Source organism: Botryllus schlosseri, chromosome 2, assembly GCF_051294905.1.
Source record: "Botryllus schlosseri isolate E-star chromosome 2, Bs_hap1, whole genome shotgun sequence".
NCBI lineage: Eukaryota > Metazoa > Chordata > Ascidiacea > Stolidobranchia > Styelidae > Botryllus > Botryllus schlosseri.
Genome location: NC_137237.1, coordinates 10501867 through 10573955, shown reverse-complemented (window position 1 = coordinate 10573955; position 72089 = coordinate 10501867). Strand labels below are relative to the sequence as shown.

Below are 72089 nucleotides of genomic sequence, written 5' to 3'. Positions count from 1 at the left end.
AGGTTTTTGGAAAGTATTTACACAATTACTGCATAATTTTATATTTTTTTAATAAGGCATTTGTGTAAAATATATTTTAAACAAATTGTTTTTAAACAGCGTTTCTTTTAAATGCAACCCTACTTTGGACACTATAATTGGTTATTCTTGGAAACTGAATTGTGAAACGCTGATCGCAACTTTTCAGAAAAATTAAGAAAATGGCCATATTACGTACATCTACACACCATGCCGTAATTTATTGGGAAATCATGCGAGATCCAAGAAATGTTTGTGGTGGCTTCATCGAAAATTGGTATTTCTTTACTTGCAAATAATATTTCTCTGAGATAATGTTATTTGACCTGTGGGGTTCAGATTGCCACGATAGAATTATTAGACACGAGCCATTTAGGCAGCTATGGACAGTTATATATATTTAGAAGTTCACGGTCAACATAAGGGCAATCCTTTTTGGATAAGGTTTTCTCGCAGGCGATCTATTGGCACAATTTTCGGATTACTATATTGGCGAATACTTCGTATGTTTACGTGCATCGCGGCGTGGTAATGGTCGACGTCGAAATGCCTATTTTTATTTTCTATAAATCATGCTTTTTTCGTGGAGGTAGAGTACTCAATAATCAAAAATTTGGCAACATGAAATCGCGTCCAGAGCGAAAAAAATTTAAAAGAGTTTTATAAATTGTCAATAAGTGATGTATAAATAATTTATGTTCATTCACCGACATAATTTCGGGCCCCCTTCGATCTCGGGACCCCCAATTGGACGCTTTGAGGTGCGGCAGTTACGGTCCTGGTAAGAGGTCAAAGTCCGGTCGCTGTTTTCTGGTTGAGATTTTCCTATTGGAAATATTTTGCGCTTCAATCGCATATATCATCATCATCATTGGTTTATTAGCAATTTTATCAGTTCAATACACCACAAAAATGCGATACAATGAAAAGACAGGAAGATGTCGAAGCGACAAGGAGTAGTCTATGGAAACTGACACCCACCTTGGCCTAGGCGATGTAAAGAGGAGGCATGCACACTGAATGAAAGTAAAGAAGATAGTATAGAAGAAGAATGCGACAAGAAATAGGGCGGCATGTCATGGGAAGCGAGATCGATAGGTTAGTCGTGGTCCGGTAATCTTGAGGATGGACTGTATTTATTTAGTAGTAATTGCTTGTATTTCGACTTGAATGTGGACATGCTCGTCGACTGTCGGATGGCCGGCGGGATACTGTTCCACACATCAGGTCCGGCATATTTGATGGAGCGATGATCTTTTCGGTCGATCATATGATATTTGGACGACGTGGACGCGCGTGTGTTGTACTTGTGCGCTTTTGATTCAGAGGTAAAGAAGTCATTGAAATATTCGGGGCAACGACCGCAGTGAAACTGATACATAAACTTGGCGATTTCTAGTTTCCGCATATCTTCTATGTTTAGGACGCTGAATCTCTTCAGCAGCGACTTATTGGATGGGCAGCCAGGCCCCTTTGGGGCCCTAGCTATGATTCGGAGCACTTTATGCTGTAGTTTCTGCAATGGCTTGAGTGCAGTTTTACTGGCAGCCCCCCAACAGAGGATGCCATAATGTAACTTCGATTGGATTAAGGATTTAAAGAGTATCAGAAGAACCCATGCTGACATGAAGCGCCCAAGGCTGTAGAACAGGCCGCACTTCGGTGATCATTTAGTTTCTAGGGACTGAATATGACTCTTCCAGGACATGTATATGATTCGACATGTGTATATATATGTATTATTTGTATGTTGTATATTCGGGGTCAAATCAAGGTTGTTAAACAGCCATCGGGGTCGGGCTCATACCATGTGCTTTAAATCAGATGTACGCAATCCGAATTCCCATCTGTGATTGACAATTAGGGTTGGGACTTCGGGATCAAATTTGAAATTCCGGGATCGGGATTTCCCGGGATTTGCGCTTCTCAATCCCGGGATTAGCAAAGTAGTAAAATACACATACAAGCTACACACACAACATTTATTCCTTGTAGTATTGACGAAAAAACATGCTCCCGTGAATACGAATGAAACCCAGCCACCAAAGGCCACCCGGATAATGAGCGTTTAAATTCATGTACCGCCTGTTTCGTGTAAAAAATGATTCGTCAAACGTGATCGAAAAACGTCTAATGCTGCGTTTCATTGCCATAAGCCCTTCTTCCACACACTTACGGATTTATTTACTGTGTTCGATCACCAAGTCACGAACCCGTTTGTGACATCTTGACAAGTCATAGCCATAAGCCTTGAAGGCCCGACGAATTCGCTCACTTTGGGTAATTGAATAAATGTTAATCCTGTCAACAGCAGTTAACTGGTTAAGAAGTTCATTGAGGCGAGGCTTATGCGACTTATTTTATAGGAATCGATCTTCCTCATCTTCATTTTTAGCTGATGTTGCTTTGACGTGTCTGATTGAATCATGCATGATTTAATTACTATCATTTGTACGGACCTTAAATGCGTTATTATAGTCCCTTTGTGCTAGCTAGACACTGAAGCTTTCAAAACGTCTTGACACATGTTGCATTTGGCTTTTTATGTAGATTTATAAAACAAACAGTTTCGCTAAACATGTGATTTTCTCTTTGTGTTGACATCTTCGAAATTCGCCATTATTCGACCTGTATTTCACCTCCACAGCACCGTCCTTGTGACTTTCCGATACTCAGTTACACTGCTACGATTCGTAGACTACGACGGAAGTGATTGTGTAGTACATTGTTATATGCCATAGCTGGCTTTAATATCAAATAATTGTGAATTGTTTTAAACTATCAGCAGAGTTTGTGACATTGCTTTATTACCAAAATAAGAGATATGGCGCTAAGTAAGCCTTGGAAAATGCTCTTTACAAATCTCGGGATTTCATTGGGAGTAATCCCGGGATCGGGATTTCCCGGGGTCCCAACGCTATTGGCAATACGGGAAATTAAATGTATTGGGTTCCGTTTTAGTGCTTTGTGTGACTACAGTAAATCAACTGGCAATGTCATGGAGATATCAGTTATTAATTTTAACACGAATGTAGGCCTATTCCAAACAAAGCTCCGCTCCGCGACGATGTTCACTGCATATGATTTCCTAAATATAGTAGCCTTAACAGCCCCTAAAGCACGGTAACTGAATATATATTCGAATATTCTACCAATGCATGGGGGTATTGTGTCATTATAAACATTTTGCGTTAGCCGAGAAGATACATGTTGCAATTTCGTATGCAGCCACCTCCGACTGTCGAAAGTATGCGACCACCCTCACCCCGACCAAATATAGGCCTACTTGATATTTCTGCCACTTGAAGTAGTTTTCACGTGTCTTAGAAATTACTACTTAAACTGTTAATTGAGTAGAAAATATAGGTCGTTACTTGTGCTACTTGAGTAGCAACACCAATCACTTCTACAAACTCTAGTTCAGTGGTTCTCTACCGGGGGTCCGCATTTTTCGGGGGTCCGCGAAGCCTCTAAATTTACAAAATAGTTGAAAACCTAATTTATATTTTACAAATTAGTAAAATCACGAGACTGCAGTTTTGCTTCATTACAGTAGAACTCACATCAACCGGATGGCCGTCTGAGATGGAATATCCTGCTGTGTGGACTCATTTCAGTTGCTAAATTGCCAATAGCCCACTGATACAAATATGTGGCTGTATAGACGTGTTTTGTTGGGCATTGTGTAAAAATAAATGGTTGTATTAGTAAAGTCAATCACCAAGACTTCGAAATATTCGCAAAAATCCGTTTTCTCCTGTGATATAGGCCTACATACCCATTTTCCCTACTAACTCTAAGGTGAGCTGCTAGATATAAATTAACAGCAGGCTTGACGTTATATGTGCAATAAAAATAAAATTGTTTGTCAATTTTGTTGTCATCATTGTTGCGATCATACCCAAATGTGTCGTCGGAAACTTTATGCCCTATTATTACATTCGCCACCCCCTTTCTTTGTCTAAATGGATTTTCAGCACTCGTTGATATGAAATCGAAGGACACGACCACGTATTTCAAAAAATGCAGTTAAATAATTAGCTTTGAAATAATAAGAGTCAACCCAGTTTCTGCATACATATAATGCTGTTATTTTCAAGAAAATTAATTTTGTTGCTGTTTATCACTATCCTACAGTCATCATTTGCACAAGACAGATGACGATTGTACGATAATTGAGCTAAATCTGAATTTAAACTTCGGGAGGGGGGTCCGTGACGGTACAAAAGGGGTCCACGACTACAAAAAGGTTGAGAACCACTGCTCAAGTTCATATTAAAATACTACGGCAAATCAGAAACCGCCAAAAATGTAAAGCTTTTTGTATATAGAACTGGCGCTTAATATTGCAAAACACAAACAAAAAACCTCGATACCATTTAAAAACATCTCTGCCTCTGTTCCAATATGGTATTTGGTGTGGGTTTTTGAATTTGTTTACCAGTGTAACTTTATGGGTCGAAAAGAGCTTCTGATTGAACGATGATAGAGAATCACTGTATTCAAGTTCAGTTCACCGAAAACTCACTCATTCGGTATTACAACAACCCAGGTTTCATGATGGGTGATTTCAATAACAATATTTGAATTGTTGCTATTGTATGCTAACCGTGACGACACTAATGAAAGCTGAAATCTCATTAATTTATGAATATGAGAAAAATTGATACGGAAAAAATCTGACGTGATGGAGAAATTATTAGCACAGAATCGAATTCAGCAACCATAAATTAGCCTAAATCAATCATTGAAATTTTTAACGCTAATCTTTTTTCGAAATTTGTAAACCAGTGTTATCTCCGTCTAGGTCAGTGGTTCCCAACGTGGGCGATATCGCTCCCCAGGGGGCGATTTGTCGGTGCAGGGGGGCGAAAATAGCCAAGGGGGAGATAGGGGGGGCGAAAACGGACGAAGGGGGCGATAGGGGGGCGATGGCGCGTTGAAATGGCTTTATTGGCGTCCATGACCGTAACTGCCACACCCAAACCCCCAATTGGGATGGGGGACCCGAGCTTGAAGGGGGCCCAGAATTTGTTCGTGAATTAACAATAATTATAGAGTATTATTTTAAAAATTTAGGCTACTTTTTTAAAACGTTTTGGGCTGCGCGCCATTCCGTATCACATATTTCTTGCTTATTGGATACCCATCCTCCAAGAAATAATACGCATGAGTTATAAAAATTGGCATCTCGGCGTCAGCCATTGTCACACCATGACGCACCAAGACATATGAAGTTTCAGGCCATGTAACATGCGACTCCGAGAAGTGTGCCAGAACGAAAAAACCTTGGCGGAAAAGGACTGCCTTCATGCTGACCGAATTCTATAAATATTCGATATAAATAGATATTTAATTGTCCAAGGGCACCTATAAATGGCTGGCGCCAAATGTTTCTGTTCTGGCTATCAGAACCCCACAAAAATAATGCCATCTCGCAGAGAAAAATTAATTGCCAGTGCAGAAATACTAATTTGAAATCGTGTGCGGCTTTTAGCGATTTGAATATCTTTTGACATAGCAGACAGGCCACGAAATGTCATTACGTAACGAAGTCATTATACCCACGGGTCCGCCCGAATATCTTCAATTATGATTTACGGGCCCTACATTTTCCAAGACACCTCACTCAGCTTTACCGGTAAATCTGAATACATGAGCAGAGAGAGGATAAAAAATTGACACAACATATATGCAATTCCCGATCATATTGACCGATTCAATCATGAATGATAGAAATTGATAATGAAAATAATAGAAATTTTTCGCGCATCGCACGAATTAAGTCGACTAATTAAAGAGTCCAAGAATGTGTGCTGAGAAGTAGCGGTAAAGAGGTATCGGGGGAGTTGGGTCTGCGGGGTGCATAAGTTTGCTTTATCGCCCTATGGAGGAAACTCAAGACCAACGTATTGGGGCGGGGTCTGATGAAGTGCTGTTACGGTCCTTTTGGAATCAAGTCGGTGAAATCACCTTTTTTGTTAGTCAACTCACCAAAATTTAGCTGGAAAAGTGTAATTTCGAGGTCGAGCCGAAAACTTGACCTTTTTTCTTAGTCAACTCGCCGGTGATTTCAGTCTGTATGCCCATTTTTCGGTTCCCAATATTTGGGGGGCGATGATCGGTGTGGAGTTTGAAAAGGGGGTGATGAGTCGAAAAAGGTTGGGAACCATTGGTCTAGGTCAACTTTTTCCCCCTAACGCAGTGATTCTCAACCTGGGGGGCGTGAAGGCATCTGAAGGGGGCGCGAAGAAGCGCTCAACTGAATTTTTTGTTCGCGCTGTGCGCGATTTACCCCAAATTCACGCGTGTTTCTCCATATATAGACCGAATTTCATATTTTCGAATACTCTCTTCAACAGTCATAACCTTCCATGCCATCAAACAATCTGTTGGGGTTGCTAGCATCCTGGTTGGATTTTGTGATATGACGATAAGGGGGGCGCGAGATTTTTCACTATCATAAAGGGGGGCGTGTCTAAAAAAAGGTTGAGAACCACTGCCCTAACGTATGATAAATACCTCTTAAATAAAGTTATGTTTCATTGTTTTGCTGTTCGATTGTTAGTTTGCTTTACTGGGGGTGATATTCCAATTTATGGTGTTGTATTCTGATACGAAGGTCTCGTATTTTAGCCTATATTTGTATTTTATTGTTAGGCAAAGAGTGCTTTATCCCCTGGAACGTTTTTGGTAATAACTTTTTTCCCTAAGGTCAAAAAAGTGACAAAACCCATCATTGAAAAGCTGGTAAAATTATCTTTCCAACGGTATATAATACGTCTTTATAAGAATTTTTTCTAGGTTGACCGAAAATTCTACAGGACTAAAACTATGGTCGGGCAAAGTGGGAGCCTAAAATATCGGTGGCCAAAACCTTCGATATTGATATGTCCGATCGTCGAAATGGTCGGCGCCAAATAGTCCCGTCCTTGCAATTCCAGTAGACAGTAGTACAAATGTGAACCGCAGAGGAAAACTTTCCCGCCCAATTTATAATCGCGTGCTTCAGACATGTTGCATACAGCTGCGTTGCGTACAACTGCTGTCTGCGCGTTCTCTATGTCATACATCTAGGTAAGGTGGGGTTGTATTTAAAACAAAAATCAATATAAAACAAACATGTTTAAAACAGGGTCCGTTTTTAATACATGTTTTTATTGTGTGTTTTAGCCATGACGTAGCCGGTAGTTAAATTGTGACGTCACAGTGGAGTGACATTGCCAATTTATAATATAAGGCAGGGGTTCTCAACACGCGGCCAGCTGCATCTTTCATCATGAAAGCAATTACTACTGATGCGGTACTGTTACATATTAATTTAGCACTTCCATCGCACCGTCTCTGATCTATGATCACTCACACAATGGATGTAGAGTGTGGAGTGCCTCAGGGCTCAGTTTTAGAACTGACCCTATTTTTGATTTACATCAATGATATTATTAACTGTTCCTCCTTTTATACTACACTGTTTGCCGATGATACCCATCTTTTTCTTTCATCCGATACTATAAGCAACCTACAAAGTTCTGTGCAGAGTGAACTTACAAAAGTCTCTCAATGGCTTGCTGCTAACAAACTAAGTTTAAATACCGATAAAACTGTGATGATGCTCTTTAATACTGCTTCTGATAACCTTACTGTGAATCTAAATAATAACTAGGGCCATTTTTATATGACCTTAAAAAATCCATAATATGACTTTATTTTTCGGAAAATATGACTTTATTTGAAAATAGTGTATTTTTACATGCGAACAACGTCACTCACGGAACTAAAGAGTAAAACATACGTAACATAACATATCCATTTTTATTTGAAGCCACTGTTGTAGTACAGTTTCATGTAGTGCGGAATGTTAGAGTATTCGAAGTTACGATTTGGACGTAAAATGACTTTAGTAAGGAAAATGAGCGCTCCACAGACGCTGATGTGGGCTGACACTTCTGCAGTTTTGCCTAAAGCGATGGTGAAATTTTTGAGCTCAAGCGGATTTTTCCCGAAATTAAAGGCATTTAGATCAGCATGGGCGTGTACGTAGGCTATAACTTTCCATTACAATGTCACATCAGGTTGACGGTGTAGCCTACGTAGGCTATAATTTTCCATTTTCAGTATTAAATTTGAAATATTGTTATAGTGGAGGCAAATTGACTGAATAGTCAACTTTGGATCGTTGACTGAATTTTTGATGCTATTTACAATAACTTCACCTGTCTACGTCTCGACATAATATTTAGCAGCATTCGACCAGCTACCCCAACGAGTAACTGCCTTAGTTTGTTAGTGCTTGATTGCTTCACCGCTTAAATTGGTACTTTTTATTCAAACTATACTAAAAATATGACTTTACAACTTTTTATGACTTAACCAGCAAAATATGACTTTATATGAGTTTATAACTTTTTTAATATACCCCATAGGCATGCGGTTTTTGCGTTCAAATTGATTTCACGACTTACTGATGCATAGAAAAAAATATGACTTTGATGACTTTATGGCCCTATAACTGTATTTCACATTTTCACTGTGTGACTCAGCAAAATATATTGGAATCATAATTGACTCTAAATTGTCATGGAAGCCGTATATTGCTCATACCATAACCAGAGATGAGCATTGATTAGGATTAGGATTTGTGAAATTTTGTCGGATTTGGATTGGATTAGGATTAGAGATTATTTTCTGAACGGATTAGGATTTTCTGGGATATCGATATGTCGTGTGGCGAATAACTTTATTCAGATCAGTTATCAATGTACTTATCGTTACTGAGTTATCTTGAATCAAAGGAATCGTTGGTTGTGAAAGAGAAATTTCCATTTCCTCCCTTGTATAAATTAGCATTTTTTCTGAATTTCCAGTTAGAATCGGATTAGGATTCGACATGGACTTGAATAAGAAAATATTATGGATTAGGATTTGGATTTGAAGGTTCGGATTTGGATTAGGACATAGAAATTCCAAATCCGATCATCTCTGACCATAACACAGCTTTCTAGATGTGAAGGTGTAATGACAAAACTCAAGCACATAGTTCCTAGATCTGTGCTTAGGACAATTTACTTTTCGCTTTTTTACTCGTATCTATACAGTAAAGCATAATTGTATGGGGGAATGCTTGTACTTCACATTGTTCTAAAATTCGTACCCTTCAAAACCGAGCCATGTGTTTGATGGCTGGCTTGCCCCATCGAACAAGATTATCCCAGTACTACCGCAAATACAATATTCTAAAATTTGACGATATTTTTACATTGGAAGTAGCTAAATTTATGCATCAATATTTTTCAAATGAATTGCCTCCTTTGTTTAACCATAGTGTTATGGCATTGGGACGCAACAATGCTGTCTGGCGAAACGAGAGAGTAGCTCAAGAGAAAAAGAGTCAGACAGCATTGTTGCGTCCCAATGCCAATCTCCATAACAATGAAAAATTCGAGGCTGATTGTGGGAGTTCCAGGGCCACGGACGGAATAAAATTTATATTTTCGTAATCAGTGCAGAGTCAGCTTTCGATTGATACCCGTTTTATCAAATTTAATGCTCGGCAAGCCGGTCAAAAATGACCGTCAAATGGCCTGTAGCCAAATGGAAATTGTGACGTGATACAATTTCATTGAGGCGTGAGATTTGCCTGTGTCGACACCGTATAGGACACTATGGTTTAACGATTTCTTCGTCCTTGCTCAAACTGTTCACTCACACAATACCAGATTTTCTTCCCAGGGCAACATCTATTTTCATCGACCCACCAGTAACCTCACAAAGAAATCGATCGTCTATGCCGGTCCTGTCATATGGAATGCTATATACCCTCATCAATACGGGACCTCCCATACCACTCCTTCAAGAAGGAATTATTCAGTCGCCTCATCTCCCATTACCAATGACCCGCTTGTCTCACACCAAATTTGTAGTTTCTTTAGTATTTTATTATTATGCTGAGCTGAATTGATTGATCACAACCAAATTTATGACACAATATCTGTATTTGTTAATGCAGCGTGTGATCAGATCAGTTGACCCTACCCAGAGTCATATCGGTCACACCCTGTCCTATACCGTTAAGTTCATTTATTGTTGTTTTATGTGCCAATGATGTTTTCTTTACGGTTGGAGAAATCAATAAATCTCTCTCTCTCTCTAATTTTTTGGTCTGTTTTGGTTTCTTGATATGCTCGAGTTGAAATCGTTCTTGCTTTCATAATCGGCATTCGTCTGGACCAGTGTTGCCAATTTAGCGATTTTCGCGCTAGATCTAGCGATTTTTCATCCGGTTTAGCGCCAAAAAATATGGATCTAGCGCCTAGCGATAAATCTAGCGATTTTTGAAAAAGTATTTAGCGATTATTTAGCGCTTTTTTCCGAAAATAACCACTAAAGATCAGTTCTGGCTGACGACTGCATTGGCTATACCGGTCACCAGAGTGCGGACTCCGATGATATTTATAGATTACTAACCTACCGATAGATATTAGATAGTAGTAGATACGCAACTCCTGGCGGTTACGCATGGGCGAACAGTGTGGCTTCTTGCTGAGTAATCTAAAAGTAGCATACAGTTGGCAGTGCTACATCTGGCGACCTGAACGCTGAAATTTAATATAATTGGCCAATGGCCATGATCGAAAGATGGTGTCGCAGTGATTTCGAAAATACAAAATAAAATCTCGTCCGGACAATGGAACCGTGCACCCTGCAACACAATGAACATAACAATGACCAATTTCGTCCAGCGATTGGCTTTGGGGGCTGTTTTGAGGTCGCTCCAGTGTCTGGTCATTCGTTTACGACCAGATTAATTACATCTCATACACCGGGTTGGTCATCGGATTATTTTCGTAAGGTCTCTACTTATAGTGGCAAACAAACCCGTTTCAATGTCGTGTTGTGTCGGGTCAAGTCGCATGTCGTGTACACGTGTGTCAAGTCGCATGTCGTGTTCAAGTAGGCCAACTCCAACACAGTTTAGAGAAGAAGTCAATCGCATAACCACGGTACATCGCATCACGTATTCACGGACGCATCGAGTGAGGCACGCTGATATAGTGAGCGGTTGTGCCTGCAAACCTGGTCAGTGTTCCTGTTCACGTATAGCGATCGTTTCGCAAAGCGAAATGCACTGCCGTTTTGTCCCGCTTAGATATGACTATTACTTATTATGAACTAGAAATATGATAAGTGACTTTGGCCCCAGACGAGTAAAATATAACTGAGAAGAATATATCGATATAATGGTTCAATTTAACACCTTTAGCCCCTTTTGCAGATTTAGCGCTATTTTTTAGCGCTTTTTTCTCAATATATAGCGCCATCTAGCGATTTTTGACACCAGTTTTAGCGATTTTCTTCCATCCGGAGTTTGCAACACTGGTCTGGACTCTGGTTTAAGAGAATCCCGCTTAGTAGTACACTTTCAAGGAGTGTTACACTCACCACGACTGGCCTGAACAGATCGCGACAAGGAAAGGGGAAATTAAACGAAGAAAAATGGGTTTTCAACTCTGCATGGAACATTGAATTTGCTTTCGCATAGAATTAAAGTTTAAAACGACACCACTGCCACTGACAGTTTCATCCAGAGTTCAAAAATACATACCCAAATTGCCCACCTGATCTTAGGGGGAAATGTCGCTACTGACAATCCCAGCAATCCACATTTCGAGGCAATAACGGTTCAGAGACATTGTTCAAAATAGCGCTAAAGCCAGGAAGTCAGATAGAGAAGGTGGGATTTTAAGAAAGACTGTGTGAATTCGCTGTTTCAGAAATTTATCAATAGCGACAACATCACCTGGCAACCGTCGAAGTTACAGTTATCTGATTCAACCGTGACCAGAAGAGTAACAGCAATGTCAGTTGATCTTTTATCGTAGTTCCGTTGCCGCGCAGGCTACTCTAGCCTAGCATTGGACCAATTCACCGACTCGCCTACAGATATTACATAGCTAATAATATGGGTGCATCTTCTCACAATGGACACATTTACAGAGGAAATGCCGGGCAAGCGTGCGGAAGGGACAGTTGTTCTGTACTGAGGAGCTTTTATCGAGGACCAGCTAAAAACATAAACTTGACAAAGCTGACTTGCGCCACTGGAAGGTGACTAATTCACATAGAAAACAGTAAATGAAAACTTGTGAACGCTGTTCACTACTGCGTCAGAATGCATAAAAATGTATTAAACGTCCGTATACGACCGGTAAATACAGTGTATTTAATATATCTTACAAACACATGGTAATAATGTTCTGTGGCCCGCATCCTCTTTTGCTATTAAAATGCGGCCCGTAACACATGGGAAGCTGAGAACCCGTGATATAGGGCTTCCGACTCCTGACTTAAACCAACCAAAAATATCTTTGAACCATGCCGTATTGTATAGGTAGTGTTTTAAAACACAATTTGTCTTAAATGCAACCCTATACGTGACCGTAAATACGTGACTTTCTTTGCTGTTCCCATCTATTCGTGAGTCAGAAAATGGCAAATTGGGAGGGGGAGAACACAAGTTGAAACAACGTATTTTCCAGACCATCAGGCAGAAGCATTAAAACGAAGTTGAGAGTTTTGCACCGATTCGATGAATTGGAGCCTACGGGACCTTTGTGTCATACTCTTAAAGATTTCCTTCAGCAAGAATTATCTTTCACTCGCGGGAAACACGCTGTATTTTGAATAGGAGAGCTGGCCACCCAAGGACTGGAAGTTTTTGTACAGCAACTTATTTCATCCAGAAAGGCTTTTGTGCACTATGGTTGAAATCATGGAACGAGGAAGAGTTCTCTTTTTATTGAGACACTTGATGGCCTAAACCGGTAGCCCATACTTGTTGCACGACTAAGCAAAAACTTTCAAGTCGCTTCATATTATTTTTGTATGACAAATTTTGGTCGCTTTGCGCGAATGATGTATTTTCGCAACAAAGTGCGGAAGGCGTTCAGAAACGTTGAAAAGCACTGGTCTAGGTCAGTGGTTCCCAACGTGGGCGATATCGCCCCCCAGGGGCCGATTTGGCGGTCTAGGGGGGCGAAAATAACGAAGGGGGCGATAGGGGGGCGAAAACGGACGAAGGGGGCGATGGCGCGTTAAAACGGCTATATTAGAGTCGGGACCGTAACTACCGCATCTCAAACTCCACATTTAGGGGTGGGGGCCCGAACTCGATGGGGCCCAAAATAATTTCGTGAATTAACATGAATTATAAAGTAATCTTTTAGAAATTCATGCAACTTGTTCAGAAATTTTTCGCGCTGCGTGCGATTTAATGATATCATATATCTTGATTTTGGGATAAGCTACCAGTCACCCAACAAGATACGCATAATTTATGGAAATGGGTGACTTCGTCGTCGGCCATTACTGCGCCACGACGCACCAAGACATATGAAGTTAAAGGCCATGTAACATGCGACTCCGAGAAGTGTGCCAGAACGATCAGCAGCGAGAAGGCCTTGGCCGAAAAGGAATGCCCTTGTGCTGACCGAAAACTTCGATATATATATACACATACTTGTCCATATGCGCCTCAATGGCTGGCGTCGAATGTTCCTGTCCTAGCGACTTTAACCCTACAGGAAAAATGCCATCCCGCAAGGAAAAAATTATTTGCCAGTACAGAAATACCAATTTGAAATCATGTGCGTCTTTTAGTTTGGTACGTTTTGACGATTTCCATATCTTCTGACATAGCAGATATAGGAGATCACGAAATAACATCATGTACCGAAGTCAATATAACAACGATTCCGCCAGAAGATGTTTAATTATTATTTAGGCGTCCTACCTTTTCCAGCACACCACATTCAGCTCTACCGGTAAATCTGATTACGCGGGCAGAGAGGATAAAAAATTGATAGCAATATATATGCAATTCCCGACCATATTGACCGATTCAAACATGAATTATATAAATTTGTCGCGCTTCGCGCGTTTAGGCGAAATACGGTGACTCACCAAACAGTACATGAAATAGGGTATAGCTGATATGTAGCGACATAAGGCCCACTGGCTGAGGGGTGTGTGGGGTTTGGTTTATCACCCTATGGGGTCAAAGACCAACGTTCGGGGGTCTGACAAAGTGCTGTTTTTACTTTCCCAATATTTGGGGGGCGATGATCGGTGTGGAGCTTCAAAAGGGGGCGATGAGTCGAAAAAGGTTGGGAACCACTGGTCTAGGTTATTAGTGTACACATCAAATCCTATCTCCGCTCAAGACTGTATTTAAAAAAAAAAAATGGTATCATCTCATCGGATGATACCAAGATGACTAATGACTATTGTATTATTCGACGAGGAACAGCTCGTATAGCCAAAATCGGGTTAACACCAAACCGTTGATATCCTGCAGTCCCTGTATCGCATTAACGATAAAAAACTAAAGATATGGAAAATCTCTCATCACACAAATGTATTTTACACATCTAATGGACTACGTCTACCTTAGCACGTAAATAAAAAGAGGAAGTACTTTATGGTGCTTTTTCATGATAACTTGCATATTCAAAATAATTAGGAAGTTAACGAACTTCTGACAGACGCATAATACTGTAGTAACTCCAAAGAAAAGTAGCAACGCATCTTCTGCAGAAAAATATCGACTATATTCGATAGAGGCATCATGGTCGCGAAGAACGAAACTAGGGAGACAAAGGGATCAACACAACACCAAAAAGTTATATTAATTACATTCAAGCATTACTCTTTCGTCTCGGAGCAGCATATTTTTTCAAGACGCTTTTAGCTGTCTTTATTCTCTTCGATTTACGAATAGGTACTTCAGTGTCACCCGGAAATTCAAAAACATCGGCATCTCGGATTGTCTTGCCGCAGCCTGCAGAAGAGACATCAATAGTCAACGATTGTTGTCATTGCATTGCCTATAGTCGGACTACACTAGGGTTGCCATACCTCCGGAATTTGCCGGACATGTTCGGAATTTCACTGTTAAAACAGCGTCCGAGGGGAATTTCTAAAATATGCCTAAATGTCCGGAATTTTGAAGTAAGCTTGTTCCCTAAATCAACATAAACAATATTATTTTTGGACAGACTTATGCTACATGAAATTTTCTTCGCGCTACGCGCGATTTAGCAACACATATTTCGGTTTTAATATGGGTCTACCACCCTCGCAAAAACTGTGATCAAAAATACTTAAAAATAACATTCAGTTACAGAAATAAATCTAATTGTTATCGCAATTACAAGATAACGGTATAATAATAGAGTCGGTTTAGGCCGTTTGGACATGACTTAACGATGAACAAGATACCGACAAGATGGCGCAAACCGACAAGGTAGCGTGATGGTGAAGCGTACGGCTTCTTGATCAGTAGGTCGTGGGTTCGATCCCCGGTCAGGTCAGAACAAAGACCTGACACTGGTATCCATGACTTCATCGCTTGGCCCATTGGGATAGCATGGAGGGGTGGCGCAAGACTTAGAAAGCCGTACAAGGCTATATGTGCCCCTTCCTTGTCCAGCGGCATGTGCACATCATGCACTCATGGTAGGCATATGCACAGATCGTGTATATGTATATCGGTCGGTGTATATAGCGGTGGGCGGTACGTGCCGCAAAAACATCAACTCTGACCATATGTAGCAATATGTGGAGGAACCCAATATTATTGACATAAATCTTTCAAATCATTTAACGACCAGATGCATATAGTAAGCCATCAGAAGTTGCATCGATTACCCTACAGTCGGCTCAAGATCAGTGTTCATTTGGGCGGGATGGGGCTGAAAAATGTGGCTTCGGCCCTGCTGGTTACAACCACAACCACATACTCCTGAACCGGATCATGACCACCTCTAGTCGATAGACAAAGCTTTGCTGGTGTGACGTCATATTGACCCAAATGTGTTCATACCTCATTTTGAAGTCCGTTAGTGGGCGCTAAAGAGCGCCCGGAATTTGTTACAATAATATTATAGAAATTAAACATGGAATGGCAACGACCGATTTTGCAGCTTCGTTCCGCTTCGCCGGGGCTGGAGTGGCGAATCGTTTTGCGTAAGCGACTGTAGGATTTCTGGCAATCCAAAAGCTATTTTCCCGAGCGCAGAAATTATTGAATCTGGTCTTGATCGAAAGCTACTGTTGCACCGATTCCGAAAATATACATTAAAATATTGATCAGGCACTGATCCACCTAGAATCTGTCCTCCAAGTCTGAAATATCGGCATTGTTTAGAACAATCGGGTAACCGCAACACAATGACCATAACAATGACCCGTTGCGACTCTCCGATTGTTCGAACAATGCCGATATTTCAGACTTGGAGGACGGATTCTAGGTGGATCAGTGCCTGATAATTATTTTACTTTATATTTTCGGAATCAGTGCAACAGTAGCTTTCGATCAAGACCAGATTCAATAATTTCGGCGCTCGGGAAGATAGCTTTTGGATTGCCAGAAATCCTACAGTCGCTTACGCAAAACAATTCTCCACTCCAGCCCCGGCGAAGCGGAACGAAGCTGCAAAATCGGTCGTTGCCGTTCCATGTTTAATTTCTATAATAATATGGTAACCATAGACTAAACGTTAGCGTGTGAACACTCCTCATAGCGACTGAGAAACATCGTGTTAAAGTCATATCGCAGATATCCTCTAAGTAAGTGCTTCTCAACCTTTTTGACCTCGGGAATTGATAAAACTCCAAGACAAATGTTGCGGACCGGTGAACTTTCAAAAATTAAAATGTACCCTAAATTTATTTCAGACAAATGTATGAAACTCAAATGCAATATTGGAAACTTCATTTAAGGCTGCATTTCTGATATTAGATATTCTTACGTGGTTTTATTGAAGTTTCTGCAAGGCAAACCTCGCGAAGTCCTATTAAAAACCACCAACTTGATTTTGATTATTCGGTATCCTTTGAAAGAAATGCGACTTTGCTGTTTGCTGTGGTCTTTATAATACTGCCAACTGTCGCTTAATTACACTGTCTGAATTTAACGAAACTTGTGTAAAAGTCTCAGTATAGCTTACATATATAACTTGTCGGAAGCGAGCACATAAATAAAAACAGTTTCGTATACAATAGGCTACTTGCACCGATGTAACGTAGGCTACTGCCAAAGTAGATCAAGAACTGTCTATCACGACGCCATGAAGAAAAATACGTTCCTAACTTCTGGATCAATTGAAAATTTGATGTTTTATTTCTCTAATTACTGTACATTGTAAAAGCATCTAACAATAACTTCTTGCAATTTGGAATTGAGATATAAAATTCGAATATATTTGGAGGACTGGCAGGAAACTTGCCACGGACCGGCGGTTGAGAACCACTGCTCTAAATCGTCTCCTACACATCGTTCAATCTAACACTAACGCCTTCACGATAATTAAGTGTGTACTGAGCAATTGACCATAGAAGTTGAAGAACCGTTTGTCACATTGAAAAAAGTACCGTAATTCGTATTCTTATGTTTTGAATCGATGAAAATATAATTCCTGAATTTTCTACTATGTTTCATACAAAGATGGCAAGATATTGACCATTTGAGATTTGCTGAGAACGCGAATTCATAAATAACGGATTTCATTCGCAGTCGCAGGACAAGTTTATGCAACTTTTGCAACTGTTTTTACAGCTTGCTAGGTACTCAGAATCAAAATACTACAATGTTTCTGTGTTTGTAGGAATTCTATATTGCAACTTCTTTTCAATTTTTCACGCAAATTTCTACTGCAACTTTTACCAAATATTGCGCGAAAAGTAAAGGAGTGATTTTAACAACAAGCTTTAAACTATTTTTAGTGTGGTTCTATTCTCTTTGATTTGCATTACAAAGAGCAATATGGCGGATTAGCTGCATCTCAATGCTATCTATGACGCATTGGCTTGCAGGCTGGAAGTTCGCCTACCCCAGCGAAGCATGGCCGTGTCCGAACAATATGGAAATAGATCGCTTTATTAATTCGGACGTTTAATTTTGAGGTACAGTTTCCCATTTCACGGACGCCCAGGAGATACCGCCAATAATTACATATTCACTTGTGCCCCGTTTTTCAGGCTATTAATTTCGTTGAAGCCGCTACCGGTCTGATTTTCTGCTATGCCTTGGGTCACGTTTGCAGACCGAGGGGCTTCGGCGTCTTGTGGTATCTGACTTGTTTTATTTAGGGGGATGGGATATCGCCATGTTGTTTGGCGTTTTTAGGGAAATTATTTCCTCATTGGGTTACTTCCATGCTTTGTACCACAAAAAATGTAATTTTCGGCGGTTTCGCCAGACCGTCAGTGAAATTGGAAAGTAACAAATTTGACAGCTCTGCAGGAACTGACAGCGAATTGCTATCAGATAGGATTCAAACCTAAAGAACATAAAAGTGTATGCATGATCGTAATCGATTGAATAGCGAGGACAAAAGTGGAACAAGCATACACCTCGCAGATCTTAAACTATTAGGTTACACAACGGAATCTTTCTTAGTATGTCATACCATAATAAGAGATACTAATGCAACTTTCTCACGATTTTAGCGCAACAAAAACTTGCCCTACTGATTATTACACGATATATAGCTGCAGCAGCCTGGAATTGTTTTCATGTACACTCTTAGCAAAAAAGTGTGTATTTCCACCCCTATACCACCCGTGATGACGGGTGTGAATATACACCCGTGGCACACGAAACCAGAACATACCTCAGACTTATACCGAGGTATAAATCAAGCACAACATTTTAATCCAAAATTATGCATGCATGGAGGAACGTATGCACGTAGTCACGTAGGATTTATGACCGCGATAATACGTTCGTGTACCACCCTTTCAGCCCGTTGGGTGTGAATACACAGCACCCACTCTTTTCGCTAAGACTGTAGCGTCCAACACATCTAATCTCTTTCAATTTATATACGTATATATCCACGTGTGATCAGCGAGGCGTCTATCTATCCGGCTATCTAGCAGGGTGCCGCAGCGGAGGAAAGTTGTGGGGTATAGTCTAGGGCAGGAAACGATCATGCTTTTTATGTACGATTTGAACTCAAAACATCTCTGGGATAATGTTGCAGTGATTATACGATTTCTGTAAGAAACGATTTTAATTACGTCAAGGGGATTTATAATCAAGTCCAGAAATGCAGGGAATATATTTAGGAAATTGCCAATGAACACCAGCAGTGACATCGCCATCGCAGCTCTCGCATTTCATGGGGACATAATGAAGGGACACACACACAAATGGTATACCCGGGATGTCTCTATAGCGGCCAGTTTCCCACAATCCTTGGCGCAGTCAAGTTTTTTTTCAGTTAACGATGTTTCATAATCGATGTCGAATATGGGTGAGCGGTTAGCAGCAAACGCGTGACTGATTTCATTTCAACATTTCAAGTTCGGTCAATTATTCAAATATTAGCAATAGTGTGATACAAAGGATATCACTAGGGCGACTTTTTGACCTGTCAGAATAAGTCGAAATTGTCACGTCAAGTAAAAATTTTTTTGCAACCTGCATTTCGTTTCCTCGTAGATGCTTGCACTGTTGGTGATCTTATCATTTGGCAGTTTGCAGCTTGTAGCCTACTTTACAAGCCTGGCGTAGTAGACGGTCCATTGTCTGGTCATTGTGAATCATAAACGGTCAAATGAAACAAATAGGTCGACATGGTGTTATGCTCAACGTATCTCAACATCCCAAATGAAGCATTGGTTCGATATCAAGAAGAGCGTGATGAAAAATTGTGATATAGACCAGTGGTTCTCAACCGCCGGTCCGCGAGGTATATTGCAATTTTCTACTTCAATTTCAAGATGTAATGTTGAAGGCTTGTCCAATGATAGAATAAATAAAACATCAAATTTTAAAATAATTCAGAAGTTCGTGAGGTATCATTAGGGCTTGAAACATGTTCGATTTGACTTAAAGTTCAAGACGTGTTATTTGACGAGCGACAAGTACAGAACGGGTACGAACTGACTCATCGCTAAACAGCGCAGTTTGAGCGATCATTCGTTTTCGATTCATTCATTTTGTGTTGGACCGTAACTGGGGCACCCGAAACCGCCCAATTGGAGAGGGGTCGAGCTTAAAAAGTGCCGAATATTATCTTGCAAATGAACCTAAATCATGGCGTATTTTTCTGAAACTTTTTCCAACATTTTCAATTTCTTTCGGCATTTCGGCGTCAGCCATTACCGCGCCACGACGTACCAACCCCCAATGAAGTATAGGCTAGCACGGAACTCCGAAGTGTGTGCCAAAAATTCGGCAGCGAGAAAACCGATTCAGTCATGAATGATCGATAATATTCGGTATTGCCGCGATTAAGCTACATAAACTCTCTGCTTACATCGAGTAGAATGAATGTGCTCACAAGTACAGGTGAAAACATCCACCGAACTGTAGGTAGGGTGTGTGGGTGAATCCCCCGGAAGTTTGGCTTATCTTCCTGTGGGGGACCAAGACCAACGTTTTCTGGGGGTGCATGGGCTAACGAAGTGCTTTTGCGGCCCGGATTTCCGGATGGCCGCTATAGTTGCTGCAAGGTGTTTTCCTGCTGCACACATTGTATTCGTATAGTTGCCAGAGTAGCGTATGCGTCTGATGGAAGTGGGCAATGAGCAAGGTATAGCACGGTAAGGTGCTTGGTTCGACTTGGTTCGAGTTGGCGTGGTCGTTTAAACCCACGGCTTTCGGCGCGAAAGAGTGTAAACTGTAAACTGCAGGTTTATCTGGATAAGGCAATTTTACTTCGAGTCAGCAGACTGACTATCATAAAATCGCATGGTTGCTGTTATAAAGATAATTAATTACGATCAAAACCCTTTAAATGTCACTCTCCAGCACCATATAATTGCAAAAAACGGTTGCATACTTTACATTTTGGCTTCATTTCAATTTTCAGAGTGCACCGGTCCACCAGACATTTTTTAAAGTTTTACCGGTCCGCGAGGTGAAAAAGGTTGAGAACCACTCATATAGACAACATTGTCAGAATGAAGCAACACCTTAATTGTGTCACCAGCAGTTTACGCCAGCCAACAACTGCTGCTGTTGAACGTTTTTTCCCCATTCTTGGCAAGCTACTTAGTAAGGACAGACACTTTCTACCCGAGAACGTAGGAAGGTATCTTTCGCTGTACTACAACAAATTTTTATTATTTCGACCAACGACCATAATGCGTGATGTAACTACTGGAATTCTTCACAGGTCCAGATTTAGTTAAAGTAAAGTTTTTCATGTCAAAATTTGACAGTTTTTCAGTCAAAAAAGGTTTTGTCAGGCCAAACAGTTCCAACCAGAAATGAAAATACGTAGTGCGATTCTAACATTATGTGCGAAAACACCTAATTTACATACATCAGGTCAAAATCATCCGTTTTTTTTAGTTAAAAAAATCGCCCTAGATAGCACACACAGATCATCCGGCTTTTAAATTTTTATGTCACCACAAAAATCATTCAGTGCAGTTTATCTTCAAATTAATCGAATCATTACTCAACTCGAACATAAGAACTCGGAGTATTGTGCCTGCTGCCTAGCATCGCCGAGAATGCAGCCTGAATTTTATTACTTCAGGTTTTATGATGCACTTCCGCTAGGGTCATTTTAGACTACACCGTTTAACGCACCAGGCGTTTTTCTACTCCGTAAATAAACGGATCGCCCTGAGTGAAATGACCATAGCAATCAAAATTACGTGGCTAAGACAACCAAAACATGTCAGATAGGCCCACCTGGTAATTTCTGCTATGGACAGAGCGATAATAGGCATATGATGCAATTCTTGAAATGTTCACATATAGTACGAGTCGCACTGTGCTGCCCTGCCTACTTGGGCTTCTGAGTGGTTCAGCATAGAGAGCTATGGCGAGCCGAAACAAATATTAATGGTTGAGTCGAACTTTACTCGCTCAATCTAGGGTCAGCCAAGCCTCGGCAATTTTCGAGTAATTATGGGTATGGGTTATTGTCATCAAATGACTTCAGATTTGATATATCTCAAATGCCATTAAAGGGCCAATGATATGAGAAACTAATACAATTACAAAAACATAGCAATTATCATTTGGTCCAAAACAAGTCAGTGGCGGGAAAACCGACCAAGCTCATTTGAGTCTTTCCTATGTCCCCGAGAAATCATGATCATGAATAACGACATACATGTAATTAACACTTTAATCGATATAAAAAAGCATGTAAATTCAAGTCATGCCCTAATATGCTTGTTTCTTTTCTGTGTCATTCTTCTTCTATTCAGAGTTGAAAAAGGTGCTACTCAGAGTTCAAAAAGGTGCTATTCAAAATCAAAATGCACAACGACTTTTTCTTCGATATCCACGGCAATACGATTTCCGCTGTATAGCGGAAGTCATAGTCATTTTCACTGTGCCTGTACGCCAGAGGATGATGACCGAACTTGGCTAGACATGCTTTGGTAAGGTAGTGCCTGACCGGCTTGTGTGAGGAAGCCATGAAAAACCTCTCATCTCATACTGAAGCATGAACCTTGTAATCGACCTGGTTGGAGCGGGTTTCGTCACTCGTTTCATTATACTGACATTTACGGAATGTATACACAATTATACACACTGGGTTGATCGAGAACTACGGTAACCAACATAGCGAAATCGAGTTCGATCAAACGTTAAATCATGGCGTGCAGGTTACGATTTGAATAGGATATACTGCGTCCGTCGTATACCCAGTACTCCGAAAACTATCATACTCAATGGGCACTCTTGGTTTATTTTGGTCACTGGATGATGGTTGGGCAAAAGTGGGAGTAACTAGGAGACCGCTCGAGGTTTCAACACAGATGCAGGTCCTACAGGGAATGGAGTGAAGATCATATACAGACAAATGCAAGTGCTTTGATCTGAATGGGTCGTATCTTGAAAGATTTAAAATCCTTTGTTTTATAATGAGCACTGTGTTAGTTGCTGGAGTTGGACGAAACTGGCTTTTGGAGATTCCGATATTGGGCAATTCGCAGTTGATCAAATGATGCTTTGAAATTATGCTTTGAAACTTTGAAGCTTGAACGATACTAAAACTGATTTTTCTATTGTCGAAGCAACAAAAAGATGTCTATACCTGTTGCCATGTTGACGGTGATCCCATCATTCGATCGTCTCGTTACTCGATCAGATGCAGAGACAGACGCTGCGGCTTCTGGAGAGAAAATTTCACCGTTTTAGAACAAGCGTCATTTTATAATGTAATAAAACACTAGAAGTAGGCAGTATCTTGAGAATGAAATTGAGAAACCACATAAAATTAAATCTTGTGATGATCAAAAATGTCCCGAGCAGGATTTTAAACGTTTGCCATCATAAATATGTGTCCGCTCATTCTAAATCTTTATATTGGTGAGTTTTATCAACAGGTACAAAGCCTTGGGCATCGTATGTTTGAGACAATCTGCTTATGCATATGTCATACAAGATTGTGACATGGGGATTAGCATCTCGGATACTCGATTTCAAAGCCATGGTGAATGCGCACAAGAGCTACGAATCAGTTTTGGAGTGACATATACCGTTACTGTAGAGCCGAAACGTAGGCATTGCGTTTGAGTATGGTTACTGTCAACTGATAATTGGACTGCTATGTGGCGAAGATTCGTTTCCTGCTTCTTGCAGCGAAGCTACTGGTAAATCAAAAGTACTCCGCAAAGCCTGAGCACACTGCCCGGACTTCAATTTGCATTGCAATATTACTTCTCTTAATTCATCGTTCACATCTTTAGATGGGTAGTTCAGCTATTTGGAAGTAATGAGCAAGCAATCTTTTTGTAGAAGAACAGCTCATTGATTTACGAAACGTCCCGCTTTTTAAAACGCCATTTTCCACAAAAACGGATGAGTTATGGCTGTCTCATTACAATGATAGGTGCAAAAGAAATCAGAATTTGATTGCCATTTGTATCTCCACGACTGTGACAACATATATTCCTTGTTTTGACTGAAATTAAAAGCTGTGCAGTGTGCACGAGAGAGGACTTGGAAATGAAGACGAAATGCCGGTATATTCTTATCAACAATGCAATGTAATTTCGGTTCAGTCGTATATATGTTCGTACAAATACGGATATCCATTGTGTTACAACATTGTTTTTTCTTCAAATGCAGCTTTGTTTTACGTGTGCCGCGTATCATTTCTCCCGTGTGCCACAAGCCAATAAAGTTTGTGAACCAATTGTTTTTCGTAACTCCGCCATCCACGAGCAGATGGGATGTGGCGAACGTTATTCTTATGTAATTATCCTGGATTACGGAGAAACATTGAGACTGTTAACGTAACCATGCTTCAATGACATTATGAAAACGTTCGCCCATATGCCATAGATGAGAGGATTTAATATTTTTCATGACTGACCAAGTCCAATTACAAATCCAGTTGAAAAAAAAACATACGTTCTAGTTCCGCCAAAAATTCGGATAGGGTTCTATGGAATCCAAATCCAAATCCATGCTCATTTCTCATCTCTGCCAAACTATAGATTAGTCACTTCCGTATAGGTTAGTAATTCAAAGCCCGTTCGTTCTTGACCGGTGTTCTCTGAGCCAGTCTCATACTTATGATCTGTGACGACACGCCGACTTGCCCATCAATTATTGCAGGTAATCATGTCCTATCAGTAGTGCTGTGGTGGTACGTCATGTGCAGTGGCATACGCATGGGAGATTGGGATTCGGAATCGAAATCCAGTCATGCTGAAAGGCCCATTCTAACTCCAATATTCACATTTGAGAAATTAGTATCACGCTGTTGCATTTCGACCGAACAATATGATGATACTCTGCAATATGAAGCCTCTAATTTCTGAACTGGAATCTCAAAGGGAACGGCAGAAGTCACGTTGATTTGGAGTAAACTTTTATTATAACGTCTTCGTTTTGTGTGAAAATTATAATTCAATGGTTTTGTTCTTTCAACACTTTGTTGATGCGCAATTCATTTGTTCACCAGTAATCTATTGTTATTTATCAGATGTGCTGTTAGTTGTGCAATATGGTAGATTTATGTTTTTATGACTCGACGAAAATTTAGGGTTCCGCTTAGGTTTGCAGATTAAATGACGTGCTCCGCAGGTTAGTACAGGCTAAGAACCGCCATTTATAGCGTCATGCATCAAATGCTACATTGTGACGTATCTTCTCTTTTCGGAAATTTACCACGTGGCGGCATCGTGCTACGGCTAACTATAGATAACTAACCTACGTAGGTTAGTTATCTATAGGCTAACACGACCGAAAGGGATTGTTCCCCTGTATCGCCTGATATCTATACCGTAGCGACAAAGAAGATAAATACAAAATCCAATATATATCGTCTTATATTGTATATGGCGGTGTGACTATAGAGTATGACTGGAGTGACGACTCGATTGTTCTCCCATTGTTAGCCGGCAGAATGGTCACGGTCAGATGGCTGCACCCAAAACAGGATCGCTCAGCGCTTGTTTCTATGGCGTTCAAGGCGATTCGTCGTGGATTTCTTGAAGCTGCGTCGGATTTAGTTAGACAGTTCAACATTTAGGTAGCGGTGGCGAGTCGTTATGACTAGTGAATAATACCGTGTATCCTCTGTTATATTTTTCGCCAGAATTAGATCATACTTCGTCACGCATAGAAGTCGGTATCATGGCTGATTCGGCCGCATCACTTTAGCCTTTGGGGATGACTGGGAGGGACTAACTGAAATGGAAATTGAAGAATGTTTCGAAGGACTCAATAACTGGAAAGGTGTATCTTCTGTGAGGAATTCGAAGCATCCTTTCCTACTGCGAAAGCTTTGAAGAAACATTACAAAAATCATGTTCTCACCAGTAATTGGAATATATCTGAGGATGCTGTAATTACTGTTTCGAAGAGGGCTTGTGTAAATAGCGAAATACTTTGAATGCGCGCCATCATTCGAGGAACTAGACATGACCAAAGCGGTTCCATTGGTGGAAAAACTCCATTCTGAATATTGTAAACTTGGTGTTGACGGATTTTATCAACATTACTCTAATATCCTGCCATCAAGCTAACAAGTTTCTGGGTTTGCCACAATTGCCAGCTTCTTACTTTTACATTACTTTTGAAGATTTTTGGTTCTCTCGTCTGCGGTAAAGAGCAGCATCCAATCACAGAGATTGGAGGAGTCATCAGCAAGGAATCTGGTAAGTAAATAGCCTATACTTTGCCTTTCCATGGAAAAACTTTGACATGTTTTTAGACATACTTGAATATATTGGTGGAGTGCTTTTGGAAGCCATTTCTAAGCAAGCCAACGAAGCAATTGCCACATGCGTAACAACTGCAGCACCATCGGGAAACCTCATTAAAGTGATGCAGAAATGGCATGGTTCTCCGATTTTATTTTATCCACAGTAAAGAAATGGCAAAACCCCGGAAAAAGATAATTTTTTTCAGGGTACTTGAGGCAATTCAATGCGATCCATTCAATAACAAATTGATTCATACTGTATCCCTTCAATCTGTTTCAGACCTAAATGAGGTTGAGGATGTCATGGACAAGGCAATGAAACACTTGAATAACTTCTGTTCTCACAATTTTCCAAATGTTTGCGAGATAGCTTGAAAAAAAATGAACAATATGCTCTTTGAAAGTCTTTGCTTTTTTGTTATTGCTGAAATTGTATTAGCCATGGTATTTCTTTACCAATCTGACAATTGCTACTGCTATCACTGTGGGGTTTACTATAATGTAAAGCAGGGGTGTCAAAGATACGGGCCACATCCAGCCCGCCAGACGATTTCATCCGGCCCGCGAAGCAATTCCGAGTAGATTGAAATATTCTTATATTTTCCAGCATATCTGTTACAAATGTTGAGATTTTTGGCAGGAAATACTCATGTTCATAGGTCCCATTATAACCACCGACTATGTGGTTCCACTCTAGTTACCACTAGTAACAAGTCGGTGAAATTTACATCCAATTTCAGGAAGGCCAAAAGTGAACACTATATTCAGAGTTCTATACAAATATGGACCAAGAATATGGTCAACCTAGCAATTCGGCTTTTGAATGGTGTTATGGAATCAGTATCTCTCAGAGACCCAACACAAGATGTTCTGGAAGCAGCATTTGGATCTTTGGTAACTTCAGTTGACATTCATTATTATTATTCACGAATGTTAAAAGTTAACAGCGGTCTTCGATGAGATACAGCAGGAATCCAGATATTAGCCAAGTCAGTTGCTCAGTAAATGCCTCATGCCAGCGTAAGGCTATAAAGAGAGAGAAAGGTGCCAATACAACATAAGCCTATGGTGATCAAAATCCTTGGACAAAAGTCGGCAAGGAACCCATGACCAAGAAAAGATGAAGCAAATGGAGCGAATGTAGTTTCTGGTAGTGTTAGTATAGTAGTTTTTTTCTCTCTGTGGCAAATGCTGCCTATCCACATCGAGATTCCCTACCTAAAAAAGGAAACCAATGCGTTGGTCGAAACCTTGACGTGGTGCATTGGCTTTCTACTAATGTCGACTGGCAGAGGTCTTCCAAGCGAATTCCAGGGTATTCTGGTATTTTTGGCAATGACAACGAGTTCCATTCAAGTGCGATTTTGCATACTTCCAAGGAGTAGGCTCTAACTATTGTGAATCGAGATCAAGCAGAACATTGACATTACACAAGGCTCTGGTTCTAGTCATACTCAAGTTTCTACGGTTATCGGACAGGCACACAAGACTCCAAGACTGTTGCGATATTATTTGTTATATTCATACTCGAATTTCTGCAGTTAATATAGGATATATTTTCAATCAAAGCTATTGTGAACTGCATATCGATAAAGTTCAAGATCTTTTCACTTGTTCACTTTGTAGTATTCTTCAGTCGTCCTTTCCATGAATTCATCTCACAATAGCCAATGCACACGAACCAGAAATTCTATATACCTTCTGTCATTATTTATATACGTAGCAAACTCTATAAAGGATCAAAGCCACAATATCACATCAATCTCGTGAGAAATGTAACATAGGCTACACGGTAATATTCACTAGTCATAACGACTCGCCACCGCTACCTAAATGTTGAACTGTCCAACTAAATCCGACGCAACTTCAAGAAATACACGACGAATCGCCTTGAACGCCATATAAACAAGCGCTGAGCGATCCTGTTTTGGGTGCAGCCATCTGACCGTGACCATTCTGCCGGCTAACAATGGGAGAACAATCGAGTCGTCACTCCAGTCATACTCTATAGTGTGACCGCGACACTTCAATTAGCGGTAATAAGAATACAAAACGCGCTGCGTGAGAACATGCGAACTTTATACGATGTTCTGCATTATGAATCGGTGCGAACAGTTTAAACATTACATCTTGGAACCGGGTTTACGGTCGCCGTTTTTGTCAATTTCCTCATAATGTCCTATGTTTGACATATACACCAGAAAAAGCACTCTTGCTAATAAGACTTAACTTAACTCAACTCGACTTGTGAATCGAGTTTTAACTGCAAAATCCCCGATGTCTTTACAAAGAAGTCCGAATACAAGGAAAACTAGTGAAAAGGAACGGGTTGAAATCGAATACTATTACATCTGGCATTAGGCCGAGGTGGATATATTAGATCGAGATATCGTTTAAACACCTTATCTGTACATTACATTGCATGGAGTCTTGTGCCTCGAATTGTATGTTGTGTGTCTTCAGTGGATGAAAATAATAGATTCGCCATTGTCATTTTCGTGTCAACATTGGTGAAAAACTGGGTTGCAATTTAGGGCTACAATACGACGAGTAGGTTTAGCATATAGAATACCATTCAGAAACCTGATGATAAGATAATCGAATAACCCTGTTCCGTTGGCATCGTCATCATACATATAATGATGTTAAATATGGTTGCTGTTTGATATTTAGCGAAATGACAAAGATGAGCATGAGACAATCCGATACATGATCGAAATAAATTGTTGAAAGTAATTTGTACAACGCCAATTGCACGTGATCACATAATCCTGCGACAGCAAAGACTGTCGACACATGGTAGAAGCATGGTCGTTTTTCCATTATCCATCGTCGGCAACACTACATTCATAATCGGGATAGCCAATTTAATGGCCAATGACGCTGGATCTGATAAGTTCCCGTTGTAACACGAGGAATTGTTCGTTTGTACATGAGCCATTACGCTCAGTGGTGCCTATTGTAGCGCCATCGTCCTCGCGGTTTATAGCCATTTTCCTTCCAGTCTGTTGCTTATTTGGGTGATTTGTATCTTATGTGAAGCAGGAATTAGGAAGAAAAGGTTGTAATTTGACATTGTTCTGTTGATTGTATGGTTATTGTATTTAGATAGAAGATTAGCCAAGGGGGCTGACTGTTGTTAACCTGTTGCGACTGCTACCTTTAAATACATGTGAACGTGAATTTTAGTTAGCCATGAAATTATTTTCCTATCGGAAAACCAGTGGTTTATATTGACAAAGTCTCAAGAGAAGGCCTCGATAGGTACGAAGTATATAGTTACAGGCAAGGTAGGGTTGCGATCGAATTGGCAAGCTACTCGATTAGCCAAGCTTTATTCGGCAGAATTTCCAATCAAAATATAACGTACGGTCGTTTGACTATAGGCAACTAAACGTACGGTGCACTCGTTGTTCTCAATTTCCCTCATACAGCCTACATTATCACATTGCTATTGCGCATAAAGAATTATTTTACCTGCTAGCATTTCGATGCCCGAGAATGGTCGTCCCTTCTTCGTAATTGAACCAAACTCGACATTACCTGTATGTACAACGCATCAAATTAGCAAATAATTAACAAGTAATCAGGCAAATTCGCATCATATTCAGTGACATTTTACGTGCACAAAAGTAATAACATAATAAAGTTTACTACCTTGTGTACTCATCGGTAGACGGCGCTTCATCTCTTGCGTTGAAGAAGTAGCTGAAGATCGTTGACCAGCAGGCGGACTTTCCATAATATTTATCGTGCCAGGCGCAATGTACGGCGGAGGTGGCCGCGGTACCGACGCGCTAGCGTTAGGATATCGCACCGCAAGAGTCGAGTTTAGGTAGTTCTGGTTCTGCTCATGATTGACAGTGGTCATAGCTTCTTGTAAATAGGTAGTAGCTCCTCTTTGTTCAACATCACAATGGTTGCTTACACTTCTCATTCCACGATACCGCACGACTCCGTGATACTGAACCATTTCACCAGGTGGTCGTAGATTATTTGTGATCAACCTGGCATCCGTAGGAATCACTCTCAGTGTACCATCATACTGACGTGGCCCTTGAGTATTGAAATTTGTGGTTCTTGGAAGGTCCTGAGGTTGCGGATACCTCATGTACTGCAGTCGTTGCGCAGACACAGAGTAGTTTGTCGTGTCAACATTTCCTTTACTCGCGCTCGGTGGAGACCAGGAAGCGATGAAGTTGACAGTTGAGCGGGGATTTGTTTTCCGGTTTTGATCAACGCCTGGTGAGTTTCGTGTCGACGGTTGGTGAGTTTGCGTGCCACCCGGAAAATATCTCGTGTCAGGTGTGTTGTTGCATTTGCGTATAGTAGAATGGGCAGCAGTGCAAAATCTCTGTCTGGGCGATGGTTTAGCGAAATTATGGCGATCCATTTTCCACAAGATGGAGTTGTATTCATACGGCTTACGGAAGATCTATGAAACGAAATTTCGATTACATTGTTTATAATCGAGTTTACACGGAAATCAAGACTAACCTCAACAACATTTTCACCGATACCCAGGATCGGTTTGAAAATTTTGACGTTAACAAAGTTCGGAACATCTGTACTACGGATGTCTAAACATTCTGAATAAAATCGCTGGCAAAACAATACGACATAATGATTCAACTGAGCAGGGTCACGTGTTCAATTCCGACGGCACTTACCGGCAACATGGAGTGTAAAAATTCGTCCAAAATGATCATATGGTTCAAAAATTCTTGAAACATCTCTCCCCGCCAATTCGTCATCATCATCTTGGCCATGATCGGATCAGAATCACTTACTGGGTCGTAAACAGAGCGGAACAATTTTATTGCATAGTCACTGGGATAAAATAATTCCACAGCACATCGATTTGTCAGCGAGTACAACGATTCTCCAGGGATTTTTAGCAAACAAATAATATCACGCATCCGCACGTAAGTCTTGGAGGTGCACGAGGTTCCAAGTAAAGATGCTTCCGACTCATCCTCATTGGCGGACGGTTTTAAAGTTTTGTTTTCGTGTTCAAGCGATGGTAACGCTCGTACGTAAGGAATGCGGCGCATCGAATACGTAATTTTGCTATCATCTTTATGACAAGACAAACAGACTTCAAGAAATCCGTGACAACTTTTTCCAACAGGCATGCGACGAGTTGACAGAGGCTTTGGTTCCTTCTTAGATTTGGAAGATTTTTTCGACGTAGGAATGGGCTTATGTTGATCCGCGATAGTAGATTTACTTTCTGCATGTTAAGAGATATTTTAGTCCCCTGAAACATATGACTGAAAACAGGAGTGATTGAAGCATTTTAATCATACCTTCAACTTCGGTTCGTGTAGACGACAGTTCTTCCTTATTAAAAGGCCCAGCGATTGTTCCGTCGGCTTCTGCGGGAATATTAGTGAATAGACACCAAGCTACTTTATATCTTATATCAATTATAAGGTATCCTAACTAGGGATGAAAATTTACCAGAATGTATGGATGTAGGAACGCCAGCGATTTCCGCAGCCGCGGCGATTAAGTTGGATGCACCTGAATACACAGTGTTGGATCAGATTTTCTAATAACAAATACAGTGATGAAAGTATCACTTTTAAATTCCGGATTATCTCCCGCACTATATTGACATTCCGGCTGATTCTCCCGGGAACATATTACGGAGGATCGTTTACGTCGGCTGCTTTCGGATTGTGACTTTCCTACATAAAAAGTATGGTAAAAAAAACGTAACATATAGAATGAAGCATTTCAAGTAACCTTTTTTCGTTGATGTAGAAGCAGTCATATTCACGCCTCTACTAAGATCAAGTGGTTCCGTACTTTCAGGCGGAAACGCAGATTCGGTTTTATCGTCTTTCGTCGGTGAAGTGGGAGGAGTCAAAAGATTCGAAGTCAGACTTCCAGTGTCTAACGATTGTGGTGACACTTTTTCAGCATCAGAACCATCCGCTTTCTCGTAACCACGGATTTCGGTTGAGTTGCGAACGTTGATGTCAGAAATGTGTTGTTCCGCGCCTGCTGATTGCATGGCGATACTAGGGGGCGGCGATTCGAGGGGTATAACGTGATTCTTCAATGATCTCGTCGCGTCAGTGGAGCTCATTTCGTTTGCCACGTCTGGATTTTGAAGCATGCTATCCTTTCCTTTGCTGGGGTCGGATTGGACAAAGTTACAGTTCGAACACTCGGCTGAAGACTGCACTTGTTTCACCGAACTAGTTTCACACGGTTCCCTGCTTGTTTTGTCACGGGCCGTTAAGTCTTGCGCCTGTAATTCAGGTACGGCAGCGCGGTTTTGTCTAGTGATTACGGTGCTGCGAGATTCTGAATATTCATTCAGATCGGTGTCCGAAATTTCATTATCAAATAACATGTTGATACTGTCGTGGGCAGATTCCGATTCGGCTTCCCGTTTCACTTCAGGAACGGTAGGCACGATCTTGTCCGAGTCTCGTATGATGCCCATGAAACTTACGAGACCGTCATCGCTTTCGTCGTTGTCGCTATTCTCAGACCGGGAAGACTTTCGCTCGGCCGTTGGATGCTGAACGACGGAGTTTAGTTCTTCCATGATATCTTCGTCAGATGATATTGATGGTAAGCGACCGCGGCGCTTCCCTTTATGCCGTGGTTTAGACTGCTTGCTCACCTTACTAGACCTTGCTCTCGATTTATTTTTATGTTGTGATATGGTACTATTATTCTTTGATTCTTGAGTCGAAAGTTCGGAATCCACATTTTCGAGGGCTTCTTCAATAAGCTTCGGGACCATTGGGGAGTCGTCTCCGGTCCCTTGTTGTTTGTCATTCAGTCTTTTCGTTTTAACGGCTCGCTTGGCGTGTCCTACGCGAACGCCTTTCCTTTTTCTTCCCCTGATACTTCCAGTCTTTGTGGTGTTCTGGGAATCGGAGTATGCGTCTGTCCGACCTACTGTTTCAGTTGCGCGAATTGCCGCCGTACCAGCATTTCCGCCGGCCCTTCGTACCACACTGGGACTCTCATTGCGATTTAATAATATGGACTTTAGTGGCTTTGCGATTTTTTTCGGAGAATGCTGGATTTCAGCGGAAGTCAACGTGAGATTGTCGGAAACAGTTTTAACACATGCATCTTTAGGCACATCAGCTGTCGTGAGTTTCGTTTTGGTGACTTTCTTTGGTTTGTCCCACGGTTTGGAAAGTATGTTTTTTGGCTTCGATGATTGAATTTTCATTTGTGGCCCTCTGAACGACTGTCTATTCGATAGGGAACCTTTAGGTGGAGAAAATGATGACCGATTAACGATGGTTATCGGTGATGTGACATGGGAAAATATCCTAGTGCTACTGACACTGGAACTAACAGGGTCTTTATCGCATTGCATATTGGTAACCTTGATATTTAAAACAGTATCGTGGTACTGAGAGACAGAATCAACTTCTCTTTCTCGTGCTACGCTGGGTATGGCGGATGGAATTATATCTTTAGGCGGAACACATTCAGTATTTCGGGATTTCGCATTAGTTACTAGATCACCAGGTAGACGAGAATTGTTTGTTCCCGAAAGAGATCCAATGTTGACCTCAGGCGCATCTGATATTTTTGATGTACACGATAACCCAGCATGGACGACTGTCGTTGTGTCAAGTCCTTTATCAGGAATTTTATGTGATGTCTCTGGTGCAGGATTGACTGTTTGAACACAGGAAGAATGGCTATCAAGTACGTTAGTCGCTGACAATGATCTGCTATTGTCAACCGTACAGGCTGGCTCGTGTGAATTTTCCGTTGACGTCTTCAGACACTTATCATTCGTTGATAGGTCTTGGTCGGTCTCCTTGTCATGGTGACAGCCAACAGTGTTGGATTGGTCCTCGGCAACTAATCCTGGGGCAGTCAATTTTTGGTCGCATAATGCGTTTTCCGCCACTGCTATTGCACCGTGTACTAATGGTGATTCACACTCGGTGTTATCGTCGCAAACTGACGTTGTCGCCGATGGTGATAACGCAGTGACATTTGCACGCTCGAGTTCATTTTCTTGTTGATCTGAAGTCTCGGCGGAATCAGCTTTTCCAGACAATCTCCCTTTACCGACTTCAGCCCGTTTAACACGAGGTTGGGGAGTCGTGGAAACGTGAACACATTCCTTTCCTTTTACAATTTCATTATTAGTAAGGGGGTCTGCCACGGTGCTTTTGGTAAGTATAGGACTGTCATCCGCTTCGCCGAAATTCACTGCGTTTTGGGCCTTATAAAGAAGTTTCTTCTTCCATGACGTAGCATCATTTTTTCCCTTCGACGCTGGCAGCGGTGCAACGTGCGGCATACCGCTTTCAATAGTAATAGTGGCGCCAAGAACTATTCCATTTTCCTCTTCGCCGAATCTTATAGCTTCAGCACCTTCGCTGTCTTCTGAAGAGACGTTTTCATTGCTTGACTTGCAACACTGCTTTTCATTCGTGACGGGTAAACAAGGCACTGCTTTTCCGCTTTGCGTCGGATTAGATTCATTAGGTAGCGCTGTATCGAGATCGGTCGTAACGGGTATTTCTTCGTAAGCGCAGGGGCTGTCCATAATAATATTCAAGTCCACCAGAGGGCTACTTTTATCGCGTGCTTTCATTGGATACTCATTCGCCGGCAAATCAAAATCGTTTCTACCATGATATTCGACACTGCCAGAAACAGTAATTGTGTCAGCATTGGCGACGGATGCATTCAACGCTTGCGAAGCCGGATGACTCAACGATGATGGATCGGGGACAGTTTTATTTTGTGCACAGTACGGTTCCTTGTTCACATCGGAGGACTCTAACTTCCTGTTGTCAATGCATGGATTCTGACTGTTTACTGTGGAAATCGGTGTGCTTGCAGGTACTGAAATATCGAACGTACCGGTGTTGCTATTTAAGTTCATCATTTCGTCGGACGATGATCTGTTACTGCCGTATGATTGTCGTTTTCGCAATTGGGCGGTCATCTGACCGAGTGTGAAATTCTCTGTGCCGGCATCGTCCTCTGCCGATGAGCACGTATCTGAGCCATTAGAACGAAACGGCCATTCAGTAGGATCATAATTTTTGAATATAACGACCTGGTCTTCTTCTAAGGCAGAACCATTACGATGCATGGAGTCGTATCGAATAGTTTCAACTTTTGATCTGCATTGATTTGATGTTGAAATTATATCAGCAGCATTTCTAACCAACGGGTCTGAAAACTCTTTAAAGCCGTTCACTCCCACAAATGAAGATCGACCAATAGACTGGATAGGCACATTGCCGCTACGCCAACCGGGACCATGACCCACGTTACCTAACTTCTCACGCTCACTGACGCGAGTCTGATAACTGTGGTGTGTTGTGGAGTAGCACATTTCCGCGTTTTGCGTGACTCTACGCACATTTCCGCCTTCGCTAGCGTCAAAATGTCCGTGCGACAAGGCCAAAAAACCCGGATGCGATGGAGGATATATGTACGGCCGGAAAGAAGCTTGATTTCTATCACGAGGGGGATAATAAGAACTGCTTCTTTCCCGCGAGAGTCGCGTCGTAATTGGTGAAAGGGAGCGGCGCCTACCAGTAGACCTGTGTCGCGGCGCGCGCGGCGACACTGATCGAGCGACGGAGGGCGAGTGCGAACGGCGTCTATTTCGAAAGCTTGAATGAAGATCAGTATTTTCTATACGTCTTACGGGCGTCCGTCTGTGAGAGTTCTGATCATCAATGAAAGATACATCCCTACCACTTTTCCTTCTTATACTCACGACTAGATTCTCAACGTTTGCCTTAAGACTAGAATCCGACGGATTGTTCAAGAGGACGCTGGGCGTAACATTAGCAGATTGCTCGTCCTTTTTATCAAGCACAGCTAGACGTTTGACGGGATATTTCGGTTTATCTTCCGTAATGCTAGGTTGCAACTTCGCATGACGCAGATCCTGACTCTGTCCGTCGTATACAGAACGATGTTGACTTTTAGTGGTACTACCAGAACGACGGTGAAGCGTCTTTCTCGATGACTGACGTCTAGAACCTTCGTCACTGCTCGCGCTCGTTGCAGATCCAAAATCAGCCTCATCGGAGGATATTGGCGAGTAAATTGATGCGTCGTAAACAAGTCTGAGTCTGGAATAGCTGATTGTATTATATTTCTGCGAGCCCACCGAAAAGACGCGTCTGTCGGTGTACTGCTTCGGACGATATCTTTCATCGACTTCAACTGACTTATCGTATTCATTTGCTGCCGCTTGACAGCGATCTCGGATTCGCTGTATTATTGGAAGCTGACGATGTAAACGACGACTTGCAGTCTTGTCTTTTTCCCTGGAATAGCGCTTTCGAATTGAAGGACTATCGGCTCTTGAAGAAGACGAATCAGACCGTCTGAGTTCCTCGTCATATTTTCTAGACTTACGATGGCCCGAGGTTTTCGGTCTGATATTTGATGCGTCGCGTGCGCTGTTTTCGCTCGGTGCTCCCGCACCGTTAGAAACGCGAGACGATGATTTCCCCGTAACGTTCAACTTGTTCGCATTTTGATCGTTATCTGTAATCGGGCTTGGTACCGAACGTACGACGACTGAAGATAAGCGTGCTGTTTTTTTGCTAGCAACAATGCTCACAGGACGAGATGCTCTCGTTTTCTGGGTTGTAGAATCTACATTTGAAACTGCGGGTATAGCGGTGTCGTTTGCAAAAGCTTGGTCAGTATAAGAATCTGTGACTGCCCATTCATTCTCAGTGGAACTACTCTTGGAGTCAACGTCCGATGGCTGTTTCGAACGTGCCTTTTGTTTACGTTCAGAAACATGGTCTTTTGCTGGCTTAGACTTCCGACCAGAGCTGTGAGTATGACTTGTTCGTAACGCCTCTTTAGATTTATTGTTAGTAGAAAGTTTTCCCTTATTGTTATCGGCGGTAGCTGGTCTTTTCGTAATCGCCGAAGCTTCTTCGCCTTTTATGATTCTTTGCTTAGCATCGCTGTGAGGAGTGACACCGATACTGGCGTCGTTGCCTAGCGGAAGGAAAATGATACCCGGAATGAAACAAATGGTAAACATGTCTAGACTCTTGAATAAGTGAAATCAAACAATTCTCACCACACGCTTAACGGGCGTGTAAAACAATGGAAAAGTATATATCGAACGAAGCAAGTTAATGTTTCAACCGTCATCACTTTTGAGACTTTCTCGCAAACCTGGTGATGAAATTCTACGGCATGGCTACAAATCACAGACGCCATTGTTTCAACGATGCCAAATGTAAACAACATTAACGGCGGTTATTTCTATGCGAGTAGAAGCGCTGATCGTTAGCGAACTATACTAAAACTGTCATTCATCGATTTTGCACACAAGGACACATAAGCATATAAATGTACGCGAACCCCTGAAAATTAAGGGTCATTTGAACACGAACTTTTATGTATCGTCCACTCTAAACACGAACATCATCACAAAGAGATGAGAACATCATCAAAGAGCTAATTCTCAACAACGTATTTCCGCAAGGTATATAGAACACCATAGTGACACAGCAGTTTTTAAATACGCGATAACATATCAACTTCATTGCGATGGCGTCACAGTGAGTTAATCCAATATCTACACCAGAGGAAAACGTTTCCATTGATAACTGCCTGACTCTACCTGCATCCACAGAAACTCTCGCTCATACCCGTCTCCACACATCTAGTTAGATGGATAGATATTGCATCCTTGGTCTCGTTTGTTTGCATTAACAACCTTCCGTATTTCCATTTTTTATTATTTTAGCTTTACTTTTTAACCGTCTTGTATACGATAGGATACAAGCGCTTCTCGCCGTTCTGTCTATGCCCCTGACTATGTAATATATATTGTACCGAAACATATAGCCTCTCCTGAGATATCACTCATGACCATGTGACTGAAACGAAATGCTTATCATAAGATCTTATAACAATTTGTTGGTAAAATTTTACCAGAACTGGGTCAGGTTTGGGAGTGTCATCAGGCCCCATAATTCGAACCCAGTTTTGTATGCTATATGCAGGGTTGCCGTCTTCATGTATCAAAGTTACGGCCAAGCCAAAATTTCTGAGTAAGCGTACTTGAAATTTGGTAAGTTGACCCACGCCTAATCAAGGCCTCATTGGCAGTTGCGGTTTAACTATTGGTGTTCATATCGTCCGTTTGGCTATAGTGACTTGTGGTGAGCATTGAGAATAAGACAGAAGTCAAAATATGACATTGTAATTTTATAAGGCATTGCCCTACAAAATACCGACATGACGTTGGACACATGCCATAAATATGGACGATATGTCATAGGGTCGTCCGTGGACTATTCAGAGATCAGTTATAATTTGGCACCACCAGACCAGAATACAAAATACGGCGTTCAATCCACATACTTTACAATAGCGGAAAGAAATTCTATTTCCAGAATGTGAATAATGATCAAAGGGAAAATGAATTGGTTTTACTATGCTTGGGACCAGTTCGCTAGATAGCGTATGAAGGGATGTAATTGGCATATGTCTGCTATCGTGTGGATGCTATGCCTTCATCGGATATACAAATGAGTAAAGAATGTCCACTATTCAGTTACATATTATACGTATAAGTAGAAGATTTGGGCAATCGAAATCGAGGTTGCCCGGCCTTTTTGCCAGCGAACCGCATTAAACTTTTCGTAAGCTTTCGTAGTACTCAGCTACCTATAAATTTGTATATTTTAAGGTTATTACAGCAGTAGATTAGCTTTGACGAACGAAATTATCGAAATACTTGATCGCATCGGTTGGTGCACCGTATTTTGGTTGCACCGTACTTGACGCAATTCCCTGCATCGACCTGCTTGTCCAAGAGCAGCAGATATAACCATCGCATTCAAACTATCATTACTTTTCTTGAGTCACATTTTTTATGACTTGACTTGGCTGGAGTAAATGTCTTAAAATGGCTTGACTTGGACTCGACGTATGAGAAATTTGCAAGGATCATTGACTTGTAGATTCTGAACCTCTCCGCTGCACTATAAAAGACCACGTCATAAACATCAGTCCTTTCTTTTGTAGATTTCATTTCCATTAAGTTTCCGATATGGTTCGTACTATCAGCACAGACGTTGCAGACGAAACGGCTGCGGCACATCCTTAAAGAGGCGCTGCGCTCTAACTATATGTGATCTGAAACTAAAAGATAAAACCGGGAAAATATTTTGGCCCCGACCTTCTTTTATCAGAAAGCCACCGTCAGGGTACTGCGGCTAATATGTTAATAAAGTTATCACCATTGCACTCTAGCTGCATAAATATATCTATATGGTGCCGCCGCAGGTATTTCATTAATGTTTTGCAGTGCCCCTTTAATTAAACTATCATATCGTCTTTGACTGGCAATATAATATCATTACAACGAACATGCTTAAATTTGTTAAGTATCCTTTTAGTGGAACTAGCTGAGGCTCCGCGCATCTCAACATCTGTGTGTCACACATGCCTGAAAACGTCTTGGGTTATGTGGGTGATTGCAAATAAACAGGGTTTCCGAGCACCCATAATGGGCGATAGTTTTGGAGTAATGCTGTAATTTGAAGCTGTTTCGGAAGTCGATCTTCTACATTCCTAAAATTAATTCTACTCTCTGGTCTGTTCGCATGAGTTCAGCACTACCAAGAGCCTGATGTAACATTTCAATGAATTTCCTTCGCTTGAATGATATTCCCATAGTATTTAGCACGGAGTATACCGTAAGCATCATTTTCAGCAACATACATAAATATCCGGTGATATATATCGGCTTAGTCGTTTAGAGGGGGATCGCTCGATCTTCTCGCGACCAGAAAGGTAAATTGGTAAAATTCTGACAGAACCGGCTAGACTTCTACCTCTTAATACTCCTTAGCACCAGGATCGACAGCCGGATCAAGGGGTTGCCCGACATATGAGCATGCGACACAATGGAAAACGACAGTTCAGCATGTAACACATCAGCATGCGTCACTTCAGCATGTGACTGTATAACCCAAAAACTTACCCTAACCCGAAACATAGCCTAACCTAACCTAACCTAAAGCCTAACCCTAACCCAACCATAAATCCAACCCTAACCTACCCCTAACCCTTAATTTAACCCACATGCTCATGTGTCGCATGCCAAATTGTCGCATGCCGAAGTCTCGCATGCTGTAATGTCGCATGCTCATATGTCCACGGACCGGATCAAGGTACATCTGCATCCGATTTTTGGAGGTTTGTAGTGGTTGGGAAATATAGAATTGATTTTCTCATATGGAGTTCGTTGTAAGGATGTGTAAATGGTATGTAGACGATATTTCGGTACTGGTACTCAATCGTGCTTCACTTCATTGACGGATCATAATGTTATTACAGGTTTTATAGATTGTTTTCAAGATGATTGCATTCAAACTACGACAGAAAAGATTAGTTTAGCCTATCTGTGGACTTCACTCCATCCTAAAATCATTTTGCTCAATTAATCCATTTACATCAAATCATCTATTGCATACAAGAAAACGGATAAAACATCAGTTGCCGGAAAAAAACTTTGATTGGTGGCAGTTGGCCAAATACTTCAAGGCTAGCTCAATAAACATGGCACGATCAGAGCAACAATTGTGGTTGCTTGGAAAATCATGGAAAAAATATGTTAACCTGACCAATTAAACGTATTAGTCGAAGGTCAGCTCGTCAATAATTATTTATTATAGGCTATCCACAATATTCAAGTAAATGAATGTTTTGCAGCTGTTATACCATCAGAATCAGCCACTCGAACATCATTTTGAAATTTATTCCACGATCTTTCCTGTAGTTACAACAGAGATTCAAAATATAAATCAGGGAAGTTCTATCGTGAGAAAGTAAAAACTTAGTCGAAACACGGACCACATCGAGAAGTGTTTCCTAACACAGTAGGCTACACACAAAAATGGCGACCATGGCAATCGCCACAAACTGAAAATATTCGGTGACTTGAGATCGGAAATTTTGAGATGGCTTAGCTTGAGTCACTTAGTAAAGTTGCATGACCTGACAAATTTTGAAATAAATTGAAATGAGTCGAAATTTGAGGTGACTGGGAACGGTGACTCAATCCCAACACAGATAAGCAGGCCGTGTTATTTCTGGCATTTTGGTAACCAAATGACAAAAATAAGGCTTTTAAAAATATTGATTTTTATGAAAGATTTTGATAAAAATGTCAACAAGACTTGGCGAGAGTTTCTATGAAGTGACAAAACAAACGTGTAAAGCAGAATTCCTAAATTAAGGTCCGTGAATCCTTCGGGGGTCCGCAGACTACCATCGAAGGGGTCAATGAAAAGGTGAAAAAAAGCCCTAAAAGTCCAGTGATAAAATCTAGATTTACGGCCAATCTGTGGATTGATCAATCCAGCGATTAGGAAATAGATGATCTCTGCACGCCAAAGTAATAATCAGCATATTTAAGAATCTGTGATAGCGAGCCTTATTGTTAAAATTTAGCGCGATTACTAGGTATTTTCCGTTGTCAATGCTCCTGCATTTTGTTACCTCATGTAGCCGTCATGTGCGTTCTACCAAATTCCATTCCCCTTTAACTTGCTATTGAAAACTGTCTGCATGTTCATTGTTCAATAACTCATAGATTGCGTCACGTTTTTCAATAGGGACATAGTTTCAAAGAATGAATAGACATGTTGCAAAGGGCCTCCAGATTCGTACCATACATGCATTACATATATACATTCAGTCCTTTCCTACTTTTTCATTGCCGGGTGGATAATTTTTCATATTATAAATATTGGTTAACATTAAAGTCCCTCATGATTTCTGACAATTGGTTGGATAGTGAAGGCTGCGATCCAAACGTGTCAGAAACCCTTTTGACTCGTTATCATAGGTATTGTGACCTGTGAATGCCGGTGATTTTCCACGCATAGTGAGGAGAGTAGAAATTGCAGGAGCACTCTGTTTTGTATCTGGTAAATTTGGTCTCCAACATAGTTTTCAATTCGGATTAAAATCTTGCTGTTTGATAGAACAGTGTGGATATAGCATGTCAGGTTGCCTAAAAAACGCTACCCACTAAATTTTGGTCAATTCCGGCCAGTTAAAGGGTAGGTCACACGGTACCGAAATTCGCTAGCTACTTCGTTTCTTCTTCCACTCCTTCGCTAGCGGGGTCGCTAGCAAGGTCGCTAGTCAAGACGCTACCGATGCGTTTCACTCGCGAGCTCGCTAGTGAATCTTGTTGTGACAGTCAGAGATGCCACTGGGATATTTCGGAAAAACCCAGATGTGGAGGCGAAATAAACCCAGAAAAACCCAGATTCTATATTTCACTCAAAAGACACGAGATAACTGTTAAAGTGGAGCCTGATAGTCGTCGAATACACTCATACAGTCATTGAAGCCTTTGATATTGAATTTACAACAGTTCATAATACATATTTTGCTTGGTTAACACTGCGAATCGCACAAAAAACATGTTGTTTTCCTCTCGACACATCGCAATGAAACAATTGGGGCGCAGCGTGAATACTTAATAGTGTACCGGTACCAATTATATCATCGCGCAGCGAAAGTTCGATGCAATGCCATCCATTCCCTATTTCTAAGGATGATTTCATGTATTTTCAGCGACCTGGACAGATTGAAAGTAGCTTTCGATTGATTAATCAATCCTACGACAATCACTTTTATTTGGAATAATCACAGACCAATGTATAGTGAAAATAAATACCGTAACTGCCAAATCATGAAATTCAGGGTTAGGGTTCGAATGTGCTGGTAACCAATGCCTCTGATCAACTTGCTAGGGGTGTCCAACTAACTAATTCTTTCGCTCTCTCTCTCTCTGAGTGTCCTTGTTGGAACTATAAATATATACTCAGATAACAATAGGATTACATTAGTCGGATCATCACCTGGTTTGTTCATGTGCTTGTGCAGTGCATACCATACAGTTACATGATATTTATCGATACATGCCGAATTGTTCACCAAGTGCCGAGTTCGCTACTTTCAATCGTCCTATATGAACATGACTTTCTGCGACCTGGAAGTTACCATTCGTAAAAGCTCCATCGCATCAAGCAGAAGCCTCTTATTTTAGTAGTGAAATAGATTATCAACACTTTTTCGTTACAATAACAGCAAAATCCATCGCCAATGGCGAACTGAAGTGCGTGGATGTTACGACATTGCGACCATACTAATCTAATAATTAATTTTTGAGCGTAAAACAGACCTGGCGAACTGGATGTTGAAAAAATCCAGATTTCAAGGATAAAAACCGGGTAATATCATATCAGTTGGTCCTGGCCATATCCCCACTATCTCGAAACATCATGAAAATTGGCATGCTTACAGAGCTTTGTTTTCTGATTTCAGAAATCCAAATTTCAACAAAAAAGGTCAACTAAATCCGAAGGTATGACCGTCCAAAAATTGCCTTTTTTGTGATCGCTTAGGCGGAAAAATTGTCAGAAATATAAACATGTAACTTAAATTTGCCATAATTCGATCAAATTAGGGTTGTTGAGGATGACACTTTCACACTTGTTCATTTACATCCTATTTGATACTTTGCCCCCTACTTTGACTCCTGGGGTTGCATAGTCTGACATTTAACCCTGTGATTCTGCTCATGTCTTCAAAAATCGCTCACGCGTGGCGTCATTTTCAATTGCAAATATCTTTTGGCTAAGAGGTGGTGTCATTGGAAAGGTCTTGACAAGGACTTTCAAAATCAACTATAACATTCCTCGCTATAGAATCATTACTTGCCATAAGAGTGCCATGAAACTAACCTGCAAATAACATGTTTTAATTGAAAATCTCACCTTTCTTAACACGACACAAACTCTGTAAAACAACTAATTTTACTTTTATTCTATATACACTATACAGTACATATTGTACTACACACAAGGTAGTCAGTATAACTCAGAACAGATAATTGCCGACATAAATTATGCTGGAAATAATTTTGGGAGATACTTTTAAAATAATGGAGAAAATTTGCTACACAGTTTGAGGTGAACACACAATACTTCCAAAATTAATCAGAATTCACAACTATTGCAATGATAAGATGCAATGTTTCATGTATTGTAGTTTTCATGTTATGGTGAGATATTAACAATGCACATATCAGTGTCTTCATGCTGTTGGTGAATCTCCAGTAAAGCTGCATTCTCTTTCTGGAAATCGAAAAATTAGATAAGGAAAAAGAAAAATACAAGATTTGAATTTCAACATTGTTGAAACAAAGCTTTCAAAGGTTTTACATGTTGATGAGATTCAAGAATTTGTTGGGACGGGAAAATACGAATATGAAAATGAAGTTGCTTTTGAAATATCCTATCAAAAATATAAGAAAAAACAATAGCCCTAATTCAACAAGACCTCAAAAAATTCAAATCTTAACAATTGGTCAAGAATGAAAATCTCGGAAATTTTCGGAGTAAGTGGAAGGTTGGTGAGAGATGCGAAACAGCAAGAACAAGACACTGGAGTTATTCTTTGCCACCACCACAAAAAGGGAATATGCTTTCAGATGAAAAAATTGAAAAAATTGTGAAGTTTTTTGGAAACAGCAAACACAACAGGATGATGCCGGCGTTGAAAGACCGAGTTAGCATCAAAAAGAGTGTGTATAAACAACACTGAAAGTCAAAGAAGTTTGGAAGACATATCATCAAAGATAAATATATATATCTGATATCTGCAAGTGCATAGTTGATATCTCACCATAATACGAAATCTACCAACCCGCTGACATTGATTTTTATTGTTATTGTCCATTTCATTGTTTAGTGCTGATCGTTGCCCAAATGTATTGTGTAGAATACATAAAATATTGCATCTTATCATTGCGTTAGTTGTGAATTCTGATTCATGTTTGAAGTACTGTGAGTGTGTGTTCAACTCAAACTGTGTAGCAAATTTTTCTCCAATTTTCAAAAATTATTTCCAGCATAATTTATGTCGGCAATTATCTGTTCTGAGTTATACTGACTACCTTGTGTATAGTACAATAGGTACTGTATATAGAATAAAAGTAAAATTAGTTGTTTCACAGAGTTTGTGTCATGTTGAGAAAGGTCAGATTTTCAATTAAAACATGTTATTTGTAGGTTAGTTTCATGACACTCTCATGGTATGTAATGATTCTATAGCGAGGAATGTAATAGTTGATTCTGAAAGTCCTTATCAGGAGCTTTCCAATGACACCTTACACTTGATGACACCACCTCTTAGTCATAAGAAATTTGCAATTAAAAATGACGTCACGCGTGAGCGATTTTCGAAGATGCGAACAGAATCATGGGGCTAAAGGTCAGACTATGCAACCCCAGGTGTCAAAGAAGAGGGCAAAGTATCAAGTAGGATGTAAATGAACAAGTGTGAAAGTGTCACCCTCAACAACCCAAATTTGACCAAAATATAGCAAATTTCAATTGCACGTGTAAATTTCTGTCATTTTTTTCCGCTTTAGCGATCACAAAAACAGCAATTTTTGAACGGCCATATCTTCGGTTGTACTGGATCGATTTTCATAAAATTTGTTTTTCTGAAATCAGAAAGAAAAGTTTCCCAAGCATACCAATTTTCATGACAATGTGAGAAGGTGGGGGCATATTTTGAAATTTTTCTAGACCACCTGGCATGAACTGACCCAACCCAGAAACCCAGGTGATGCTCAAAAAACCCAGATCTGGGTGGAAAAACCCAGGAGTGGCATCTCTGGTGACAGTATTACGTCACAGCGGAGAAAAAGTTATTGTGAAATAGGGATCAGTTGTTCGGAAACCTCCGCCGTGTACGCTGTACGGACCTACCCTAGTAGGTGATACATTGTAGCATACAAACCTGTATGGCATTTGTAATAACAAAAACAAATCTTATGACATTCAAATAGGTGAAAATGTTGGCTCTTGCAACAAGAATTCAAATGTTTAAATTAGAACACATTAAAGTATATAAATTGATAACGACAAGGGCCATGCAATGATGGTAGAGGAGATTACAAAATCTGACCCAACTCATGCTTGATATGAAGGGATCAGGGCTTCTACTGTATATTTTATTACGCCGATTTCTGATTTGATCATCGTGGTCACTTCGTTCATCAAGCAGCCGTTGTGCCCTACAAAGCTCTCCGCAACTGACCAACACCAAGCCAATCGCAGTTGAATATATCACTATGATACCGCATTTGACTGTTGAAATATGTGTTCATTTATTGAATGCCATAACCAATGAAAGTATTGCCTCTGCAAATAGTTGTCAGTAATGCCTTGGACTGTGTGTGCAATGTGCATATCGCATTTTATTGTTGTTTTCAACTTCTACCATATCACCCGGTCGGCTGGTTGTACGGCGGAATACCTTTTCGAATGATGCCCAATGTTGAAGCTTTGTAATAAGTACCGTACCTGCGCAGTTTCTCGCTCCGAGAAAGACGTACTGTACTCGGTTAACCTTTTCCCACCCCATGATGACGTAACACTCCTCTTAGTGAAAAAGTGAGATTATCGCGAGTGATGTCGCTACTCGCTAGTGAATATTGTACGTGTGGCCTACGCTTAAAGCCGCTCAATCTTGAATAGAAATTTCGACACTTCGGTATGACCAAACATCGTGCTCCAGGCATATGCCTGAAAGGGAAGTGATGCTTTTTTCATGGATTTACATCTTCATACTGGCGTGTGATAGAGTTGCGATAATGAAATTTCTAATTAAGTAAAAATTAATTTCAAACTGATTTGCTCGAAATTAGTAAACGAAATTGAAATAGTCTCGTTAAAACAAATGTGATATAATTAGAAAACAGAATACTTTTAAATCTGAAATCGGGCACCATCGGGCACAGGTAAAATACAGCAAAATACATTTCCAGGTTAATATCGATACCCGAAAGTATCTTTTGTCGTGCTGATGTAGATTTGACGAAATCAGAACGTCGTGGCGACTTTTTTCTTCGCAATGCGTTATGACATTTGCTTTTCACGACTCCTATATACCTCTGCAGGGTATTTATATATAATACGCTGTATAAAGTTGGTATATTACAATTTGGTTTTCCAGAGTTTACGAGCAAATAAAAATCATATCTGAACTACCATATATGTCATTAATTGGCGTGTAGACCATTCCTGACTGCAATCAGCAGCATTTGTCTGGACAGCTGACCGATGCTACCGCCTTTGGAACTGCGAATTTGGAATCAATCCAAAAGGAGTTGGTTCGGTTCTATTAGTAATTTTTATTCGTTGAATACACCACAAGATTGCGATCCAATGAAAAGATAAGGGCTACGCAAACATTTCACAGTCCTTCAACGAGGCGTATCTAGGGCTATCAGCATCGCTATCAACCTAATGATAACCGGAGATTCCTGAACATCGAATCGCGAGTTACTCGAGTTCCCTTGATATAAATGTCTGAAGAATGATGTGGCATGCCTGAAAGTTGACAAAACGTCTCGTAATAGTAGTTCGCTTGCTAGAGGTATATAGATATTCTACTGCAGGATATCGGAAAATCAAATATCATAATGCGTTGTGAAGGCAACATCCACAAGCTTATTTGCTCTGATCAAGTAAAATTCACACTGGTGGGACAAAAGATTATCGCCTAAAGCCTGGGAAATATATTTTACTGTATTTTACCTGCCTGGCAATTTATTTTATCTTTATGGTCCCGAATTTCAGTGCTGAAAGTATTCTATTTGCAATGCATATCACCATCGTTTCCACGGGGTTCTTTCAATGTAGTTCCAGTAATCAGTAGTGTCATATTCATTTGTCATTTATTAGCAATTTCATCATCCAAACTTTATTACAGGCCGTTATCAAGATTTAAACGCGTGATAAAGCATCATTCTCCCTTCAGACATGCCTGAAAGACGATGTTTGGTCATGCTCATACCGAAGTGTCGAAATTTGCCACCGTAAATACTATAAATTCAAAAATGGTCGAAATTTCCATTCAATATTGCACGGCCTTCACTGGCCGGAACTGACCCAAATTTTGTGTGTAGCGTTTTTGTAGTCAACCTGACAATTTTATTACCGAGCAAGTGAAATATGGAAAAAAAATATTTTCGAACAATCCTAGTGTACAACTGTACATTCCTGTTGTCGAGTCAAGTTTAAAATTGTGTCTTGATCGCCATGTTACAAACAGGATTGTAATGACTCGAGTCGTGACTCGGCTAGTCACCATTTTTTGGTGACTCGACTCGATTCATTTTTCTAAATTTCAAAATTCGTGTATTGACTCGACTTGTACTCGAGTCATTGTGAATTTGTGCAATGTGCATGACTCGAACGAAGTCCTTTGACTCGAGACCAGAACGGTCGAGACAGACATTTCATTGTAATTTCGAAGAATAGTAAAGTCACCACGTTATTGGTATTTCGTCTATCAGTTCTGATACTTGGAAAATAGGGCCCGAGACTGTTAGGACTGAGGAAAATTAAGATATTATGAATGCGACAATGCGATCTACTCTATATCACTCGAGCAGAGTTGAAAAAAGTGGGTTGAACCGGTTTGAACTCAAAACTGAACAGTGAACACAATGACTTGGACTCGGGTTACCACACTATGACTCGGACTCGACTCTCTACAAACTTACTTGGACTTGACTCGAGTCAAAACTACAAAAGGGCGATTGACTGGTAACTCGGAACCTTGTGACTTGTTTACAACCCTGTTTCAAAACAGATTTTCAGTAATTTGGGGTAGATCAAAATCCAGTACACATAGATCCAATATGGAAGATGTGAACAAAGTGCTCGGAAACTAACTGAAGACAAAGATTTCTATAAAGTTAGGCAATTTTGAACCACCCTGCGTGCACTGCACACTAGGCTTATGACATGAAAAAATATTAATAATTGTTAATTTCGATTTTAGATGTAGACTAATATATATCGTCTTATATGAATTTGCCTGACACAAATCAAACTGAGTGCCCTAAAATGCGAAAGTTGAACGGCTCAAGATATTTTCAGGAGTCGAGTAAACCTAATACGGGAACATGATCACTAGGAAAATTCGAAAATGTCATATCATATGTGACAGAGCGACACAACATAAATGATGATACTGGACGGCTGAATGGCGCTGTGAAACAGTAAAATGCAATGAACAGCAAGGGTTTTGATAAACCGCAGTATATCGGTTGCCAACATCTTGTTCTTGAGTCTTAAAGCATGTACCAGAGTTCTTCAATCCAACGTCTTCAACAAAACCAACTATCAGCTACAAATTTGTGGATGACGTGGTAAAACACTACGAAAACTAGGTGCAATGCACCAAGCCAAGTGAAAGTATTCGAAAACCCAGGATGGAGGGACGATTTTAAGTTTTTCTTTTGAGTTGTGCAGACCATTCCGGTCTTCCGAATAAAACGGTAGATTGCCACTAATCAAATGGCATGAACGTCCATCTCTACACAGTGCGAGATGGAGTTCGAGGGCCATGATTGCCTACTTCCTAATCCCTAGATGTTGAGTTGCTCTGGAGATATCATGCTTAATTGCTTCTTCATCGCAAATGCGTGTCAGGAAATCTGGTTTTCTAACCGGAGATTTATAGATGGGACGGGGCCTACGATATTCGTAAATATATATTCGTAAATATCGTAGGCCCCGGATGGGATATACCAAATATTATTTGATGCTCTTTGAACTCGAATGACCTGCAGCGTCAAAGTACCTTACAATCGATTGGAATTCGGATAAGTCCGTTGTAGATGTCCCTGGCACTAGCATAATTGTAGAAAGGGAAGTGAAATTGATGGAAGACCTTTACCAGAGGTGCAAAAGGACAAATATTTGAACATTAAATTTGTAGCAAAGAATAACTTTTGAATTCTAAATTTTGTTACATTTCGACAATTGACGAAAATTGAAGTCAGTTTGTGCGGGACATTTTTTACGATTCGAACAAAATAATTATAATTTTCTTAATTTATCCCAAAATGTTCATTGATTCCTGCTACAGGCATTTTTTAGTCATAATCCTACTGTGCACGTGTAGTCGTATGGACGACCAAATAGAAGTTTCGTTGCATCAACTATAATGCACCTTCTCAAGTCAGTCAATTTTGGCAGAATTGATCTACCATCCTTATATTTGGCCTACATACACTTACACGAAACATCTGTATGAAATGAGACCAGAAGATATTTATGCTGCATTGCATATCAATTTCGCAATTGACTTTGACATGGAGCAAAAGGTACTATGCCCATTGCCCAGGGTTGTAATGGCTCGAGTTGTAATTTTTCGTTGACTCGAATCATTATCTTATAAAGCAAAAAAGACTCGACTCAAGACAAATTTTGTATTGACCCAATTTATTCTTGAGTCACTACGCCTAACTGGACCTTGGAAGTCATATCACTCGACACATTCTACATGACTTATTCAAGTCTAGAATATTAGAACCGATAATTAAAAAATAGGCCCAAAAACAGTCTGTTTGAAAAACAGTCTGTCAATCTGTTTGAATAAACACATTCACTATTCAGTGCGAGAAAAATGAGTCCGGTCAGAGGACTTCGATATCTACCTGGAATTTCATACAAGTGAGTTCAACCCCGACTTGACCTCGATACTAAACGGTAGACACTATGACTCGGACTCAACTTACTGCTCTCTGACTAGGACTTGGTGGTGAATTGAAAATAACTCAACTTAACTGGAGTAAAAACTATAGAAGTCGAATTGACTTGCGTCTCGGTCATAACCCTGACGACGCCTTTGTCCTGATTAACTTATCTTGGCTCAAAGGTATGCGTTACAGGACTAAGTGTACACGTAATTAAAAAAAAAATTATAGTGATATACAATAAATATATATATTGGATAAATAATCGGAACAAGCAACGTAAAATTATCTAACATGGTCTGAGTACGTTTTATAGGAAGTTTGATGGTCGCAACAGTTGTGTCATGACTACTCCTCAAGTGAAGCACAAATTTATCAATATTGCAGGATCTCATTTTCGAAGGTTGCGGGAAATAGGGTTTGAGGGCCACTGGTATATGTGAATTATTCAGGAGTTACTGTTGATGATTGATATGCCTGTCCGATTGCCAAGTTAGAGTTTATGATGTGATTTGCATACCACATGTTTGTCGCGAAAAATATGCAATACCAGGTTCATCCCGCTAGGTGTTATTGAATACCTCACGGCACCTAAGTATTCCAAATTCTGTGCGATTCATATCCAACATCATTCTACAATATCTGGAAAGGGCGCGCCGCACAAGTGGACATGCAGTCTCATGCAGGATAGTAAACTCAAGACGTTATATTAATAATTATGTTTTTTCATTACCATCTAGTCCTCGAGCTGTAAACAATCACAGATCGAGCAATTCTTCCAAGGTTTGATCAATGGTCATATGTCGAGGTCTGCTTCATTACGTGCAAAGCACCAGAATCCACTATCACTAAGGCAGTGGTTCTCAACCTGGGGGACGTGAAAGCATCTGAAGAGGGGCGCGAAGAAGCGGTCAACTGAATTTTTTTCGCGCTGTGCGCGATTTACCCCCAATTCACGAGTGATTCTCCATATATAGACCGAATTTCATATTTTTGAATACTCTCTTCAACAGTCATAACCTTCCATGCCATCAAACAATCTGTTGGGGTTGCTAGCATCCTGGTTGGATTTTGTGATATGACGACAAGGGGGGGCGCGAATTTTTTCACTATCATAAAGGGGGGCGTGTCTAAAAAAGGTTGTGAACCACTGCACTAAGGGAAGATCAGCATCAGTAATTGCATGATGGTATTATCTCCGAGTTTGTCGGTCCCGATGATGCGTACATTTATACGACTAGTCGATCTAGTAAATTGCACAGTATATACGTACCCGAGTTGACCACTTCCGGGATTGTCAAGGTCTTATCCAAAGCTGAAATCGACCTAGAGATCTTGTCTTGTTCCTTCATAAAATCTACACAATGTCTGCGAGTTTCTAAGGTGTTACGGTAAAGATCACATAAGCGCAAACACTCACGTGGGAGTATATTTCTCACGTCGACGAATCGACTTTGCGGAATTTTCCCATTCCCTCGCAGGCTCCTTTTCACACTCACTTTTCTCTTCTTCTTAACAGAAACCTCACTCCCTTCAAATTCGGAGTCCGCGTCTTCGCTTTCGGGAAACAATTGATTACGCATACAATTTTTCACGTTATTTGCGTGTTGACGCGAAGACTCCTTAAAGGTTCCTGTCGGAACACTTTTACTGTGCGATCGCCATCGCATTAAAAACCGCGAGCCATTTCCCGAAACAGGCGTCGCATCAGAAATTTGAGAATTCGTAACATCGCTCAGCGTCTTCTCAGCCGGGTTAGAATTCTTATCAGTTTGGGAGGAATCCGCACGATTTTCAGATTTTGGTCCAACCGAATTCTCTCGGTTCGCAGGTTCAGCACTCCCTTCCGAACAATCAACAACCGACGATTCTTCCTCGTGCCGCAACGCATCAGAAATCAACATCTCAAAGTTCAAGTTTCCGCTCTCGTCTTCCGCAGTCTTATGCGTAGTTCGCAACAACGCATCATAGCTAGCCTGCAACGGAGAAGACTGTATTTACCACAATCAATCAGTCACAAAGCTTTCGCTCGCAACTCACTATTAGCGAATCAACAGGACACGCCTCGTCGCCGCGTTGAAATTCCGGCCATTTTGACTCTTTCACAGTTTCCACATCTCTAATGCCACGACGCAGCAAACTGGCTGCATGTTGTGTCATCATATTCGCTTCAAACGCCGTTAAATGGTGCACGCCGAGTTTACGAAGTTCATCTAATACTTGAGGGCTATCATCTTCAAGCAATAGCTGTAATGCAGAATAGATTTAGTCCTATCGGTCGAGCGGACTCACTGCTGTATCGATCACGATTTCGGTGGGTAGTATAGAAAATACGAGTGGTGGACACAGTATACATCATAGGTGACCCCGAAATTGCTACAAGAATTCTAATCCATAATGCTACAATTAATGCCCACTTGTACGTCAATGAAATCCGTCGGTATACGTCCACTATAGACGAGTGTCGTACTTCGATGTCAACGCGCATTGCCGCAATTAGGGTTGCATTTAAAACAAAAATCAATTTAAAACAATCACGTTTAAAACAAGGCCCTAATTAAAAACATAGTTTTATTGTTTTTGTTTTTTTAAAGCCATGACGTCACGAATATTCAATTGCGACGTCATAATAGATTGACATTGACAATATAAAAAATAGGGTAAAATAGCTCCTTTGACGAAATATATGTACTATTGCTGTTGAACCGACTATTTCGAGTGTTCCAACCATCCCATATCGATATACCTCGGCTACCATCGGGTGGTAATTGTCCGTAGGCTCATACAACATGCTTTTTGTAAGGTATTTACACAATGATGGCATAATTTTACAACTTGAAAAAAAAATTTTTTTTTTTAAAATACCTTTTTTTAAAACACTGTTTAAAACATGTTATAAACAAAGTGTCTTAAAACACCGTTTGCTTTAAATGCAACCCTAGCCGTAATACGGCAATAGAGCACCAAGTATTTCTGCGTGATGCTGTCGAAAACATTACCAATGACTTTCAGAGCCCCTACAATCCTACATACATAAACCTAAATGACAGATCTAAAATGAAAAGTTGACCATTAGCAGAAATGTAGAAGAGAGTGAATTGCTATGCGCAGTCAATCGCGTGGTGGAAGTCCTGCAAATAGCCTATCAGCTCTCCACAATGATTTCAATCTGTTGAAAATTTTGTTCACTTGGTGAAGGTACTGCCGGTTAACTCTCATGTTCTGTATCGGGTTTGTTTCGGTAATTGGCTCACCGTAGTTTTGAATTTCGGTTTAGCACAACGCCCTACATGACACCAACGCAAACTGGCTTGTGAGGTGTTCGTGAGAGTTGCGCTCCGCACATCGTGCGAAAATGTGCAATGTGCAGCGTTTGAGAAACAATTGTTAGTGAATGGAGGGCCACGAAAGAGCAAAAATTCACAAATAAAAACATCGACATCAAGAGCGGCGGGTTGGACATGCCTTGTATACATGTCTACCAGTGGGGTAGGTGTACTGTATAGCAGTGGTTCTCAACCTTTTATACCACGCGAACCGGTATAGCCGGTAATATTGGAAACTTCATTTAAGAAGCCTGTTTGACACTAGATAAATAAGTGGCTCTATTCGTTTCCGCAAGGCGAAGCTCGCGAAGTCCTGTTAAAGACCTCTAACCGGATTGTGATTGGTCAGTAACCTTCAAAACAGTGCTTTTCAACCTGCGGGATGGTACGCACTTGTGCGATGAAAAAATTTGCAGCGCGGATGACGGTCGTGGTGCGTGTGCGAATAATTGTTACTTTTTCTGACGTGTAATAATTCAAATAAACCAGGGAATTCTATATATCCCTGAAATAATCCTAATAGGAAATTCAAGTGCAGTGGTTCGCTAACTTTTGTAGTTGCGACGTAATTCTAATAACTTGTTTGACTTCCGACACACCTAATCACTAATCGTAGCTTTGACAATATCTCTGTCTCTCACGGCTCACCAGCTGTACTGAATTAATGTTTGCGCACCATAATTATTACGCGATCAAAAGCCTGGTTCGAATACTGGTGTATTGGCAGGCATATATGAAGAGGTGAAGTTCTTGCCAAAACAACGCTGATATAATGTAGTGCCAAACAGATCAGCGGCGACCAAACCTTGGCCAAAAACGACCTTCGCTGGTCGGCCAAAACTTTCAATATGGATATACTCCGTCGTCGAAATGGTCGGCAGTCGGCACCGAATAATCCCGTTCTTGCAATCTGAGAAGACAACAAGTAAACACCGGCTCCCAGTTTGAGAACCACTGCACTAGCTAGTCGATGCGTGGCATATGTTTGCTCACAGCGCATCGAAAGTCATGCATGGGCGCAATAAGTCAGTTTCGTTTCTCCGACTTGATAGTCATCAGAGATAAAAATCCTTGCTCACACACTTAGCAGCTGGGGAATGGCGTGAGAAGCTAAAGTCGAGTACGAGAAGGCCATGCTAAGCCTGAAGTTTATTGGAGAACAAAAACCAGAATCTACTCGCGTACCATCTGGAAGACCTTCGCGTACCACTAGTGGTACGCGTACATGTTGCGAACCACTGCCCTAGAACGATACCAGTACCGTTTTTCCAATAATTTAATTGACCCCTTGCCTATATAACTTATGATAAAAGTGTGGATATCTATGTGGTATGGAAAAGTAATGTGGCTAAATTTATGTTAAAATTTGCATATTTTGGGCTCATGTCGTAGAGCAAAAACTTGACGTGCTAGAAGCCAGCGGCATTTTTAGAATCAGCACGTCAAAATCAGCCTAAAACAAGTGCAAAATCAAAGTCAACAAATTCTCCGTTCAAAATTGTTGCCTAGTGTAATTTAGATCGGGCTAGATGTGAAGTTTGTATATTTGACAAATCTAAATTGCTGTCATACAGGCAATCAATAGCCCCAGCTAATGTCGCTTTATCCGACATATCGCGTGCTTTGAAGGCTAAATTGAATTTTTGCACAATACGTTGATTAATGTCAGAGAAGAGCAGACTTTGCGGTGCCACTGTGTCAATGTCTTCCTAATCACAAGCGAGAAATGTTAAATGAACTCCTTTGGAAGTGATGATTTTGATTGGTAGGCAGCGTGCCGGCACTGCCCTCAAAATATAAGCTTGTAGCGCAACGTTATGTTATAGGCGACGAATTTGAGAATTGAGAAAGTTCATCAAATTATACAGTTAACAAATTTCCCGGCCGCAGAGGATATTATCCCGGTTTGTCGGAAGTTTGGCACTATAATGGAACTCCGGGTGACTGCTAGTAGAACTATCGAGGCCTGCCTATCCTCACGCCTGCTACAGGATGTGCGTGGAAATGCGTTTAGCATCCATGGTTAGTTACATGGACAATGCGGAAGTGTGCAGAGTTTGTCAAACATATTCTTATGAATTGGGCGAATTTTTCTTGACATGTCAAAATATGTCGAAAAATGTCAAAATTGTAGCGTCAGGTTAAAAAAATATCAAAATTGTTTACAAAGTCAAAAAAAATTGCCAACAGCAATTCGTTTATATCATGAATGTTTGCACGGTCGGTGAACTTATCATTTGACATTTTACAGTTTTCAGCCTACTTTATAGACTTAACGTTGTAGAAGGTCCCTTATCTGCTCATTGTGAATCATATAAACGGTCAAGTGAAACAAATAGGTTGACAATTGACATGGTGTGATGCTGAACGTACCGCAATATCCAAACTGAAGCAAGACTGCGTGGGCATTGGTTCATATATCAAGAAGCGCATGATGAAAAACGTTGATGTAGGCAACATTGTCAGAATGAAGCAACGCGCTGTGTCACCAGCAGTGTACGCACAACTTCAGTGTTGCCAGCCAGCAACTGCTGCTGTTGAAGTTCTTTCTCCATTCTCGGCATGCTACTTAGTAAGGGCAGACACTTGCTACCCGAGAATGTGGGAAAGTATCTTTCGTTTTACTACAACAAATATTAATTATTTCTACCATAATGCGCGATGTAACTACTGGAATTCGACAAGGTCCAGATTTCGTTAAAACAAAGTTTTTTCATGTATATATTTGTCAGTTTCAAAGTCAAATAAGTTTTTTCAGGCCAAACTACTTCTTAAGGACAGACAGGTCCAACCAGAAATGAAGATAAGTACTACAATTCTGACATTATGTGGGAAAACACCTAATTTACATACGCGAGGTTTTTTTAAGGTCAAAAAATGTCAAAATTTCGACTACTTATGAAATAGTATCTAAGCGCAGTAGGGGAGATGTGGTACCGACGGATCAAAGATTGGAAAATGATCGCTGGCCCCGAAATGTTCAGCCGAAAACAGCAGATCTTTCGCTGGCTCAGCACTTTGATACAAGCTCTACCTATCGCGCACATATACACGAATGTCCGTCTTTCCAAAAAATATTTATGGACGTTCAAAATCTGTTGCTCGAACGTGTCATCGGTCCCCACCCGGTGGGTCCAATGGCACACGACCCGGGGACCTATGACACATACTCTCAAAAACTCAGATTTCTTGCTCAGTATTTTGATCTAAGCTACAGTAAGCCAAAGAAGAATTTTTTGGTCGCAACCGTCAAAAAATAGAATAAGTAATAACTCAAATGTTGCCATAAAATCACGTTTTGATTTACACTCGAACTTATAAATTTGAGGGTACACGCATATTGCCCGAAAATCGACAGTGTGACATCCAAATACCTCGTTATAGCGATAACACATCATATGCAATTATTACATAAAGAGTTTCTGTACGTAGGCATGTTTCAGTTGTTGGATGAATAATATGCTTGATGATTTTGCTTGATTTGGCTATTGTATCATCGGTCCCCACCCTACGAATTTTATACATGAATCGAAAAAAATTCCACTCAAGGAAGGTATTGAAAAAATAATAGGTGCCATTATATAGCCTGATACAAGCCATAGACTTCACATTGAAAATGATTGCTGGTTTGTTCGTGTTGAAGGTTACAAAGAAAAATGTATTTGTCGATCGAAATTTAGTTTACACCCCCCCAAAACAAAAATCATCTCTCAGAGACCCCATAGCTCGCGCACGTCGAATTTATTTGTATGCGAGGAAAGATTTCGCCAGCATGCAATTGTGAAAAAGTGCGCGGAGTGTAATCATGGAATTATCATAGAGAATTTTCAAAGTATTTTCGGTCCCAGTGATCCATCGGTACCACATCTCCCCTAATCATAATGACCCTCCTTTAAGTCATGTCTGAATATGAGCTGTTTCTTGTAATTACCAAGGAACGATATTCTGGCCGGAGGATTACGGCGACTTTTTTCAGGGCTTAGTAATCTATATGTGAGACGTTTTACTCAAGTTTACTTTTAGAAATATTAAAATGGAGACTCTTATTTTGAAAGAAAGTAAGTCAAGTGGTGATGATCATTGCAGCAAAGAAAATAGATTATGGAAGTGGAGGTACGTTAGAAAAGAAAGCTGGAGAGCACGCATAAATGGCAACAGTTATCTAAATATGGGCATCACTTGACGTGATGATGAATCGCAATCTCTGCCAGATTGCCTTTTCTGTCATGCAAAATTGTCAAATGAGGCTATGGTACCAAAGACATTGAAAAAGCACTTTTTAAAAAGAATAGACACTATCTGACACACAGTTGAGCTATTTCAAAACCACTGTATGCTAGTGTGCTACGAACTATTTTTCATTTTGAAAGGGTGACGCAAGTCCGAAAAGGTTGAGAGCCACTGGCCTAAGCTATAGCAGACTATTTGTTGCACATCCGAACAAGATATTGTTAGGTATCGTCATCTAATTTTGGACAATTTTCAGTTAGTTTGTGCGAATGGTGCTCAAAAAGGTTGAAAAGCATTGCTTTGAAAGAAATGCGACTTTGCTATAACCTCTATTTTACTGCCAAGTGTCGCTTAATTGCACTGTCGGAATTAACAAAATTTATTCCAACAGTCTCCGTAGCTTCAACATACAACTTCTTCGAAACGAGTTGCAGGTTACGGTAATTTTCAACAGTAGCACCATTCTAACGCAGGCCCCAAGAAGGCCATGAAATCCCTATTGCGACACCATAAGATACGTCCCATACTTCTGAATCAATTCAAAATTTGATGTTTTATATCTCTAATTAATGGACAAACGCCAAACGTCTTCCATTTTGGAATTTGGATAAAAATATTCTAATACATCTGGCGGACCGACAGAACAGTTGCCACGGACCGACACCGGCGGTTGAGCACCACTGCTGCACGGTAGGCCTACAGTGTACACTATACCTGGGCATTGCACGGCCCGCGATGCGATTCTGACTGGCCCGCGAAAAGTTGATTGGCCCGCGAAAAGTTGATTGGAATTTAGAACATGAAACATACTTTCGGATGTTATTACGCGACTAAAATCGTAGGCTGTATACCAGACCCGGAAATGCATTTACTTTGAAGCCTCTTCATTTATGTGATGTGACCACATATAGCATACGTACGCGGTACGCGTAATCCAGATTCAAAATGTCAAAAAACAAAGCTCGGGCCGAAGACCAAAATTTCAAGATGGTTTAGAGCACAATGCTGAAGTCGGAGGAAAAACCTTTTTTAGTTTGTGGTGAGTAGATCGCTGTGTTCAAGGAGTATAATTTAAGTTGACATTATGGATAAATAGGCTACACGCAGACAGACACTCGGCTGCCGGAGAGGGGGTTATTTCAGAATATCTACTACCGAAGCGATTAGTAGAACGACAGCGATATTTTACCAGGCTACAAACAGCTCGGGATACAGTGACTAAGACAAGATATGTAACGTGCAAAATACTTTTTGGTGTATTAATAGAAAAACGTGTCTGGGGGTTAATGTGGTTAAAAAATAGCTAATAAAATGTTTCATGTTTGCCATTGCTTTGAACAATGAAGTTACGATTGTTCATATACAACATTGGTTTTTAGAGTTGGCGCCAGCACCCCCTGGGGGCGTTCGTGAGCGCGAAGGGGGCGATGATCATGAAATGGGCGATTGTGGGGTGCTGGCTTTAAAATTGGACGGTGAGGAGGCGCCGAGAGCAAATGGCGGCGGTGTCAGTTTAGTAGGCAACTGCTGTCTGGTATTGAAACGATTCACGAATTAGGCTACTAAACATGAAGTAAAAATGCAAAATCGATTCAGTCAGGGCAATTTAGGGTCTTCCATCTATTTAATCAGCTGTACCGGAAAAGTCCATTTCTACTTGACAATGCTGATCCTGCCCATCAGTGAACTAATTTAGCAGTCGGCAGAATACCTAGAAAGCGTGGTTTATTGTGTGCTGTGAGAACTACGAAGTATCTGAGCAATTATTGCTCAATACAAGGTGAGATGGCATTTTAAGGGAAACTGTCTTGCGTGATTTCAATCTTTGTTTCAAACGATCGCGGATTTTCGACAGTGCTGCGACCGTGGCCTTCGACACGGCGTTCAGGTTGCGGGAAACGATATCGCTGATCTGATACTACTACTATTCTCCAAAATTTATGAGTAGAATATGTCCGTTCTTAGTAATGATGAAACGTGATCAGGGTGAGGATGGCACTGTCCGGATTCAGTGATAAGCCCTTGATATATCACCGAAATTTTGCGAGACGTGAACCGTTTCAATTCTCATCTTGCCTGAGCTATCGGTCATTTCGCATACCCGATTTGATGGAAAAGCATAAATCTCGGAAAACTGCACAAGGATATGGTGATTTGATTCCAGGATATATTCTAAATAGAAAAAGTTTGGGAAACACTGATATACAATGTTCTTTCCAATTCTCTACTAGTCGCTGACGATTACCACTTACGAGTATCAGCCGAAAATATTCGGGTTCATCTCAATATGAATATACTACTGAATTGTATATTGAAGTTCTGTACCTCCAGACAGCCTTTTCAATCTAGAAATACCTCAAATGAATACGACGCAGTCACGCAGAGTATAGTTATACATTCGGCCTGGACCGCGAACGTATTTTCTGTGTCTTCTTTGGCCCCTTGGGAGTTGCCTACCCCTAGCGCACACCGTACATTTCGTACAAGGTCGGGGCGCTACGGGAAGCCATGAGCCTAGACTGAATTAGGATCAATAACTAGTAATCGTGTGATAGTTCCATTCTCCAATGATCATCCAATGATGATAATGAGTACACAATATCCAATAATATTACATCGACAAGTATTTGCTTCAACGACACACCGACACCGTACTATGGCAGCTCTCCGCGAGCATGAACAACTGAACAGGCCTATAATTACAGTTGCTTCTTTCAGAATAGGAGGTTTTATGTGATCATATTAATCATTGAATGAGTTGAATCGGGGCCTTAAGTATCGTAGGCCCCGGTTGAATGCAACATTCCAACCGCAGGCGTCGATTTTGCTGTGGTACATGCATAGTTGCATACGCAAGATAGCAGGGATTCATCAAGCGAAACGAGGAAGCATTCAGAATATCAATTCCATAATTCATTGCTGCCTCTCGACATCATTTTAAAACCACGTCCTATATTTTAGGTGATTATCGCAAATGAACTAGCGAGTACATCAATGTGCTGTGTCTGTAAAGTTGGTTTTTATACCATCGAATGTATGGAACATGGATGTGGAATGAAATCAATATTTAATGAAGATTACAGAAGTGAGCCCGTGTTGGATGCACATAAGAACATGATTTTGAGTCATTCTTGACAGGCTGTGTGAACTGGTTGATGAGTTCAAAGGGCTGTTAACTGCCAACAAAGGAATAGGTTAATTGCCTCTGCGATAAAATAGGACATAGGTAATTTGCAAGAATCCTGACGTGGGCAGACTGCACTCTCAAATCGTGACATAGCCGGATCACCTCTTTCAAATATCGATTTCTCGCATAGATCGTTCCATCATATATGCCTCTCTACTGCCAACGTCTATTCCTCTCTATGCCCTTCTACCTTCGTATCTCTACCACGGTATAGACAAGACATGCATGCCTATTGAAAGCATGTTTTCAACATTATTGGCTGTATGTGAAAGGGTGGCCTGATCTACGAGTCAATTTGACTCTTTCCCATGTTGTTACAGCATCGCAATTTTGTAATGCTTTCAACTGATGAAACGTGTGTAAAGACGACCAACAAAGTGTACATTTCCAGCCCGAATCAGATCCAAGCAGAGCATTGCACCTCGAACGTCTTTCATTGATACAATCTAGGGTTACCATACGTCCTCTTTTAAGAGGATTTGTCCTCTTTTTTACTTTTTTGAAAGTGTCCTCGGAGGACGCCCTTTTGTCCTCTTTTTTGAGAATTTTGGAAAAATTTACGGCCAAATTCGACCGAGATGCCGTAAATCAGCACGGAAGTGACGCTCCGGCGGTTATTTCGGAAGCTGAGTCGGAAAGTCGACCTTTTTTTAGTCAAACACCTGTTAATGTGAAGGAAAACAGTATTTTGGGCGCTGAGAGAGAAAGTTGACCTTCTTTTAGTCAACCGACCACGAAGTAGGAAAATTTACCATTTTTTCAGGACTTTCCTCTGGTTTTGCAAGTTTGAAAATTCTGAAAGAGTGTCCTCTTTTCAGATTTCCAAAATATGGTAACCCTATATAATGTATACAATACAATGCATATCAAACACCATCCGATGGCTCCGCCCTATCATAAAACATTTCAAATTCCACTTGTTCGTGTTAATGTGTAACGCAGCAAACACGCGATATCAAACATGGACGAGCAACGACCGTTACCACCATAAACACCAACCAGCGCCATCGACGTCGCAGGTTTGCTTTGTAGGCAAGAAAATACGGTTTGATTACGTGGCGATATTTGCTCTTACCTTGCAAACGGCCTTCAGAGGCGTAATCACCAAACGTTCCCGCTTAACGGCCGGAATATCCTTCAAGCCAATATTTACCATGGTCAAACACGGTTCTATCGGTGGTTTTGCTGGTTTTGCCTCTTTCCACTGGTACTCATAACTAGAACTGCTGTCGTCGCTCGATTCCGATCGGCCCGGAGAACATAAAACTTTGCCACAGAGTTTGCTTTTGGTACTTTCATCGGACGAGTCCGATGAAATATCGTAGGTCATGACGTCCGACGGCGAATATGGCCTCTGGCCGACGTATGATACAGTCTGTCCACCTTTCGTGTCCATTTCAATTTCAGTTGGCCATTTCGTAATTTCGCTCTTCGATCCCGGCTCATCAGTACGTACTACAGCAAAGAAAGCGTTATATTTCAAGTCGATTATCTACACCAAACATTCCCATATAGCCTCGAGTTCTAAAATGAAAGCAACAAGTGTGTTCGATTTCTACACACGTTGAATAACATTGTCATCAACAGAAATCATTCCCAGCTTACATATATACGCTATACAGTATTAACATACGGTGCGAACAGGCTCATAAAAATCCTGACCAGCAAATATCCTACTCAACTTCCGTCAGTTTACTTAGCACGATGCAAAATCAACAAACCCAGCAGAGCGATAGAGAATACCATCGTACGTTGTTCCATAAGAAACATTCACACCGAGTGGCGAATACGCGCTCAATGGACTTTCGATATATCTGATTCATGTGAACATTCTATGGCTGTAGCGTATTATCTGCGAGAGTTTCTCCGGCTGAAGAGAATCAAATCCTTTCACACACCACAAATGCGCTACAGTTATTTCGGTCTTGAATAACGCTCAAGTAAGTTTGCGTCTATCAAAACGATGGCGAGACGAAACAATCCAACGGAGAGCGTCGGTTGGAAACTTAAGATGAAATTCTCGAAGGCATTGAGACCACTCAAGCACGACAGCGGTAGTGTTGGGTGAAAGGCGTAAATGTAGTGTATATTTGGGGTTACGCAGTGCACTGTGGGTGCTGTAGTGATAGGTGACAGTTGTGAAACCATTGCTTTGTGACATGAATATGAGTATAGTTTACGATGATCAATTTGATCATTGATCACACATTGCTGCTGTAATCCACCATAACCAGACCAGACCATACAATGCATACTGACATGCACCGGGGCCGCATACACCTTGCTTTATATTATTTGACATGAGACTGCAATATTTCCCTAGTGCCGCACTAGTTTTTCCGTGAGACCAGTGACGTGGGGTGACGGAGGGGTTCATGATTGGGTAGGAGGCGTGGAATATCCCTCACAGAATCAAATTCGCAAATATATATATATAACACCCAAATGGTCAGCTGATTCAGTTGACGTGTTTCTTATCACATTAGCAATCTACACGTGCAGGTTGCGTAAGAAGATACTAGGTATCCACAATTAAAGGTAGGTATGGAAATACATAACAGCTATATCACCAAGAGAAGGTATTTACTAGGACCTACAAGGTACCAGCGATATCTAGAACTTTCGGATACCCCTGTGCACTACACTTTGGCCGTCCTAACTTCACAAGCATGCTACACCACCGGCTCGCAAGTCGATAGCCAATAACGTATTGTTTCACTGTACCGTACTGTGTTTGTCGGATTTTTATTCCAACAATCGATGTGACATATTAATTTGTTCCTCACCTTGTATTGTTTTACGCTGTCATTGTACGTACATAACAAAGCCGATTTTTACATCTTTGGCGAGTTTGAGGGATTTATGTAGACCAAACATTATTAATATTTAGAATTTGGGAATCAGTGAAACTGTAGCATTCGTTTGATGCGAGTTATTCTGAGATCGCGTCCCTGTGACAGGTGAGGACTTGGCTGGTCTCAGCGTCACCTCTCCATTCCCCTATCTGTGAAGTGTGAACAGTAAATATGTATGTGAATTGTGTAATAATGGGTGATTTGTCATTCATGAACATCAGCAGCAGGGTTGTAATGACTCGAGTCACGATTTTCTGATGACTCGACTTGACTCGAGTCATTTTCTCAAAACACGGAAATGACTTGACTCGACTCGAGTCAATCTTTATACTGACTCGACTTGAACTCCAGTCATTGCGCATGACTCGAACCAAGTCACATGACTCGAGACTCAGACGGCCAAGACCGACTTTTCATTGTAATTTCGAAGTATAGTAAAGTAACCACCTTGTTGGGATTTCGTTTATTGATACTGGTACTTGAAAATGCGACCAATTTCTATATTATAAATGTGAACCATTCGATATCACGAAACTGAGTTATAAAAGTGGGTTTAACAAAACTTTAACTGGGAACTGAGCAGTCAACACAATGACTTGGGCTCGGACTCGAGTCATAATACCATGACTCGGACTCGAACCCCTGCTCGGTGACTTGGACTTGACTCGGTGGTGAATTGAAAATGACTCGACTTGACTCGAGTCAAAACTATAAAAGTGAGATTGACTTGTGACTCGGAGCCTTGTGACTTGGTTACAACCCTGATCAGCAGGCAAATACCAATAGCACTAAATAGCAGTATAGTTTTTGATGACACTTTGTTTTGTGGGGTAGGCCCTACTAAGTTCAAAAATAGAATAATATATTACCCATCATTAGGGCGATTTTTTCTTGACATGTCAAAATTTTGTCAAAATTGAAGCGTTAGGTTAAAAAATCGTCAAAATTGTTTACAAAGTCAGATAAATTTGCCACCAGCATTTCGTTTATATCATGAATATTTGCACGGTCGGTGAACTTATCATTAGACATTTTACAGCTTACAGCCTACTTTATAGGCCTAACGTTGTAGATGTAGACGGTCAATTGTCTGCCCATTGTGAATCATAAACGGTCAAATAAAACAAATAGGTAGACATGCTGTTATGGTCAACGTACCGCAATATATTAACTGAAGAAAGACTTCTTGGGCATTGCATCATTCTTATGTTAAGAAGGGCATGATGAGAAATTGTAATGTAGAAAACATTGTCAGAATGAAGCAACTTGCAACACGGTGTGTCACCAGCAGTGTACGCACAACTTGAGTGTTGTCAGCCAACAACTGCTGCTGTTGAACATTCTTTCTCCATTCTTGGCAAGCTTCTTAGTAAGGACATGCACTTTCTACCCGAGAATGTTGGAAAGTATCTCTCGTTGTACTACAACAAATTTTAATTATTTCTGCCATAATACGTATTGTAACTACTGGAATTCTTCATAGGGCCAGATTACTTTTTTCATGTAAAAATTTGCCTGACCTTTCTAAGCCAAAAACTTTTTTCAGGACAAACTACTTAGTTAGGACAGCCAGTTCCAACTCGAAATGAAGATAAGCGGTACAATTTTAACATTATGTGGGAAAACACCTAATCTACATTCTGCATACGTTAGTTCAAAATTCAGTCAAAATTCAGTTTGTTTAGGTCGAAAAAAGTCACAATTTTGATTTTTAGGTCAAAATTTTCCTTTTTTTAGGTAAAAAAATCGCCCTACCAATCATTCATATTTTTAAATTCATCATCCTCCATTTTTCTGACTTAGTAATGAAAAATACCTAGTTTTAAAACTTTGTATAAAGTAATTTTGACCAACAAAGATTCAACGACTAATGAGTAAAATATATTCAATCATAGGTACTATAAATCGGCCTCAACAATATAGTTATGCTGTTTTATGGCAGTTACTGTCTCATACAATGACTGAGTAATTGAAATTTATGGTTAGGTGAGCACAAATTGAAAATGTGATAACTTTGCGATGTGAGGTCCAATTTTGACGAGATTAACTTTGCTGTACTGTCATCAACTAATTAGAGCTAAGACATAAGTCCGAGTGCCTCTTCTTGTATGCCATTATTTTTCAATCGCCAACCAACATATTCCACTGGTTTGATTGTGTTGTTGAAAATTTTGTTGCAGTACGTTACGTCACTTATTAAATCACTCAATTCTCTTTTAAAGGGGCACCGTAATGGAGCTGCAACTTATTGAAATTTCCACAGGACCTTCACGCTCCAGCTGTCGCGGCTGCGCGTCATTTCTTAACCCGTTTAGAAATTTAAAAACGAAATATCAACAAACATAACAAAAAATTCAGTGATTTTTTTTAATATCTACCGTACTACCAATTCTATATTGCTAAAAAAAACGTTATAATAACATGTGATCACAATAGCAAAGAAGTGACTCTACTATGATAGCACCTACTAATGTATTAAACTTTTGAACCGAGTAAAAAATTGCTTTGCAACCAGATTTTTGCAATACTCGCCAAAACCATCTATTCTGATGCAGATTATAAAAACATTTACATTAATATTCCTTGCCAATCGTAGAGATCGCCTCAATCTCTTACCATATAGTCTGAAATTCTTGAAATTTAAGAATATCTATAGTATTGAAGTGGGTATATGGGTATTCTGATGCATAAGTACTATAATATTACCAGAGGTGGTCAGTAACGAAGTACTTCTACTTTTTGAAGTACTAGAAGTAGATTTTGCCTACTCGCACTACTTATTACGTGGTAATGATTTTAGACTACTTCTACTTGACAGTTTTCAGTTTTTTAGGCAAAAATAGGTGTAGAATACCTACTTACTTACTTGTGAACCACCACTACTACTTCTACTCGAGTAGAAATTCTGGTGTTCCTTCTACTTCTACTTGAGTAGCGACGGTGGCTACTTTGACCACCTCTGAATATTACCCTGCCTGACATTTTCTTAGACTATTTCACCCCTCTTAGTAAACACCTTTCTCATTTCACAAGCAGTTCTGTTATGAACTGACAAGACTGACATCTAACGAAGGCTCATCACTAAACCATTACTTATCAAGGTCCCCTTATATGGAAGTCCATACATCCATATTAGAAACAATTCTTTATATGTATTAAAAACCAAGCATCGTCATGATCTTATTGAATCCTATAAAAGCTAACAGTTTTCCTAATATGAACCAGTGCCAGCCGACATATTTTGTATTTTGATAATTTTCCATAACTGACCTGACTCATTCTGTGCTCTTACATCTACACTTTTGGCAATTCACCGTTATTGCGCAATGGGCAAAAATATATATCAAATTACTCCATACAGCTGTTGTAGACTGGATGATCACCCGATCGCTTCGCTATAGGTTAGTCTAGCATTTATATTTGTACATTTCATATCACGATTCTTGTGTTTTGATCTTACCTACTGTGACCGGACAATATTTTTTGGAATCATGTGTATCTTTTTTGATTTTTTGAGATGACGAATAAATTTCTCAAACTCTCTCTCTCATTGCATCATTTAGGAGTTAACTGAGCTTCGGAATTCCTTCACATCTCAAATCTATGTATAGAAGACCTGATCCCACAATTGAACAATGGTGACATAATACTAAATGTGACTTGTGATATACATTATGTAGTGCAGTTTATCCCTACCCCACCACCACCACAACATAAAAACAAACAACAAACAATAAAAATATCAACATAAACAAAAATTTCATCTGATGCGTAGGCTTAATGGTGGAAAGTTTCACTATTTTCTTTTACTTATCCTGGCGGTAAAGCACTGCCTCACTAGCCTCCTCTAACCACATCCCTGGGTGCGACTTAGTATATCTCTTGTTCATGTGTAGCCGAATGGACGGTAACATCTGTAACGTAAAAGGTTAATCAGCTTTATAGAAATAAGGCCGGTTACACATAACAACATTTATTCCAGCTAAAAGTAACATCAACTTTGCCATCTTTTAAAAATATGGAATATATGGACACACCAACTTGATCAGCAGAGTACGGTATCGAAGACACCTTACATGTTGTGAGAGACGATTCAATTGATGCCTGGTATATGACAAATTGTGCATTATTGTGCAGTGCACTTTTGGGTATGATGCCAATACTGCCTTTCAAGCAAGATCATCGGACTTGAGACCTGTCACTCATGGCAGTTATCTATCCCCTTACAATAAAGGTGCACTCTATATGATACACTTACAAGTACACAGCACCATGACGATACGATATCCTATTTCGAATCATAGACTAACATCTTAATTGTTGCTATCGAATAAGCTATCAGTCATCACTGTTATACGGTATTGCAAAATATACGGCAGACTGTCAACGATGTCCCTGACGATGTAGAGTTGTACATATAATAAGTGGAATAAATCCCCATCTTTGACGTGTGGTTTAGTAAGATTGAAGGATAGAAAGTTACCCAACTCGCTATATCTAAATAAGTCTTGATGTACACTTAATCTTCTAAAATTGTAGACACTAATGCATTTGATAGGCGAGGGACTTTCAAGTTGCCATGTTGCATTTCAAAACACCTGGTAAATCAGAACTAATGTCATAAAAGCGATGGTTTTATACTAAAAAAATCCAGTCAAAAAGCGCCGTAAACCAGTATTTTCAATACTATTGGTTTTGACAAAACTCTGCACCGGAGAACAAAATATAGGCTCTGTGGATTACAATTCATAAGAAATTTTTGTTGAACTTTCCATATTATACTTGACTATAGTACGCCAGTACGGTATACTTGAAGTGATATCGTTATATAATCGCATTACCACCAAGTGCTATGCTACACCCAGAGTGGAATCGGTGGCAACGGCACGCGCAACGTCACGCGAGCATTTATATCTGATCACGCCGATTAATGAATTATGATGACGTCACAAAGCGATAACAGAGTCCAGATCCAGAATAAGGCGCTTGCGCTTTACAATGAACTCAAGCAAGCGTGGCATTTGCGTAACAGCGAATATGCGGCGTAGCCCTAGTCCAGCGTATACCAGGTCTATTTTAGCACATTGTGTCGTTTAATAAGTAATTCAGTATTGAATCAGAGCGAAAAATATTTCCGTCACGCGGATGAAATTTTCCAATCACGCGAGAAATCTGTCTGTCACGCACAACATGTTGTCGAAAACAACCACCGATTCCAGTCTGGTGCTACACTGTGGTTACAAAACCGCTATCTAGAAAAGTTCAAGTTAATTGGCCAATTCATCACATTATAACAACATGACATTATTGTCAATGCCGATCTTACGTTACCCGGACCAAACAGTCCAGAATCAATGAAATCATGTGAGTGTCGCCGCCGGGCTCTTATAAACGGTGATGTTACTGAATATGTCTATCTACCAGTAGGGCTGGGCACAATGATTCGAGTACTCGAATCTGAATCGAGTATTAATTTTAGTGATTCGAGTCGAGTAGCAAAAGAGGATTTTTTTCGAGTTCTGAAATTATACGCTCCTCGCAACTGAAAGGTAATTTACTAGCGAGAATTATAGTTTTGATACTATTTTTCACTAAGGAAGGCTTGAAACCTGGATTGGCCGTGTCGCAGCATACGAGACACAGTACAAAGCTACGAACGTTACTGGAAATAACACATTTTCGAAGTCATGATCATCCCACAACATTGCCAAGAAGTACAATGACATCGGTATGGTCGAAAAAATACAAAAGTGTCTTTAATGTGACGGATAACAAGAATTGTAGTGGCATAAAAGGTACATATTTCAACGTTGACACAGTACATTCTGTTGTGACGTCATAATGAGTGATACTCGAATACTCGACTCGACTCGAAGCGTAATACGTGATTCAGAATCGAATCACTCAGGTACTCGATTTTGCCCAGCCCTATCTACCCCAAACTGGAATCGGTGGTTGTTTTCGACAACATGTTGTGCGTGACAGACGGATTTCTCGCGTGATTGGAAAATTTCATCCGCGTGAAGGAAATATTTTTCGTTCTGATTCGATACTTAATTACTTGATAAGGGACACCATGTGCTAAAATAGACCTGGCATACACCGGACCAGGATTATGCCGAATATTCGCTGTTGCACAAATGCCACGCTTGCATTGTAAAGCGCCAGCGCCTTATTCTGCATCTGGAGTCTGGTATCGCTTCGTGACGTCATCATAATTCACTAATCGGCGTGATCAGATATAAATGCTTGCGTGACGTTGCGCGTGCCGTTGCCACCGATTCCACTCTGGTATCTACCAGATAACCCCTATGAGCAAAACGTTGCATATGGCTTAACAGATTCAATTAGTGAACAAAACTTACTGTTCAACGCCGTCACACCCCCCGAGCAGCCGACGATATTGTTGCCTCGGCAGCGAGGTAATTGCCGATTGTTATGGTTTACATTCCATAAACTGACTAACACTACCTTAGTACCTTAGTTATCTATACTAACACCGGCTTCCATGCCAGAATGTTGACGCACTGCGATGGAGTATGATCGATGTGGTCTACGTATGTGACCGATTAACGGGTGCTACGGGAAAGACGTAAATAACCCGATCTTCTGTGTGCGGGAGTCTAAATTCTTTGTTGATGTCACGAGTTAACTGGTTGTTCATAGTTTGCACCAGTCTTTTCTCAAAGTACGATCGTAACTCGTTCGCGTGGATTGTCAAAAGCTGCAAATTAAGCTATGCGAAAGGTCCGGAGCTTGATTCGTTTTGATGCATACCAGGAGGTATCCAATTTTCGACAGCATATAAGCATTAATCTGCATCATGGGATGAAAATGATAGTATTGATATGGAAATGCGATACTAATTCTCTGTTTACTCGAACAGCCCGTTTAGAAAATATGGTATGGCGCCCTTCCCCATATTATAAGGCCAGTAGTTTAGTCGAAGAGCAAAACGGAGAAGTTGTATCGGATATGGTGTAAACACTTTGCGCGATTAGTAAACGTTAATAAAAAATATGGTGGATCGTAAATATGTCATATTGTGTAGCTATATATATCCGCAAATTAAAGGAATTTCTACATTAGCTTATATACCTCAACATGTATGTTCTCCGGACAAAAGAACAAATTAATTAGAACTCAAAGTATGATACTGGGAATTGAAAGAGAAATGTAAATATTCCTTCTAAAAGTGGAAAATGTATTTCATGTCTTTGGTCCAGAAAGTCAAATGTGGGATCGGGGCCTACGATACTTACTAAGTATCGATCTTACTAAGTATCGTAGGCCCCGGTGGGATGCTAGAACAGGTCTAAAGCTATGAAAAAAGTCAGAGTTCACTTTTCCTGATTAGGACACGCCATGGACTGCTAGATTACGATATGATAGGTAAATGCTAGATTGCGAAACATCAGTTTCAAACGTTATGACGAGCCATGGGGAGATGTGGTACCGATGGATCAAAAATTGCAAAATGATCTCTGGCCCTCAAATCTTCAGCCGAGAATAGCAAATCTTTTGCTGGCTCAACACTTTGATCCAAGTTTTACCTATCGCGGACATTTACATGAATATCCGCCTTTTCCAAAAATATTTATGAACGTTCAAAATTTGTTGCTCGAACGTATTATCGGTCCGCACTCAGTGGGTCCAAAGGCACACGACCATGGGACC

At 40.6% G+C, this 72089-nt stretch overlaps 1 protein-coding gene and 1 long non-coding RNA gene across 4 annotated transcripts; one reads left to right on the top strand and one right to left on the bottom strand.

Annotated features, from left to right (window-relative positions):
- Positions 1-14416: 14416 nt before the first annotated feature.
- LOC145433471 (uncharacterized) lies at positions 14417-70885 on the bottom strand. Of its 3 annotated transcripts, XM_080310586.1 has the most exons (15): positions 70720-70882; positions 62633-69841; positions 52855-53061; positions 52235-52790; positions 52088-52171; positions 31965-37205; positions 31799-31906; positions 31677-31739; positions 31523-31591; positions 30884-31446; positions 30711-30815; positions 29871-30648; positions 29691-29756; positions 23091-23168; positions 14417-14854 (listed from the first exon to the last, which is right to left on the bottom strand). In XM_080310586.1, exons 2-15 carry the CDS (start codon positions 62951-62953, stop codon positions 14712-14714), a joined length of 8382 nt encoding a protein of 2793 aa, XP_080166712.1. In that variant the 5' UTR covers positions 62954-69841; positions 70720-70882; the 3' UTR covers positions 14417-14711. The 3 variants fall into 3 exon arrangements, with proteins under 3 accessions (XP_080166712.1, XP_080166711.1, XP_080166710.1); XM_080310585.1 differs by having other exon boundaries at positions 52088-52790; positions 62633-68326; positions 70778-70885; XM_080310584.1 differs by having other exon boundaries at positions 52088-52790; positions 70720-70883.
- On the top strand, positions 25356-26695 carry LOC145433479 (uncharacterized). Its single transcript, XR_013913110.1, has 3 exons — positions 25356-26166; positions 26223-26420; positions 26494-26695. It is a non-coding gene; the product is annotated as an uncharacterized LOC145433479 (long non-coding RNA).
- Positions 70886-72089: the final 1204 nt, after the last annotated feature.

What these genes read in the sequence shown, in the direction of transcription:
- LOC145433471 (XM_080310585.1), bottom strand. Translation starts at nt 62,953, where the DNA reads ATGGACACGAAAGGTGGACAGACTGTATCATACGTCGGCCAGAGGCCA. An exon ending in CCCGGAAGTGGTCAACTCGG is followed by an intron (nt 37,206 to 52,087) that starts GTACGTATATAC and finishes TCCTTCCGCTAG; the next exon opens with GCAACGACGCCAGTATCGGT. An exon ending in TTTTACACTCCATGTTGCCG is followed by an intron (nt 30,816 to 30,883) that starts GTAAGTGCCGTC and finishes TTGTTTTGCCAG; the next exon opens with CGATTTTATTCAGAATGTTT.